This window comes from Physella acuta, unplaced genomic scaffold (assembly GCF_028476545.2).
Source record: "Physella acuta isolate Inbredline_101_S28 unplaced genomic scaffold, ASM2847654v3 ptg001377l, whole genome shotgun sequence".
Taxonomy (NCBI): Eukaryota; Metazoa; Mollusca; class Gastropoda; family Physidae; genus Physella; species Physella acuta.
The window spans coordinates 27,412-95,000 of NW_026732892.1; the positions used below are offsets into that span (position 1 = coordinate 27,412).

Below are 67,589 nucleotides of genomic sequence, written 5' to 3' on the forward strand. Positions count from 1 at the left end.
ATTCGCATGAATATAGACACAGACCAGCAACTGCGAACACGAAATCACGTCTGTTGATTTATCAACATGAAAAGCAAACTGGTGAAAGCTTAATTTCGATAAAAATGTGTTATTTAACATTTACGTACATGCAGCGTTTGATGAGATTTTCTCCTATTGTTTTTTTTTTTTGCTTGGCATTGTCTATCGCGACTTCATTTGATGATTGCACTAATGCTGGTGAAAACTTCCTAATCGATCAAGTCTCTGGCGTTTGCAACTAGCTTCTTACCGACGAAAGAACTCCATATATTTTTGGTGTGTTCCGAATGACTTGTCTCAAATGGCGTTTTAGTTTTGAAGATTTCATAGATTCGTGACTGAGAACAACTTTGTACAGTGCGCTTTGTTTCTTCTCTATTACATTTCCAGTGATGTTAATGAAGTCGAATTTCAAAAATTCTTCTACTAAATATTTATGTTTTGTTTCAAATTACTAAGGTTTAGTATACCAGTTGGCGACCCCCCAATAAGACCTTCGCGACCCCCAGGGGGGTCGCGACCCCCAGGTTGGGAACCCGTGCATTAGACTATGGAGCCATACTAGTATTTAAACCTTGAAAATAAAAGCGAAACATGAAATTAGACCAATCTAATCGTAAGGCGACCGTTTCCGCTCTACTAATCTTGTAATAAAACTAGCTGATACGTGAAATAGACCGACACACACCACAGGCCGTTAACCATTATAAAAAAATGTTTGCTACATTTAAATACTAGAAGGCTAATGATGTTGTAATGTGATTACTCTCTGTGAGACTGGGTTACTGCCCCTGGCTAGTACACACCGTTCATCTGAAGTTCGAGTGTTTATAATTAGCATAATCGATCCATTGAAAACGAGGCTAGCTATTCAGCTGAGATGTAATTTTCGTGATTAAAAATGCTGACACATTACTTATTCTTCTTCGCGTTTTTCAAAATCTAGCGGTGAATATAACATTTATAACATCTCCATGTTTTTCATTCCTATTTTTTCCCGTTTATTTCCAACTCCTAGCAATAATTTTTCTATCTCTTTCAATCCCCCTATGCTAGGTATTTTAGGGCCTATAACTCTACTAATCACACTTTAAATGCCGGAACGCGATTAGCTGTTTTTTAATGCTTACATTGACATATTTTCAGAGCAGGAACGGTGTAAATGATCGCACTACAGCTCTCGGAGCTTAGTGACTTTATAGACCGTAACAGCTGCCAATACAATTATGGAGATGAGAACAAACAAAAAATAGAATGGAAAGAAATTAAACGCGAGAAAATAATGCCTGAAAAATGTCAAATTATTTCCACAAAATAAAAGTTAAAAAATTAATGCTATGGTACAGGTGAACGGTGCTGTTCACCCTTGCTGTGTGTGATCTTGCTTGATTAGCAATTAGTCCCAGGTGAGGCGTCCGCAGTTAAATTCGGCAATAAATTAGTTCCAGCGTTAGGTAGAGGAATGACGTATCTGAAATGTATTGGTAACTACCACATACAAGATCATAACGATCCGCTAATTCCTGGACTGTTCTATATCGGTAACTACCACATTTTAGATCATAACGAGCCGCTAATTCCTGGAGTGGTCTATATCGGTAACTACCACATACAAGATCATAACGATCCACTAATTCGCGGCGTTCTATATCGGTAACTACCACATATTAGATCATAACGAGCCGCTAATTCGTGGCGTGTTCTATATTTAAAAGTAAATTAGCCTCACGATGGTGGAGATGCTAAAAGAATTAGTTCGCACTTGTTGAGTGTAACTCACCCACCACACCTCACATTCACCCAACCGTCACGCGCTGATCCTTTGTGGCCGTATTTTACATATTGAGATCAATGGCCGTCCCGCGCCAGTTCAGACGTGAAATCGATGCCTGTGGACACGGGTGACTGGTCACGATGAGTTTAACAATAGCTCACAGTTAGCTCAGCTCCAGTAATTAGAGGCTCCATTTCAGTTTTAAATGTCAGGAGAGTCTAGTAACGTTTCATGTTTTTATAGGATATAGTAGCAGCTGGGGAATGCCATTCTATCAGATGGAAGTTCTCTAATTAGACTTCTCTAATTAGAGTTCTCTAATTAGAGTACCCTAAACACATCCACTGTAGAATGGAGATGGTCGGTAAACTAAGAATTGTTTACTTCGTATTTTATGCAACATTATGGTTATTATAAAGTTACTTCAAAAATTGAAATCTGAATAACATAGCTGAAGCAGTTACTTGCGGTCTGTTCATCATCACTATACATGGCTGTCTTTTTGCTGGCTAGTAAGTTCGTTACTGACCTCAGTCCCTCAGATGAATGGCTGGAGCTGCCTCAGCCGGCATTGCGTACCGTGCCTCATTTAGCCGACCACCAATATCAAGGTGAAGAAAACAACAATAACTTACCTCGCTGTTGACAGTTAAACCGATTTATTTTTCCTGTCAGGTTTTCAAAATAATAAGATTTTTTTTTCTGACATGTCTGCAGAAAACATTATCTAGTGAAACACTGCAACAAATTACACACACACACACACATATACACACAAGCGCGCGCACACACACACAAACACACACACACACACACAAACTCAAGCGCGCGCGCACACACACACATGATAAAATGCGTGTTTGTGCTTTTGGAAGAAAAATACAGTTTGTTTTTCTAAACGGATGAAATCGATGTAGATAAGTTGGTCAATAGTTTAGCTCAGCTCCAATTCGACAATAACAAACAGTGAGTGAATTAACAACATGGATTCACGTTTGTTTACTTTAATATAGCTCCTCTATGTCACGTGCGTTGCTGTGGGAGATTATCTGGTGAGAGGTGTGTGGTATGGTGTGAGGTGGATAATCTGGTGACTGTGTACAGTGTGAGGTAAGATAATCTGGTGTATGTGTGTGGTGTGGGGGGGGATAATCTGGTGAGAGGTGTGTGGTGTGAGGTGGGATAATCTGGGGTATGTGTGTGGTGTGAGGTGGGATAATCTGGGGTATGTGTGTGGTGTGAGGTGGGATAATCTGGTGTGTATGTGTGGTGTGAGGTGGGATAATCTGGTGTGTATGTGTGGTGTGAGGTGGGATAATCTGGTGTATGTGTGGTGTGAGGTGGGATAATCTGGTGTATGTGTGTGGTGTGAGGTAAGATAATATGGTGTATGTGTGTGGTGTGAGGGAAGATAATCTGGTGCATGTGTGTGGTGTGAGGGAATATAATCTGGTGTATGTATGTGTGTGGTGAGGGAATATAATCTGGTGCATGTGTGTGGTGTGAGGTAAGATAATCTGGTGCATGTGTGTGGTGTGAGGGAAGATAATCTGGTGCATGTGTGTGGTGTGAGGGAAGATAATCTGGTGCATGTGTGTGGTGTGAGGGAATATAATCTGGTGTATGTGTGTGGTGTGGGAATATAATCTGGTGTATGTGTGTGGTGTAAGGGAAGATAATCTGGTGTATGTGTGTGGTGTGAGGGAAGATAATCTGGTGCATGTGTGTGGTGTGAGGGAAGATATCCTGGTGCATGTGTGTGGTGTGAGGGAATATAATCTGGTGTATGTGTGTGGTGTGGGGGGGGGATAATCTGGTGAGAGGTGTGTGGTGTGAGGTGGGATAATCTGGGGTATGTGTGTGGTGTGAGGTGGGATAATCTGGGGTATGTGTGTGGTGTGAGGTGGGATAATCTGGTGTGTATGTGTGGTGTGAGGTGGGATAATCTGGTGTGTATGTGTGGTGTGAGGTGGGATAATCTGGTGTATGTGTGGTGTGAGGTGGGATAATCTGGTGTATGTGTGTGGTGTGAGGTAAGATAATATGGTGTATGTGTGTGGTGTGAGGGAAGATAATCTGGTGCATGTGTGTGGTGTGAGGGAATATAATCTGGTGTATGTATGTGTGTGGTGAGGGAATATAATCTGGTGCATGTGTGTGGTGTGAGGTAAGATAATCTGGTGCATGTGTGTGGTGTGAGGGAAGATAATCTGGTGCATGTGTGTGGTGTGAGGGAAGATAATCTGGTGCATGTGTGTGGTGTGAGGGAATATAATCTGGTGTATGTGTGTGGTGTGGGAATATAATCTGGTGTATGTGTGTGGTGTAAGGGAAGATAATCTGGTGTATGTGTGTGGTGTGAGGGAAGATAATCTGGTGCATGTGTGTGGTGTGAGGGAAGATAATCTGGTGCATGTGTGTGGTGTGAGGGAATATAATCTGGTGTATGTGTGTGGTGTGGGAATATAATCTGGTGTATGTGTGTGGTGTGAGGGAAGATAATCTGGTGCATGTGTGTGGTGTGAGGGAATATAATCTGGTGTATGTGTGTGGTGTGGGAATATAATCTGGTGTATGTGTGTGGTGTGAGGGAAGATAATCTGGTGCATGTGTGTGGTGTGAGGGAAGATAATCTGGTGCATATGTGTGGTGTGAGGGAATATAATCTGGTGTATGTGTGTGGTGTGGGAATATAATCTGGTGTATGTGTGTGGTGTGAGGGAAGATAATCTGGTGCATGTGTGTGGTGTGAGGGAATATAATCTGGTGCATGTGTGTGGTGTGAGGGAATATAATCTGGTGCATGTGTGTGGTGTGGGAATATAATCTGGTGTATGTGTGTGGTGTTAGGGAATATAATCTGGTGTATGTGTGTGGTGTGAGGGAATATAATCTGGTGCATGTGTGTGGTGTGAGGGAAGATAATCTGGTGCATGTGTGTGGTGTGAGGGAAGATAATCTGGTGCATGTGTGGTGTGAGGGAAGATAATCTGGTGTATGTTTGGTGTGAGGGAAGATAATCTGGTGTATGTTTGGTGTAAGGGAATATAATCTGGTGTATGTGTGGTGTGAGGGAAGATAATCTGGTGCATGTGTGTGGTGTGGGAATATAATCTGGTGCATGTGTGGTGTGAGGGAAGATAATCTGGTGTATGTGTGTGGTGTTAGGGAATATAATCTGGTGTATGTGTGTGGTGTGAGGGAATATAATCTGGTGCATGTGTGTGGTGTGAGGGAAGATAATCTGGTGCATGTGTGTGGTGTGAGGGAAGATAATCTGGTGCATGTGTGGTGTGAGGGAAGATAATCTGGTGTATGTTTGGTGTGAGGGAAGATAATTTGGTGTATGTTTGGTGTAAGGGAATATAATCTGGTGTATGTGTGTGGTGTGGGAATATAATCTGGTGCATGTGTGGTGTGATGGAAGATAATCTGGTGCATGTGTGGTGTGAGGGAAGATAATCTGGTGCATGTCTAGTGTGGGAATATAATCTGGTGTATGTGTGTGGAGGGAGGGAATATAATCTGGTGTATGTGTGTGGTGTGAGGGAAGATAATCTGGTGCATGTGTGGTGTGATGGAAGATAATCTGGTGCATGTGTGGTGTGGGAATATAATCTGGTGTATGTGTGTGGTGTGAGGGAAGATAATCTGGTGTATGTTTGGTGTAAGGGAATATAATCTGGTGTATGTATGTGTGTGGTGTGGGAATATAATCTGGCGCATGTGTGGTGTGAGAGAAGATAATCCGCTGTGTGAGTGGTTTGGACTTACAAAAGTTTCGTTCATCGATTCCCATTGTAGAGAAGCCTTGAGCTGATTCATATTTTCTAGTAGATAAACATCTCGCTTTGAATAATTCCTCGACTTATTTCAAACGTCATCATTAACCCGATACAAGTGCGTGCTGTGAGGCACCACTTGCTTTCGACATCACAATGGGTCACGCGACCCTAGATCAAATAGTTTTTTTAATGTGACATGTGACTTCAGATCAAATGGTCTGTTTAATGTGTTAACTTTATGTGCACTTCAGAACTAATCCCTTGTATTGGAGTTAAAAACACGGGTAAAAAGGTGTAATAATAACATGTTTTCTTGAATGTGTGTGTGCTGCTGTTTAGGACATACGTCAATACTTCAGTGTACCTGATGACCCTACTCAAAATTGTGTGGGATTTCAAACTCCATTAAAATTTGTTTTATGTGTTTCCCAACATATTTCCCAAAATGCTACCCAACAATTTGCCCAACAGGTTGCTAAACAAGTCGCTCAAAACATTACCCAACAATTCGTCCAACAACTTATCCAACAAGTTGCCAAATAATTTGCCCAACAAATTGCCAAAGAAGTTGCCCAACAAATTACCCAACAATTTGCCCAACAAATTACCCAACAATTTGCCCAACAAATTACCCAACAAGTTGCCCAACAAATTACCCAACAAGTTGCCCAACAAATTACACAACAAATTGCCTAACAAATTACCCAACAAGTTGCTAAACATGTCGACAAAACAAGAAGCCCAACAAACTACCCAACAATTTGCCCAACAAGCTGCCCAATGGTTTAAGAGAATGACAAAGATGTGGACAGAACTGAAAACCTCTCCTCTAGCGAAAATGTCATAACATCTTTAAAAACTTTACCTGCAGTCGGCTGCTATGTTGAATTTATTTTTCCTAATTTAATTGAGGCGTGTTTCACGTTCACATTCCTGATGAAACAGGTGTTTTTAGCTTCAGGTTTTCACAATGGTGTCATACCTTGACACTTCACCCCTCCCATATCATAACCTGACACCTCCCCAACCCCTGTCATAATATCACACACCACCCCTGTCATAACCTAACACCTCACCCCGACCCCTTTCGTAACCTGACACCCCTGCCATAACCTGACACCCGACCCCTGCCATAACCTGACACCCGACCCCTGCCATAACCTGACACCCGACCCCTATCATAACCTGACACCCGACCCCTGCCATAACCTGACACCCGACCCCTGCCATAACCTGACACCCGACCCCTGCCATAACCTAACACCCGACCCCTGCCATAACCTGACACCCGACCCCTGCCATAACCTGACAACCGACCCCTGCCATAACCTAACACCCGACCCCTGCCATAACCTGACACCCAACCCCTGCCAAAACCTGACACCCCTGCCATAACCTGACACCCGACCCCTGTCATAACCTAACACCCGACCCCTGCCATAACCTGACACCCCTGCCATAACCTGACACCCCTGCCATAACCTGACACCCGACCCCTGCCATAACCTGACACCCCTGCCTTAACCTGACACCCGACCCCTGCCATAACCTGACACCCGGCCCCTGCCATAACCTGACACCCGACCCCTGCCATAACTTGACACCCCTGCCATAACCTGACACCCGACCCCTGCCATAACCTGACACCCGGCCCCTGCCATAACCTGACACCCGACCCCTGCCATAACTTGACACCCCTGCCATAACCTGACACCCGACCCCTGCCATAACCTAACACCCGACCCCTGCCATAACCTGACACCCGACCCCTGCCATAACCTGACACCCGGCCCCTGCCATAACCTGACACCCGACCCCTGCCATAACCTGAAATCCTAATGGGGCCTTCTCTTGTGTTAGCGTAAAGAATGTGGATATCTGGTCTTTTTAAAACAACCATTTAGCACAGGGGTCTCCAAACTTTTCAGTCCGAGGGCCGCATCAACTATCAAATTTCAGTTCGGGGGCCAGTTTCTTCCAGGCATGTCTTTGATTTTTCTGGGCAAAGTTCCTCAGTCATCACCAACAAACTGTTTTTCCGTGGACAAAAAGATCTCCGCGGGCCGGATGAGAGGACATCGCGGGCCGCATCCGGCCCGCGGGCCGTAGTTTGGAGACCCCTGATTTAGCAGATAGAACTAGATTCTATATCTAATCCCAATCAAATGCCAAAATATTGAAATAAAAATGACAGTAGCTATCTGGGTACTTTTGTATATTGTAACTTTGGCCTCTTCCAAGTCAAAAGGCCGACCCCTGATTCAATAGCATTGTTTTAAAGTTTGTCCCTTTTTGCAAAGGGATCCAAAAATTTCATTTAAATTATTATAAATCATGTCTACTTCAAAAATTTGAGAATTTTATATGTATCACACAACGGAGAAAGAGAATGAAAGTGTTTGAAATTTCAAATGAAGTTTTTATTACCAGAAGAATACTTTTTAAGACACTGTTTATCACTTACAATTATATGCGCACATTTTTTGCAACAATAATATACAAACGATATGTGGGATGCTTTGTTTAGCTCGCATGTACGTAATTCGTTTTATTTTGAGGATTTAATTAGGAGTTGTCTACCCTGGTAAATTTATTTTATTTAAAAAGTATAATTCACGGGAGATAATTGTCATTTTAGGATCTGCTCGTCAGTAATTAGATCTCTCATTAAAATTATCTTTGTGAGGTCAACCCAATTTTAGCAAAAGCAAAGGGACACAGTTTAAGGTCAAAAGCTTTACTCATTTAGGCGTAGTCTCGTTAAATCAATATCTCTAAACGGTGCTATAGTTTTTATTTCAAACATTTTACATTTAAACAAACAACCACATGTAACTTTCATGAGACACTATACAATTGAGAAGGTGCTTTTTTTTTCTTGGTCGCTAAAATTGCAATCAATATTGTTTTGTCATCTCTGCGCGAGGGCCATGCTAATCTTCTCTGTATCGTTCCAATTTTATTGTATGTACTGCGACTATGTGAACAGTACATTGTTTTGTCATTTTAATTTTTAGATTTTATCAATGCTATTATTTTATCGACCTGTTGTTTAAAAACACATGTCTATAAATTGTAACTTAGACCAAACTTTAATTTCAATTAAAACCAATCTTCAATGGAAATTAGAACCAGTCTTTAAGACTTTCAATTAAAGTGAACATATAAAGTGACGCAACAGTCCCTGTCATACTATAGTTTCATTAGTACATCACAGACACAAGATTTTAGGGCAGCTGAGATGGATGGTGTTCTACATGGTGTGATGGTCTCATCTCTTGTAAACTCTAAAACACCACGTACAGCACCACTTGACTGGGCTAAACATTGGCTACCACCATCAACGTATACACAAACATTAAAACACTAACCACCACTTTCATTGTTAGTTTTACTTTCCCTATCCGTCATCTAGTTCAAACTAATGATATGTTAACCACTGAATCCATATATCCAGTACATATCACCGCGTATGTGCAATCCATCGAATCCACATACAGATGACATGTCCAACATGCACTAAACCATGACGAAATGTCATACATAACAAACTCCTGACAAATGGAATGGTTCGTTATTGTGACATACTCGTGAGTTTTTTGTGCAACACATTTTTGTGTACTCATATACCTCCCCCCACTGAACACATTACCCCTCCCCCGCCACCCTCCATCCAACATGCACGATCTAACCCACATCTACGACCCCCGCCTGGCTCAGGTTCGAGTCCAGACTAGACGTAAACATCTTGTTTTTCTGATCCCATGTAATCATACTTGATAATAAAGTGACGTCACCTGAGAAAGAAACAGACAACACATCGTTAACTGGCTTTAAAACGTGATTACGGTTATTCATCTCAATTAATTGCCATTATAACATTCACATTTGTCGAAGCTCATTACAGAGACAATGGTTTTGTTAATTTTAAAATACTTTTTAAAAAGCACTTTCCACATTTCGTGATCTTTCTCTAAAGTTAAGTTTAAATTTTAGTAAAGTACTGCTTGTTGAAAATTACATTTTTTTTAAAAGCTGGGGTTGATATAAGAAAATTTCGAGACTTGTGTTCAGATATTGCAACATTTGGAAAGTAGATGTCCGTTGTTTGAATGTGTGTAAATTCATGTCTGACAAATGTACCGATCAGTGGCGTAGCTAGGATTTTTGGGCCCCTATGCAAAACGTGTTAGTGGGCCCCTCAGAGGCATAGCGACCCTTCCCGGCGACCGGGGACAAACTTTCGATTTGCGACCCCCCCCCCCCCCTCAGACTTTCGATTTGCACCCCCCCCTCAAACTTTCGAAAAAGGGCCCCTATTTGCCTTGGGCCCCTATGCCTTGCTTACGCTAGCTTTGCGGTAGCTACGCCACTGGTACCGATGTAGAAAAACGCATGTTGGTCTACACAATTAAAACAGACATTTTTTTTTCTCAGCGGAAGAATGAATTATGACTTTCTTGAAATATTTTAAATATAAGAACAGTTAAACGCGCAGTGATAAAAAAACATTTACACCATTTACACATATTTACATAACACAGTACGACAGCACTGATGACGTAACAGCTGGAATTCGCAAGGTATTCTGGGGCGGTTATTAAAACAACTAAATGGGGAGCCACTTTGTGATGGTGGTTTGTCCTTAGATGCAGTTTTGTTGACATTCTGAGGTCATGTTGTTTACATGCTGAGGTTAGGTTGACATTATGAAGTCATGTTGACATTTTGAGGTCATGTTGTTTACATGCTGAGGTTAGGTTGGCATTATGAAGTCATGTTGATATTATGAGGTCATGTTTACATTATGAGTTCCTGATAAGTCTTGTTGTCAATATTGTGTTCTCACCCGGGGTTATGTACAACATTGTTGTCCTTCTTTATAACAGATGAACACAAAGTATTTTGGATTTAGTTTCTAAAAAGGCAAGTTATCGATCCACTTTTCACTAACACCGATATTTCCGTAGTGAAAAAATTATTCCGATTTTTTTTTTATGTTCATGAAGTTCTGTGTAGCTTAAACAGCTAATGCCAGGACTAATTCCAGAATCGGCACCTGTCTGTCATGCTGTCATGCATCCTCGCGTGTACCTGCACTCTCGTCTGCCATAGCTTTTACCTGTACGCTCACCTGTCAACGATTGCACCGGTGGCCCGCACACAAGGATAACCAACCCCACATGCACCGCCAGTCTTGTGATCGACCTACCTGATATCTGCATAGGTAACCTACCTGATACCTCCATAGGTAACCTACCTGATACCTCCATAGGTAACCTACCTGATACCTCCATAGGTAACCTACCTGATACCTCCATAGGTAACCTACCTGATACCTCCATAGGTAACCTACCTGATACATCCATAGGTAACCTACCTGATACCTGCATAGGTAACCTACCTAACACCTGCATAGGTAACCTATCTGATACCTCCATAGGTAACCTACCTGATACCGGCATAGGTAACCTATCTGATACCTCCATAGGTAATCTACCTGATACCTCCATAGGTAACCCACCTGATACCTGCATAGGTAACCTACCTGATACCTGCATAGGTAACCTACCTGATACCTCCATAGGTAACCTACCTGATAGGCTACCTCCATAGGTAACCCACCTGATACCTGCATAGGTAACCTATCTGATACCTCCATAGGTAACCTACCTGATAGGCTACCTCCATAGGTAACCTACCTGATACCTCCATAGGTAACCTACCTGATACCTGCATAGGTAACCTACCTGATAGGCTACCTCCATAGGTAACCTACCTGATAGGCTACCTCCATAGGTAACCTACCTGATACCTCCATAGGTAACCTACCTGATAGGCTACCTCCATAGGTAACCTACCTGATAGGCTACCTCCATAGGTAACCTACCTGATACCTGCATAGGTAACCTACCTGATAGGCTACCTCCATAGGTAACCTACCTGATACCTGCATAGGTAACCTACCTGATAGGCTACCTCCATAGGTAACCTACCTGATACCTGCATAGGTAATCTACCTGATACCTCCATAGGTAACCTACCTGATAGGCTACCTCCATAGGTAACCTACCTAATACCTCCATAGGTAACCTACCTGATATCTGCATAGGTAACCTACCTGATATCTCTATAGGTAACCTACCTAACACCTGCATAGGTAATCTACCTGATACCTCCATAGGTAACCTACCTGCCCTAACAGTCACGATACCTGTCTTAATTGACTGACATGATTTATGTATTAGCCAGCTCGTAAACACAGTTCCAATCAAAAGAGCCGTGTCGTCCCATAAAACTTCAACCGTCAACACAACTTGATGAAAGATGAGGTGATCTATCCATGCCACATGCTTGCGTTAACCCAATACATTAGTTTCATATCTTACACACTAAAGATGCCAATTTCCTAGGATTTGCCGTGTTAAATAATTAAGATAATTAACCGTATGCCAATTTCCTGGGATTAAGCCTGCAACACGGCAGCCGGATTAGGCCGTGTCTGTTGTCATGTGCCGTACAGTCTTGTCGCACGAAGCGTAGGGCATGTAAGGGGAAGTAATTTCATTAGAGGGTTATATGGGAGGTAATGTTTTTTCCTCGGTGGAAATATGGGAGGTAATTTTACAGCGAGATTTATTAGAGGTAATTTCGTGAAAGTAAAGAATAAAGGACATGTTTTCTAATAACAATAAATAATTATTTACTCTACTAGCGGTAACTACAATTGGTACTAAATAATTAGGCTAGGCGATGGGCAGTAAATAAAGCGGCATTGATTACAAATTCTACATCACCGTATTCGTGCAAAATTATTATTAAACTCAAATGCATAGGTGTAGGATTATAGACCAATAAACTGACCCTAACCAATCAATACCCGATCATTTATCCTCAGGCCTAAGCACCCTGTAAATTACTAGATCTATCTTGTTAATTTAAATTAGAGAAGATAAACAAAACATTCAAGAACTGAACCAATGTGTAATAAAGCTAAATTTGCCGGGAGACATGCACTGGTGAACTTAAATACAGAGATTACGGTATTACCTTAAATCTAACTCTAGCTCTAATCCTAGTGCTAAACCTAACATTACCTTAAAGTAAAGGTTTCGGATAGATTTTGGGTCCGTTTGTATTTTTCTTTCTTTGTTGTTGGCACTTTGATGTCATATTGTTTACATTCTGAGGTCATGTTGTTTACATCCTGAGGTCATGTTGTTGACATTCTGAGGTCATGTTGTTGACATTCTGAGGTCATGTTGTTGACATCCTGAGGTCATGTTGTTGACATTCTGAGGACATATTGTTGACATTCTGAGGTCATATTGTTTACATCCTGAAGTCCCGTTATTCACACTCGGATGTCATATTGTTGCCATTCTGAGGTCATGTTGTTGATATTTTCGATTATGTTGTTGGCTTGTGCATTGTCTTTTTAAAATTATCTTTGTTTTTACACATTTTGTTTTTAAATCTTACTCAAGGATTAATAGTGGCACTTTTCCTAGAACTGTTTGTTCCTATAGTAAGCCTCTGCTTAGTAATTCAATTTATTTCATACTTTGCTGAAAACGCCTTACAAAAAAACCAAAATAAAACCCACGTCGTGTCTGCATCACGTTTTAAGTTTCAAACTTTACACAACATACTCCTCATAAACCATCACCCTAACAACAACAACAACAACAACAACAGTCTAGCCATACTTCAATGATATGTAGACATACACGCTGTGACTACAAACCAACATAGTACACAGTGGCGTAGCTAGGATTTGTTGCCATTGATGTGTAGCTGATACTTGCTATGGTTTAGCTACACCGCTGGTACTTGTAGTACAAGAGTAGTGTAGCGGCCAAAATAGTGGATGGTGTGCTTTATTAGTTTTTGCGCTGGGGGTTAATATACAGGAGAATAATGGGCATATGGGGGCACATCTGGAGTGATGTAATGACCTGGGTGTGGATGTATAAATGCCATGCTCCTGTTAGTGAAAATATGTGTTGGTGTAAATATAATCTTATCAGAAGAATTTTTATAGTAGAGGCACTACTTTCCATTTTGCATTCTAACTTGTATCAGCACCATAATCAAATGCACGCCTGATCTAGGAATCTCCCGCCCCCCGCCCTTCCTTGCGCCACGCACATAAACAGACAAAATATCCCAGGACCCACCCCTCCTCCACAAAATATCCCAGGACCCACCCCTCCCCCCCCACAAAATATCCCAGGACCCACCCCTCCCCCCCCACAAAATATCCCTGGACCCCCCCTCCCCCCCCCAAAAAATATCCCAGGACCCACCCCTCCCCCCCACAAAATATCCCTGGACCCCCCCTCCCCCCACAAAATATCCCTGGACCCCCCCTCCCCCCAAAAAATATCCCAGGACCCCCCCTACCCACAAAATATCCCTGGACCCCCCCCCCCCCACAAAATATCCAAGGACCCACCCCTCCCCCCCACAAAATATCCCAGGACCCACCCCTCCCCCCCCCACAAAATATCCCTAGACCCCCCCCCCCACAAAATATCCCAGGACCCACCCCTCCCCCCCCCCCCCCCCACAAAATATCCCAGGACCCCCCCCCCCACAAAATATCCCTGGACCCGCCCCTCCCCCCCCCACAAAATATCCCAGGACCCCCCCTTTCCCCCCCCCCCCCCACAAAATATCCCTGGACCCCCCCCCCCCCCACAAAATATCCCTGGACCCCCCCCCCCCCCCCACAAAATATCCCAGGGACCCCCCCCCCCCCCCCCACAAAATATCCCAGGACCCACCCCTCCCTCCCCCCCCACAAAATATCCCAGGGACCCCCCCCCCTTTCCCCCTACAAAATATCCCCACCCTAACAGGTGTTGGCCAGTCTCACTTTTCCTGCTCATCCAAACTGTCAGATCTTTTCTTTACTGTCTGATAGTGTGGCGATGAAGTCTATCTGATATAGACACTTAATTTCTCTTTCTTGCCCGTAGAGAAACGTACACACGTTTGATAATGTTTTCTAAAGATTTCAGTTGAAAACATCTCCTGGATTCTCGGTAGCATCAACGACATCTTTGTAAACTGATGAATGCGGGTTGACAGGAACAACTCGATAGGGGATGGTGTTTTGATGTTGATTGGGTTTTGGAGACTGATCTAGTTTGGCGTGTGAGTTCTGCGATGGCTGATCTATAGACAGGTAAAAGTTGATATACATTCCGCAAATCATTCAGCATTGGAGGCTCGTTAGGATTAAAATAGTTTGAATTCCAAAGATAAGATTTAAGGGGTTTGTTAAAAACAAATTCGTATCGAGGTGGGTGGCTTGAATAAGGAAACTGTTGGACGAAAAGCTAATTGAAATACATCCTTGTGACCGTCAGTTAAACTAACCTACAAATCTATCATACGCTTGTCTTATAGTATTATAATTATATTGTGTATGTCCTAATTTAAGTTGGCCCTAGCCCTAATGCGGCATATCGATAAAACACCCCCCCCCCTGAGACCAGACATAATATTTTGTAGTTTTAGCAGTATGTCAAATGTTTCAACTTTTTCGTGGATTACACTTTAACTAAATTGACGTTCCTCTAATTTATGGATCACACTTTGACTAAATTGAAGTAGCTCTAATTTCTGAATCACACTTTGACTAAATAGACGTTGCTCTAATTAATGTGTGGATCAAAATTTGACTAAAGAGGCCTAGCTCAAACTTCTGAATCACACTTTGACTAAAGAGGCGTCACTCCAATTTGTGAATCACACTTTGACTAAATAGACGTGTCGATCACACTTTGACTAAATAGACGTAGCTCTAATTAATTTGTGGATCAAAATTTGACTAAAGAGGCCTAGCTCTAACTTCTAAATCATACTTGGACTAAAGAGGCGTCACTCCAATTTGTCTCCGTCAACTTTCTCTCTGCCAGCTCTCAGCTTGCATCACGTGATGAGAAGTTTAAAACGTGTAAATCTAGGGGCTGCTGACAGTTTAGTTTAGCTGGAGCAAGATCTCGAAGGCGATAGTCGACAGATTATACGTGGGGTGGGGAGGGGTGGAGGGGGTAACTGATTTACTGGCTTCACCTGCTGCAGGTGATTTACTGGCAGCAGACAAAACCTGCCATTTCTTACACGATTACACTTACAGATTACATTCACTGATTACATTTGTTGATTACCCACGATAAATCAGTCGACGATATCTTTATCGTTTTTAGCTATCAAAAGCTCAGGATTTTTTTTCTCTGAAATATTTCATTTCGTCAAGGGTTATTTCCTAGCAAAACACCTGGAACACGTTCAATTTGCAACGAAATCAATTCTTGACGAAATCTATTGGTCGTGTCCTATTGGCCGTGAACATAAACGTAATGTAGAGTACGGGAGGGTAGAGTTAGCGCCATCGGAATCAAAGGGAATTGCCGTCTGCTTTGAAGAGAGTTCCAGACGATTAAGGTAAAGTGGTGAAACAGGTTTCGTTTCACAAAGACTCGTCCAGCCTGCTCATGGTGTGGCTGGATCGAATCCCTCCTGGCCAATCAATTTTGTCGAGACTTTTTCATCGAGTGTCGTGAAACAGGAGTCTGGAGAGTTTTGCTGACAGCACAAATTGCTAGTAGAACGAACGACCCCACCCCCACCACAAGCACAAAACAGCATGGCTAAACCCAGAGATAGATAAAAGGTAAAGTAAACTTTGGTGTGGTGTAGGGCTTAAGGCGTCAAACTGTGGGGCCGAAACACGGGGATGTCGAGATCTTAGGGGAGATCTGATGATGTAATGGTATAAGGGTAGAGGTGACATATATGCTGATGTAAGGGGATAGGTGGCATATATGCTGATATAAGGGGATAGGTGACATATATGCTGATGTAAGGGGATAGGTGACATATATGCTGATATAAGGGGATAAGTGACATATATGCTGATATAAGGGGATAGGTAGCATATATGCTGATATAAGGGGATAGGTGACATATATGCTGATGTAAGGGGGACAGGTGACATATATGCTGATATAAGGGGATAGGTGACATATATGCTGATGTAAGGGGATAAGTGACATATATGCTGATATAAGGGGATAAGTGACATATATGCTGATATAAGGGGATAGGTGGCATATATGCTGATATAAGGGGATAAGTGACATATATGCTGATATAAGGGGATAGGTGGCATATATGCTGATGTAAGGGGATAAGTGACATATATGCTGATGTAAGGGGATAGGTGACATATATGCTAATATAAGGGGATAAGTGACATATATGCTGATATAAGGGGATAGGTAGCATATATGCTGATATAAGGGGATAGGTGACATATATGCTGATGTAAGGGGATAGGTGACATATATGCTGATATAAGGGGATAAGTGACATATATGCTGATGTAAGGGGATAAGTGACATATATGCTGATGTAAGGGGATAGGTGACATATATGCTGATGTAAGGGGATAGGTGACATATATGCTGATGTAAGGGGGATAGGTGACATATATGCTGATATAAGGGGATAAGTGACATATATGCTGATATAAGGGGATAGGTGGCATATATGCTGATATAAGGGGACAGGTGACATATATGCTGATGTAAGGGGATAAGTGACATATATGCTGATGTAAGGGGATAGGTGACATATATGCTGATATAAGGGGATAAGTGACATATATGCTGATATAAGGGGATAGGTAGCATATATGCTGATATAAGGGGATAGGTGACATATATGCTGATGTAAGGGGGACAGGTGACATATATGCTGATGTAAGGGGGATAGGTGACATATATGCTGATGTAATGGTATAGGTGATAGGTATGACGTTGTAATGGTATATGTGATAGGTATAGTGTTGTAATGGTATATGTGATAGGTATGCTTGTTTAACGGTATAGGGGACTAGTATACTGATGTAATGATATATGTCACAGATACGCTGATGTAAGGGGATAGGTCACAGATATGCTGATGTAATGGTATAGGTGACACGTGTACTGATGTAATGGTAATGGATAAAGATTTTCTGATGTAATAGGTTGGTTGACAGATTTGCTCTTATAATGGGGGGGAGGGGGCAGTTATGTTGATTTATATGGAGATATGGCTGGTATTAATTAAAACAACCCATACATGTATTTAACGTTAGACCAAACACCTTTACACCCAACGCATATTCTAGCTTTACCTGAACTGAAACAAATCCTCATTTTGTATCAACTGTGTCGTTGTTAAAATATCTTATGCTATCTTTACAGCCCTTTACAACAATCTACTCAACTTTTTATGACATGTGAATAAAGATATCTCACTCGACATACCCTATCAATTTTCCCAACGATTGTTTTTTAGGACATTTTTCCAGCATCCGGTCTGTGAGGCAAGTTCTGTTGATGTGTGGGGAGGGGGGTGGTCGAAATTATTCACCCCTTGCACCGGACAATGACCTTTTCTCCTATTCAATGAGGCCTCTATGAAAAAGGCTTACTTTGGAGACGGAAGTAGCAGTGAAAGTGGGATTGATATTCCAATCGGTCTCATTGAATTACTCGAAATGTCGAGTTAATTTCTGTTAAGTGTCGGATCATGAATTTCCTCTCTGGTTTTGTGAATTTCCTCCCTCGTTTTGTAAGGAACAAAATTAATTCACTACTTTTATTTTATCGCAAAAATAAAATGAATGATGGTCTCATAGAGATTAAGCGAAACTGATTACATAAACACGTTTTGAGCGAAGTTAAGTGAAGTAGATTATAAAATCGTTTTCCGCGAAGTTAAGTGTATCATGAACATTGTAGAAACCTGTTTTACGCGAAGCTTATGCGAATATAGAAACGTTTTCCGCGAAGTAAAGTGTATAAGATTATAGAAACGTTTTCCGCGACGATTAATGGAAAACAGTAAAGTAGCATGCTTTAAGCAAGGTTAATTTGAAATATTGTGGGAACACATTTTTCTTAAAGTTAGACTAAAATAGATTCATTAAATAATTTTTTACAAGAATTTCAAATGCTTAAAAAAAAAAAAAAACTAGAGACACTGTCCAGACGGAGTGAATCATTAGTATTAAAGAAACAGTCACATTTAATGGCAATCTTCTGCAGGTTCATTCCTTACAGACAGGGGCAGATTACTCCACGTCATGTCTAGAGGTCTGGACAACCTCAGTGACGTCAACCTCTTCGGTGGGTTGTCTGTGGTTGGAGTCTGGCCCTCGGGAAGATCTAAGACTTGCTACACGCAATTAGTTTCTAGCTTATCTTTAAGCTAATCGTCCGTTTGTCTACAAGTCATTGTGCAGATAGCTAATTGCCTATTTGTCTAGTCCTTGTCGGGTGGGTAGATAATGACTTTATAGCGAAATCTTCAGAAAGAGCTAAATCTAGATCTAGTAGTTGAAATAAGAAATCAAGATGTCCAACAAATGTTATAGCTATATATAACTCATTAGTGACGCTTTGACTCTATGATTTTCTTGATTCACGTAATACTTCCTTCATCAAATTAATGCACACAACTGGCGATGTTTGTCCTACTATGATACTTGCATCAGCTTAAGCTTGTCTACAAAACTATGACCAGTCATTGTACTAATCATCATAACACTCATCAAGGTAACATCACACCGATAATCAAAACAATCATCATAACAATCATCATTACAATCATTATACCAATCATCATAACAATCATCATATCTTCTCAAACTAGATTAAACTTGTCCCTTAAATGAAAGGGTGATGACCATTTTAATAAGCTTTATGACTTAGTTTAAATGTTTGTTGAGTAATCACTCAGGTAAAAATATATCCCACTTAGCTCTCACACACACAAACACACACACACATACATACAAACACACACACACAAACATACACACACTTAGCTAGGGTATCAGACACTTAACTCTTGATGACTCCCTGCTATAATATGCTCAACACACACACGCACACACACACACAACACACACACACAAACACTTATCTATGGTATCATGCACTTACCCCTAGAAAACAAGCACACAAAAACGTGCTTTAAAAAATATCCTCAATTAGATTTTTAAAAAATACAACCGTTTTTTGTCTTCCATAGACTAGTTTTGTAACCTTTTAAAATGTCATCATCGATATCGTTGATGTGATATGCAGATCTTGTTTACTTATATCGTACACAAATTACAACGACTAATTAAAATGCCCTTCGTTAGTTTATGTACAACTCATGACGGCCTTCTTTGAAGTGCCTGTTACATAACTCTGATTTTATAATTGGCAGTTCCTTCAAACTTTCGCAGACGGCAGCACTAAGCACAGGGTTAAGCGCATTACGTAGGAATGTTCTCGGTTCAAGAAATATTTTTAAACATTTGCGATCGGGTAGACGGGGAAAGCGGGAAAGATAAATACGTACACAGGGAAACATAACACGACTGGGAAAAGGAAAACATTTCTAAGTCACTGGCAACTACGTCATCAATTATTGCGTAGTATGGAGAGTTCGGTGTTATTAGAACGTTTCGTGTATGTTAGTTTAAATTTGATAAAGGTCAAGGTCGATGAACCCACGAGTCGCGGGAAGTAGTTTGGCCGATACAAGAATTTCATTTTTCGTCTTTCGGTGAAAATTTGAGTCTTGATTTTGAACTTTTTATCAGTAACAAGACAGCTGACATGGCTAGGGTAATTACTTGAAGTTAAAAAGTTTCTGGAAAAATTCGGTTTATCAAACTCAACTTGCTAACAGGTAGGGTGTGTGGGGGGGGGGGAATAGGTTCGGAGGATTGACTTCAGGTAAAAGTGTGCGGCATTATAAAGAAAATATTTATATAACATTTTGGATCGGTGGTATAGAGCGAGTGAAGTGATTCGAGAATTAACCTTCAAAAACATTCACTTCGTACTTAAAGATCAGATGAAACTGACACATGTGTTGAAATCTTTCAATATAATTTAAATTGTAAAGTCAATAATAAATTGTTTAGTTTTAGTACTGTCCTTTGAATTTTAAATTTTCGATTCCCCTTGTGATTATGAAATAAATTAATGTTAATCTCAAAACAAATAATCGAATATTAAGCACCCAGTATCGAATATCAACAAATAGTTTCGAATGTCAACACAGGGTATCAGAAAACAACGTTATCGAATACAATTACACAGTATCGAATATTAACATTTAAAAATGCAGAGTTCACATAATGTCCTTAGCTGTACTCCTGTCATGACAGTGTTTGATGAATTCACTGGGATAGTTTTCAGACAGGGACTTCTGCGGGTGTCTATTATGCACTGCTGGGGGCGTCTATCAGGGACTGCTGGGGGCGTCTATCAATGACTAATGAGGGTGTCTTTCAGGGACTGCTGGGGGCTTCTTTCAGGGACTGCTGAGGGCGTCTATTATGGACTGCTGGGGGCGTCTTTCAGGGACTGTTGGGGGCGTCTGTCAATGACTACTGAGGGCGTCTTTCAGGGACTGCTGGGGGCGTTTTTCAGGGACTGCTGGGGGTGTCTATTATGAACTGCTGGGGGCGTCTATCAATGACTACTGAGGGCGTCTTTCATGGACTGCTGGGGGCGTCTTTCAGGGACTGCTGCGGGCGTCTATCAATGACTGCTGGGGGCGTCTTTCAGCGAATGCTGGGAGCGTCACCTGATGTCTAACAGGTACTGCTGGGGGCGTAACCTAGATGTCTATTAGGGACTTGAAGCATCAAATTAGCATGTATCCAATAGTTCAACTGATATCTGACTACGCACGTCAAAGAAATTATGTGCATGCCTTGTGTTATTTAAGTACTTTGAATTTGTTTTGCTAAAGATATTTAAGGACCTTGAAATGACAGAAATTCTTGCGTGAGCAAATGATTTGCATGAAGATGATTTTCAAAAATCCCGCTCTTGTTCGAGAATCTGTAATGTTCCCCCTTCCCCCCCCCCTCCCCCCCCCCCCACACACACAAAAGTTCGTCTCTCTCCCAGATACATATCGATCTCTATAAAATATTGATCTCCTGGTGCATTATGTACTGTTGTGTCTGATGCCAGTTTTCGAACTTTTAGGTGCGTGCTATCCGCCCATTAATATAGTAATACCAGCGTTACCATCATTAAATACCAGAAACTGAACGGACATAAAAATGTCACTCAGTTACTTTCTCTTTGATCTGAATGATTATAAAACGTACTTTATCCAGTACAGTTGTATTAGGTTGTTAGTCCACCCAGCTCTAATGGGTACCTAGCCCATGTTAGTCCACCCAGCTCTAATGGGTACCTAGCCCATGTTAGTCCACCCAGCTCTAGTGGGTACCTAGACCACGTTAGGGAAAGACAAGGCAGCTCGGTATGTGCTGACCATACATGCCGAGGTAACAAAAACAGGTGAACTCTACTTCACTTGCCCCATGGACCATCAGGTTCTGAATGGGATCTTAACATTGTAGTCGATTTAATTACAAAATATGTTGTTTGCCATCTCGACATACTATGTGAAGCGGGCGAGGCGACATAAGCTGGGCACAGCTGTCCTATTATGTGGAGAAAAGTCATCATTGAAAAACATTTTTCCTGATCAATATTGTTTTTATATCTGGTTTGTGCTGTTTGTGTGCTCGTTCTCTCACTCACGAAACAGTTCAAAGGTTACCACAATTTTTGTATGTCGAGCTTAGTTTCAGGTTTCAGACATAGGCTCAAGATTTTGCTAAAAACTTTATTCGAATTTACCTCACTCTAGATAACCAATAGCTCAATGTTTTACTAAATACTTTATTCGACTTTACCTCTCGATAACCAATAACTAAAAGTTTAACTAAATACTTTAATCGACTGTACTTCTATAGCCAATTGCTCAATGTTTTGTTAAATACTTTATTCGACTTTACCTCTAGATAACCAATAGCTAAAAGTTTAAATACTTTAATCGACTGTACTTCTATAGCCAATTGCTCAATGTTTTGTTAAACACTTTAATCGACTGTACCTCTAGATCAGGGGTCTCCAAACTACGGCCCGCGGGCCGGATGCGGCCCGCGAGGTCCTCTCATCCGGCCCGCGGAGATCTTTTTGTCCACGGAAAAAAAGGTTTGTTGGTGATGGCTGAGGAACTTTGCCCAGAAAAATCAAAGCCATGCCTGGAAGAAACTGGCCCCCGAACTGAAATTTTATAGTTAATGCGGCCCTCGGACTGAAAAGTTTGGAGACCCCTGCTCTAGATAATCAATAGCTCCAAGCTTTGCTAAACGCTTTAAAATCGACTATACCTCTAGATAACCAATAGCTCAATGTTTTGCTAAACACTTTATTCGACTTTACCTCTAGATAACCAATAGCTCAATGTTTTGCTAAACACTTTATTCGACTTTACCTCTAGATAACCAATAGCTCAATCTTTTAGTAAACGCTTTAATCGACTTTACCTCTAGATAACCAATAGCTCAGTGTTTTACTAAACGCTTTAATCGACTTTACCTCTAGATAACCAATAGCTTAAAGTTTAAATACTTTAATCGACTGTACTTCTATAGCCAATTGCTCAATGTTTTGTTAAATACTTTATTCGACTTTACCTCTAGATAACCAATAGCTAAAAGTTTAAATACTTTAATCGACTGTACTTCTATAGCCAATTGCTCAATGTTTTGTTAAACACTTTAATCGACTGTACCCAGAGGCGTATCCAGGTTTTCGTTGTAGGGGGAGCGAAAAGAGAAAAAAAGGCGCCGAATTTTTAACACGTTCTATATACGTGTATATATATATATATATATATATATATATATATATATATATATATATATATATATATATATATATATATATATATATATATATAATTACTTGCTGTATGTCATTGCTTCGCTATGATGTAAAAATAAATTGAAAGTAGCACTCTGAAGAAATAAGAAAAAACACACAATGTAGGCCGACAAAACAAAAATTGTATCAATCTAAACAAACAAATATATACATATATATATATATATATATATATATATATATATATATATATATATATATATATATATATACTACAACCAAAACAATGAACGTAACACAATCTATTTTGTAATTCTTGTAAAAAAATTTCTTACATAATAATTCCTGGGAAATTATTTAAGACAAGTGAAATAGGGGAAATAATCACTCTCTTAATATAAATATGTATATATCTACACATTTAATTATAAATGTCAAAACAAATAAATAATTACTTTCGAATATGATGAAATTGTTTAACATTATTCGTGTTTACAAAATGTTTCTGTCTATAATCAAAATTTAATATATCGTCATCATAAATGCTAAAGTGTTACAGCATTATGAAAGTTTTTACAATCAGAGTTGGTATAAAACCTCGCTTTTCGATATAGTAGAAAAACATTCGGAATAACAGCCTACATTTAACTGAATATCGGTCTTTTAGTTCAGATCATATATTTTTAATTAACTACTGCTTCTTTGTGTTCTTTAAAGATCATTTTTTAACATAGTGATAGGTGTGGGTTAGATCACTGTATTGATCACACACCTTTTTACTGGTAATTGCAAAAAAATATTCACAGAGTTTTAAGTTTAAAAAGCTAATTTTCCGGCGGCATGGTACTTTGGTACATTTCTACGCGTTTTACTACATGTACTTAACAGATCAGTTCTGGGGGGGGGGGGGGGTTCAACTTCATTCACCACTGTACGGCAGAGGCGTAGCGACACATTCCAGCGCCTGGGGCGAACTATCAATTTTTCGTCCTCTCCCCCTTCCATTTATATACAGGCTATATAAAGTTATGCATGCTGGTCCTACCCATTTTGGCGCCCCATTTGGGTCGGCGCCCGGGGCGGCCGCCCCCCCCCCCCGCCCTCCCATAGCTACGCCTCTGCTGTACGGTCACTTTAGGTCAATTATCCAACCCAGTGAATACCGAGGTGTGACATTAATGTCGCTCTACACAATTGTGGTGGTGAGGTGTGTGTGTGGTGGGGGGGGGGGGGGGGGGGGAGATAACCAACTCAGAGTTAACATAGCGTCAGCTTTTAGATGACTGTTCTAAATATACATATATGTTACACAAATATATATTACATGAATATATATTACAGAAATAGATTTAAATAAGTAGCAGTGGTATTTCAATATTATGACAATATTTTTTTTACAGAGGGGTCCATGGGGGAGGGGGTTGTAAATGTTTCATATAATTTGTAATCGTAATCACTATCGCCCAAACTGTAAGAATACTACTACTTCATCGTGATGACGTTGTTGACCTTGTCAAAATTTCCCCACCTCTACGCAGTTTGCTCATAAGTAAATTTAAAAATAATAATATTAATAAATGTTTTTGGTCGGCACGACCAAAAATATTTTTTTAACAAATATCATTGTTTAAAACGTTGAGTTTAAAAAGTTTCCAAAAAGGCGCCACTTTGCTGAAAATGGCCGGAGGGGGAGCGGCCGCTCCCCCTGCTCCCCCCCCCCCCCCCCCTGCGTACGCTACTGACTGTACCTCTAGATAATCAATAGCTCCAAGCTTTGCTAAACGCTTTAAAATCGACTATACCTCTAGATAACCAATAGCTCAATGTTTTGCTAAACACTTTATTCGACTTTACCTCTAGATAACCAATAGCTCAATGTTTTGCTAAACACTTTATTCGACTTTACCTCTAGATAACCAATAGCTCAATCTTTTAGTAAACGCTTTAATCGACTTTACCTCTAGATAACCAATAGCTCAGTGTTTTACTAAACGCTTTAATCGACTTTACCTCTAGATAACCAATAGCTTAAAGTTTAAATACTTTAATCGACTGTACTTCTATAGCCAATTGCTCAATGTTTTGTTAAACACTTTAATTTACTATACCTCTAGATAACCAATAGCTCAATGTTTCACTAAACACTTCATTAGACTTTACCTCTAGATAACCAATAACTCCTAGCTCGGTAGAGACAGTTACCACATTAATCAGACCAATACCTGCACATATTCGCCAATCGATCAACATTCTATTAGAGGCTAAACCCGCCCCTGTTAGACCACTGTACCATAATTTATTTGCCCATCTCCGCGTGAGCTCATTCAAATAAACACAAACTAAAAATACCACGGAGTTAAGGTCAAGGCCGATGGTAATTTGTGGCTTGTTACACGCGCGTGCGTTTTTTTTTCCGGGGTCAAAAGACACATTTGTCTTTCATTTAAAGCCAATTTTAAAAACCTGGTAAAATCTCTTTTAGTTTTAATTAACTGAACAAAAATTGACCTTTTGATAAATCATTTGGCTTTTAAAAGGTTAAAAATTTAATTTTTGTTCTGCTCTAGAAAATACGTTTTAAACAGTGAGGGGAGGGGGGGGGGGGTTGAGCGAGCATTGGATTTGGTTTCAATTTTATTTTACTTTTTATCGACCGGTCAATGAGCCGTTTCGCAATGAGGGACAGAGGCCGGGTCCGGCTATTTGATGGAAGTAGCTGTCTAGTGGGGTGGGGGATGGAGGGAGGGGGTGTGTTAATGACCCTCAGAGGTCAGCCCGGGGATATAGACGACAATAGGGACTTGTTGAGATCCCGTCTTGCGCGAGATGTAGCGAGAAGTGACGAGAAGTAGGGAGATTTCGGTGTCTGAGACAAAAGTGCTGTAATTAAACTCTATCGTAATTGGTTTTCACTAAAGACGTTCAATTAGTTTGATGATAATGTGATCTAATTAAGGAACGTTGTTCTCTTTCCACCCCATCAAACATTGCGACGGTGGAAAAACTGCGAACATTATTCAAACATTACCTGTTGGTTGTTTAATTCTCCTGACAGTTGGCCAATTACGTCATTCCAGTAATTGGTAATTAGTGATAAATGACGTGAAAAAACCACCACAGCAGTCAACGACACTTCATTGAACCAGGGCTGTTGTTTAGCTCCACTCACACATGACAACAAGTGATGGATTTACCTTTTCTTTCACGCAGTGAAGCTCTGAGCTAAAGGGGGTAAAATGTTGTATTCATGCACAACTCTGAGCTAAAGCTTGCTCAGTAATTTGTTTACATACAAAGCTCTGAACTAAATACTTTTCCTGAGCTCAATAGGCCTACACGTCAACATATACAGCTCTGAGCTAAAACATGCGGTAGTAAATTGCTGCTGATATACATGTCTCTGAGCTAAATGGTTTTTACTGAAGCTAAATACACGTCTACACACAAAGCTCTGAGCTAAATATATGCGGCAGCTACTAATTGATGTCTACGTTGTGGGATATCGTGCCATAATGAGTGGATAATGGGGAGTATCGGGAGTTTGTGTGTGGGGCTGTGTGGAGGGGTGGGTGTGTTTATATATTCTGCGATCTCTGTCTAAATAATATGATATCGCTCAATGGTGTAGGTCTAACTCGTGAAATACCTGAGGACGATATAACTGGGGTTTTTTTTTCTATTGGTGTCGGTATAAAATTAATGTTCATCTGCTAAGGTATAGCTCTAAAATTTGGCTATGAAGTTATTGAAAAAGGCCTACAGTTTTATTCTTAAGGGGATGTAGTAGGGCTAGAAAGCTATACTCTCTTAGCCACAAACATAAAAAATTTACATTTCGATAAGTTAGGAGAAAGGTAAAACGCGCACAGTACAGACTCACCTAATTACATTTAAAAAAATTTCAATCAGTAATACAAGGCGTGGTTAATTAGATTTGTACATTTTATTTTTAGAAAAATTATTTTAGTAATTGCACGACATTAAAATTTCTAATTTTAAAATGAGTCCACATTTTAACATCACGAAACAAATCATGATTTTTAAATATCGGACATCAAATTTGGCTATTAATCAATTAATTCATTTATTTTCGCTCAACAATTATACAGTTGTGCATCAATTAATTTAACGGACTTAATTATTTGCTCAGTTTTAGCTGCACATTTAGTTATTTTCATTTTGTGTCGTTTATTTCCATTTTTACAAAAATGTTATAGCGAAGCTTGATTTTTAACTACCCATGCCATTTGTTACAGTTTTTAAACCGCAAATGTCAAAAGCGAAATTACTAATTAGGACGGAATAAGGAAAAATTACCCGAGAGGTGGAGTAATAAATGCGAAAAATGAAAGAAATTGCTCGAACCCAAGGGAGCGAATCGTGGCTGAACATTGGCCGTGTTCTATTTCCCCCGGAACAGGGTAGACAATTTTCAACATTCTTGCAATTTTTCTATTAGCCCCATGCAGATGGAGATGAATTAACTCCCCTTGTTGTGTGGTTATCTCCCTGCTACAGGGAATATTTCTATTTATATTTTTACACATTTGCGCATGTCAGAGCGGTTCTGCTTCCTGGCAGGAACGATAAACGAGTGATTCTGTTAGTGGAAATGTAAGGGTTGTCATATGTAGGTGTGTTGTGTTGTGTTGTGTTGTGTTGTGTTGTGTTGTGTTGTGATGTGTTGTGTTGTGTCGTGTTGTGTTTTATCGTGTTGTGTTGTGTTGTGATGGTCAAGTTAGTAGAAATGTAAGGGTTTTCATTTGTAGGTGTGTTGTGGTGTGTTGTGTTGTATTGTATTGTATTGTGTTGTGGTGTGGTGTGATGGTCAAGTTAGTAGATGTCAGTGTAAGGGCTTGTCATAAGTATGTGTGTTGTGTTGTGATGCTCAAGTTTGTAGAAAAATAGGTGGTTGCCATATAAATGTGTGTTGTGTTTTGAGGTTTAAGTTAAGTACCACTAATCAAAAGTATAACGCATTTCTCCGCGATGCTAAAATGCTCCTAATATCCATTAAACACATTTTTGACAGAGTTATATAGAAATATACAAAAGTTAGGCAAAAGTCATGTTTGGTGAGGTATACCAATGGTAGTCAAAAGGTCATGCTGAGTGATGTAATGTTAGCAAAAGGTCATGTTGACTGAGGTCATGTTAGCCAAAAGTCATGTTTAGGTATACCATCTGAAAAAGTTGATTCAGTAAAAAATAACTGTTGGGCCGCCTAATGAAGAAAATATCCCACAGTTTTTATCACATTTGGCAACAAGGAATAATACCCCGCCTTTTTTTGGTGGAGGTTATCAATTTTGTCTTGGGGGAGGGGGTGTGGGGAAGGGGGTGAAGGGAGCGGATGAGGGGTTGAGGGGTTGAGGTGAGGGGTTGAGGAGAGGGGTTGAGGTGAGGGGTTGAGGTGAGGGGTTGAGGGGTTGAGGTGAGGGGTTGAGGGGTTGAAGTGAGGGGTTGAGGTGAGGGGTAGATAACTAATGGAGCTGGTTATCTCCCTGTTGTGTTTTTCCCATTGAGCTCGTCACGTGACTGGTATCAGCTAAGATAGAATTCAAGAGTTCTCAGTTTCTAGAACGTCTAGTCTTATAGGGCTAGAACTGTAGATGTTGTAGTTGATGCCATAGTTCGATAGGACTAGAACTGTAGATGTTGTAGTTGATGCCATAGTTCGATAGGACTAGAACTGTAGATGTTGTAGTTGATGCCAAAGTTCGATAGGACTAGAACTGTAGATGTTGTAGTTGATGCCATAGTTCGATAGGACTAGAACTGTAGATGTTGTAGTTGATGACATAGTTCGATAGGACTAGAACTGTAGATGTTGTGGGTGATGCTATAGTTCAATAGGGCTAGAACTGTAGATGTGGGTGATGCCATGGTACGATAGGACTAGAACTGTAGATGCTGTGGTTACCATGGTGACACCGGTAGACGAGTGCTTAAAGGTAAATCAGTTTCCTGCTGCTCCGTACTCTTCTGCTCGGTGTAAAACCTCTGATGGTCGAGTCGTCGCATCTCGGGATACACAGCCATAGGACGTAGGTTCAAATCTGTTGATGTTGTACCCATCGTGGGTGTCTTACACATGTCGGGGAGGGTGGAGTGTGGGGCATTGGATGAGCCAAACTGTCAGGCTGAATTATATACTATTCGTGAACTGAGATCCTTACACAACAGCACTTGATGCCTCTGAGAAAAAATTAACCTTGTAAATAAAAACCAGACTTACAAAATTTTAACTGAATTAAGTAGCTATTTGTCTAATTAACTAAGCTAGTTACTGTTCCCCAGGGTTACATACTGACCAGCTAAATGGCACTGATTTCAGACGAACATGACTTACATACTGACCAGCGGCGCTGACTTCAAGCGAACATGACTGTATAATTTGAGAGGCCGCTCACTAGCAGAAAAAAACAACTTAAACACACCCTCTCAATTACCCCCGGGATAGAGGGAGGGTGGGGGGGGGGGGGGGCGCAGGGTACTGTACCGTGAAAGCTGACATTTCGTCACCAACTTTAAATGAAACTTCCCAATCACGCGGAATTAATCGCCTCCCCCAACTTCATGTTCTAAATATAGCCTTAGGAGGCTGCAGTCACTCTCTGCGATGGCTAATGTTATCGTCTTCACGCATGCGCACGGAATCTCTGCAGCTTCGTGAGGCGATTAACGCTTCAATATTCAAATTTCAATTCCCTGAAGCAGCCACGGTAGACAACTTTTTTTCCTTGCATGATTGTCTCCCATCGTGAGCGCTCAACGCGGGGACAACTCTTTGTCGTGCTAAGGGAGATAATTGGAAAAATTACGTACACCCGCTTGCTTTGTAGTTCGTTTTCTCGAGTAGCCTCCCTTAGAGACGAAACACTTTTTTCCTGAGTGGAAGCATCAGATTTTTCTGAAGCTTATTTTCGTTAGCGCCCCCCCCCCCCTCCCCCCACTCCACCCAGCTCATCCTCACGAAGCGCCATTACAGCACCGAGGGTTTTCTTTGACATTGTTTTCTTGCGCCGGTTGCCGAAGAGGCTTAGCTTTTATTCGGATAGCAAAATTAACTGACCGAGCTGCTATTTTTAGAAATCGGATCTTCCCAGTGAAGCTTTCCCTCTGTGTGTGTGGGTCATCGTTTGATTGTGCCATCTGTCTCTCCATATCTCTCACTACATCTATCTGTCCATCGCTCCATCTTTTCATCTCTCCATCCATCTCTCCATCTCTCCATCTCTTCATATCTCCATCTCTCCATCAGTGATACTCTCCATCTGTCCATATCTTCATATGTTCACCTCTCCATCTCTCTATCCATCTCTCTAACTCGTAATCTCTCCATCTGTCCGTCCAGGGATTTCGACAACTGTTTTATATTGTTTGCATCAGAAATGATGTATTAATCCTTAATCATGTTCTATTGCCCATCCTTTTACCACACACAGTTGCATAGGACACTTTCCTATTGACATCGCATGTTGTTTGACGCGATTTGAGATGATCCATTTCCCCAAACAAAATCTCTAAACTTTCAATGTGTACACGTGTGTCTACAGGTCGGGTTATTAAAAGTAGTTACACGCACGCCTGCAACAATCACGTGACGAAATACCCCCCCCCCCCACAAAAACATATCTGTGACATCACTTCCGGTATCTGACCGTCCCTATTTTGGTCTGCCCCCCCCCCAGACCACTGGTCAGCGCCTACTTGTGACTGGTCAAATTACTTTTATTGACCTGCTAGACACGACTCATTTGTTTCCTACCCTGCTCCGTGACGTCATCGGTGAAAGTGGGTTAAATGTAGTCCACGTTTTTGATTGGTTCGCACCCACTTCCGGTTAGGGAAAACGTATGAACTGACTAATGGCACCAGTGGTTAATGCGGGGTCCAGCTGGTGAGAACTTTAACCCCATTAGTACCAGACTGTCACAAGTCAGGTTAACCCTATGACGGTGGGATAGGTTTTTTAGAACAAAACGAACTAGGCAACATATTGCAGTAGTTTCAGAAGCCCAGACTAAATGCCATGGTATGGAAACATTGAACAATTCCAAATGAAAGGGTTATATTACGCTTGATAAGGCAGTTGAAATAGAATGCATCAGTTTCTGTTTTGCCTAAAACTTTAGTAAAATTATAAGCCCTTTGCAAAGACTAGTTGCCTTGACCGCCATTCACAAATCTTAAGATTTACTAAAAAATGTGACCTTCATCCGCAAGATATGGCCTTCACCCACAACCCTTGACCTTTACTCAAATTTTGGCTTAGCCTGTGAGCGAGTTGTGTATCTTTTTACTCTAGACCTAGCCAGTGCTCACACTTAGAATTTAGATCTATTTTCACCTCAAACCTGAGTTAGTTATATTGGCTTGGTATAAACTGTCTTTTTAACATTAGCTTACTTAAGTAGGGCCATAAAGGGTTGGTAAACTATTGATTTAACATTATAAGTGTACATTTCATGGATAATATACGTTGTTTGAATGTGAGGATCGTACTTCAATATTTTGTTCCAGTTGTGTAGTGGCGTGCGAAGAATATCATAACCACCCTGACCCACTTTGAGAGATAATTGCATTGTCGGCAGGGCTCAGTGAACTTGTTTATGGCGGCTAACGAATTACTACCGCTGTATCGATTGGTGCCCGGTGCCCACCATTTGTAGTGGTTATTCTAGTCGGGGTGGGATTTTTTTTTGGATCAAACTAGATTAGTCGGAGCGGGATGGCTGGTTAGTACAGAATATATTTGACATACAATAGTCTAGTGTGTAGGCTCTTGATATCCCAAAAGTAAACAAATGAATTACATCCCTTAGCGCTGGGCTACACGCATTTCAAATCCTTTCGTTCATTTGAAATTTGCTTTATTTTCGGCGTATCAACAGCGTGATAAACTTTCATAATTAATGAAAACATTAATATTTTTACTTTGTAGTTTAAAAAATGTATCCCTAATGTTTAGTTAGTCCGTTCTCTTGACGATGGTTATTAGTAAATCTGATATATATATATATATATATATATATATATATATATATATATATATATATATATATATATATATGTATATATGTATGTATATATGTATGTATATATATATGTATATATATTAGTTAATTCGTTATTTTGATACTTACTGTTACAGATAGTATTAGTGTATCTGATCTAATCTTGATACATACGGTTGAACATAACAATAGATAACCCCCTGTTTAGTTGATGACTAATGTTATGATTGTAAATTGACGTCATAATCTGACCCACCTGTTGATGACGTCACTCCCCAGGTGGTGAAGATGCTGGCTACCATTGTCTTCCTGTTTGGCGTCTGCTGGCTGCCCCTGCACGTGTTTATTATCATATTCACCTTCAAGAGCGACTTCTTTGGCAAGGCTGGAGAGGAGATCTACTTCGGCGTCCATTGGCTGTCCATGGCAAACAGCTTCGTGAACCCCGTCATCTACGGCTTCATGAACGAGAACTTCCGGGTCAGTTGCACTTCCTTGATGAGTTGCATAAATCATTCATTTCTAGCTCCCCCCCCCCCACCCCGATGGGTTGTACAAATCATTCATTCTGGACTTCCCAGATCACTGCACATTGCCCTCCTTTCTTTCTCCCTCTGAAAGTACGTTTACCATACCACGTTCCTCTAACCCGGAAAAAATAGAATTTTTTTTTAAATATTTACTTCAAAATCTGTTTGCCACTCCCACCCCTGCCAACTTTTTTAAGCCATCATCCCTCCCCTCCCCCACACACACTATCCCCATGATAAAATAATGTCTGAAAGAAACCCTGACTTTTATGAAACTAGAATTAGAGTTAAGAACTTTTGAAATTATTTTCACATCCGTACATACCCATAATAGAAAAAAACACATATATATATATATATATATATATATATATATATATATATATATATATATATATATATATATATATATATACACACTCTAATGTAGCCTATATCTTACAATCTAACATCTGATATCTGTTTATCCTTATGTTATGATTCCTTCATTAAGATCGTGTTTCTCTCTGTCAGGCTGACTTGGCTAGCATGGTCCAGTCCTGCTTCTGCCATCACTGGGGCCACAAGAGGCTCAAGTACCGGACGGCCGCCATGAGGTGGCGCCTCGGGGACTGCAACGTCCATGACGTATCCAACATGGCGCCCCACTGCTGCTCCACCAAGTCGCTGACCCGGCACCAGATGGGCGCCCGGGCAGGCAGACCGGCGCCCAGAAAACACTGGAAGAACGGACACGTCAAGTGCGTGTCGGAGACGGAGGTCTCAGACATTTGCACCTGTGACCACGTCCTTGACCTAGATTGTGGTCACGTGGGACATCACGCCGGAAACGGAAGTAGAACGATATTTCTAGGCGGGAAACGACGGAAGTGTGAGGGCGCGCACAAACAGGCGTGTCTAGGGGAGGAAAACGGGTTATTCAGGGGAGGTCATCGAAGCGAACTTTCTCGGGTCCGACCCGACAGTGTGTGTGACTCACAAACCGGGGTCTTCTACGACGGGTCGGATGTTGTTTTGCTGAAGGAGCACCATAGAAAGGAGCCGGGTTGACGCGCACTGTGTACAACCCTTCTACCAACCACTCATCATGTGAACGGTCGCAGGTTCGACAACCTGTGATTGTCTTCAGCGAGTGAACCTCAGCAAGAATCGAGTTTGACGCTTCTTCCAGCCCGTTCATCACACAGGCTGCTATAGGAATTCCAGACGAACACGTGACAGACGATCACGTGACACATATCATTGACGTCACTTCTCCTCGCATATCTCTAAACGACCATCTATTTCCACCAAACTTCGTCAGAAACGAAATTATAAACAAAGCCAAGTTATTTGCCTTTTGACCAAAGAGATTATCACTAAACAGAGAATCTCACAGTTCAAATAAAATTGTACCTATAGTATTAATTAATATAAAAACAAACTAAGTTGTATCCCTTTACATTCAAATATAGATGTATGTCTTCAACAAGATCTCAACTGGCCTATGACGTACATAAACCTACAAGTTATAGTTAAACCTACACCAGTCATACAACCTACTCATCTTGGTCGCTCACACAGATTTAAGAACGCTGATTACCCAGGAGTAATACAGTTTAGGAGAGATGGATATTTGGATATAAAAATAAGTGGATGATTCTTTAGTGTAGGTAGTTTGTATGTTAAATACATACAAGCATATGGTTAGAGTATAACGAAAGTAATTATTAAAATATTTGATTAAGTGTTATTTAATTAAAATAATAGGTTAAATGCAAGATTATACATTTTCACAAGATTACACATTTTCACAAGATTACACATTTTCACAAGATTACACATTTTCACAAGATTACACATTTTCATTTTACATAAATCTAGGTTCACATCAAATTTTTATACTTGTTCCACTTGATTGTTAACCATTGGCTCGGTGTAAAGGGTCAAGTTTACAGTAAAATGTTGAAATATTTGAGGGCATCAATATAGAATTATTTCTCAAACATGCTGAGCCACGACTGCTGGTATTTGTGTTATTCGAAAAAATTTAAAATAGATAATTATACCTTCACAAATGAATCAGCTAATTTGGGGATAACACGACTCAAACAGAAAAAAGTATCACCTCTCCAAACTGTTGTGACGGTTCTATATATCCAAACCTACAGAATCGTTGAGTTTGTTGGATGAATGTGTTAAAATGGACGTGATGACTGCGTCAGTCTGATGTGGTTACAACTGTTGAATGTACATGATGTAGTATCAGCTGAACAACGACCATATAATGGTACAACAGATGAGGGGGCACACACCATAAAGGGCGTCTAGCATTGACATCACGTTAATGGTTTGTGGTTGTATCCTTCATGACTTGTATCCATCATGACTTGTATCCATCATGACGTGTTCATGTATCCATCATGACGTGTTCATGTATCCATTATGACGTGTTTATGTATCCATCATGACGTGTTCATGTATCCATCATGACGTGTTTATGTATCCATCATGACATGCTCATTTATCCATCATGACATGTATCCATAATGACTTGTTCATCTATCCATCATGACGTGTTCTTCTATCCATCATGACGTGTTCATGTATCCATCATGACGTGTTCATGTATCCATCATGACATGTATCCATCATGACGTGTTCATGTATCCATCATGACGTGTTCATGTATCCATCATGACGTGTTCATGTATCCATCATGACGTGTTCATGTATCCATCACGACATGTATCCATCATGACGTGTTGATGTAATGGTCTCATGTTTTATAGGACAACTTTGAATATTTGACAATGTTAAACCAAGTGTATTGATGTATAAATAAAACGTGTCTATAGAAATTGTTGGTGTTTATTTTTTGTCAAAGTTTGATCAGTCTCGACACTTTCACTGAGTGCCCAATGGAGGCGAGCGAGTTGACGAGATTCCGTCCCCAATGTTGTTGACATGGAATAAAAACGTGCTTTTTAGATTTAGACCGTAAAAAAAAATAAAAAATAAAAACTTAAGCCTAAAATTAATTTAGAAATTTTATATTTTTAGAATAAATGTTATAAAAGTTGCAAATCCAGAGAACTTGAAAATAATTTGTTGAGTTTAAGGCTACATTTCTATTTATTTTCATCAAGCCTAAGTTATAACCGGATGTTTCACTTTCGTAAGACAAATATTGATTGGCTGTACAGTAACTTAGTGATCGATAACTATTTGTTTACAAAACTTTGCAGATCAAGTTTTTAAATTACAATGCAAATTTAAAACCTCATGACCTAGTTTTCTATTTTTAGCTTACAATGTGTACAATAAAATCAATGGCGGCCTATCCAATAGCAGGATGCCATTTGTTTATGTCGCCATTACACGTGAAAACCAAATTGTTTTTGCTTTTTTTTAAATTTTTATTTAGTTACCGAAAATATTATAAACATCAAATACATCCAATCTTTAGTAAAGTCCGAAAAAAACCAGATAGACAGGATTTTATAACCATATTAATTGTAACTACGCTGTGCATGATTTTTAAATGAATTTATACACCTCTCAAATACCTTTGAGACTTTTCTCGCTGGTGTCCATTTACAGGTGTGTCGACATTTTCACTGAGTGCACAATTGACAGGTGTGTCGACACTTTCACTTGATGGACGTGTTTCTAAGTGCACAATTTACAGGTGTGTCGACACTTTCACTTGATGAACGTGTTTCTAAGTGCACAATTTACAGGTGTGTCAGAGCACGTGTCCTGGTCCTACAAGTGTCCTCAATGATTATCCTTGTCCTGTACGTGTGTCCCTGTCCTAAAAATGTCCATATTGTGTGTGTCCATGTTTGCTATACAAGTGTCCTAGTCCTAATTAGAGTGTGTTTCCTAGTCCTAGTTTGACTGTGTCCTATTGTGTGTGTCTATGTTTGCTATACAAGTGTCCTTGTCCTAATTGGGGTGTGTTCTAGTCCTAATTAGAGTGTCCTAGTCATTTTCCTGTCTTCTTTGTGATTCTACTCGATTTTGTTTTTAAAATTTGATATATTTATTTATTTTTTAAATTAGTACGGGGCCGAATAATTTGGGAAATACGTATAAATGTATAAATAACTTCAAAATGCGCTGAAAATAAAATAATACAGCCTTATATTTTCAAATAAAATCATCTATTGCTCATGAAATCTCTTACACATTTTATTGACTAAATCCTTTAGTTTTTTCTCATTAACAAAACAAGCAGTTATTTTCACATCAATTTTTGTTACCAGGATAGACAACTCAAATTGAAATTACTAAATAACTAGTTTAAAATGAAACTCTGCGCTTGTAAAAATATTTCTTGATTTTTTTTTTTAAGTTTAAATAAATTAAAAATATTAGCTTTGAAATTCTAACCTCAAATATTTATTTTAACATAAATAGAAATTTAAATTTTAGTGTATCAGTAATTCAAAAGAGCTAATATAAATACATTTAAAAATACTTTTGAAGAAGCTTCCACAACATTTTATCAATTTATCTGTATTATGAAAAACTAATCGTTTTTACGTTCTCGAATACAAAACTGGTGTTCTTTAAAACCAAGGAAAAAGAAAAAAAATTCAATAATATAATAAAATTGAAACAATTTTATTTTTAATTTTTAATACTCCCCCCCCCTCTATATTATATTAAAGCTCTTACGAAAAGAAAAGAGCACATCAAAGAAACTTGACACACATAACATATTTATGCTATAACAACCATCAATACATATTTTAAACAAGAAAAAAAAACAATACATCACCAGGTTTACAATCAAAATGAAAAAATAACAACACGTTAAATATGTAAACAAAATATACAAGAAACTGAGAAACATTTAATTAGATGGTATGTCAATACAGAAAACTAATGGTACAGGCGAAAATATGAAATATCGCCAATCAAACAGCCACAATGAATAAAGCAATCACACATAATTAACACGACTAGACAAAGAACAGAAGTCGAAAACAGACTAGTAGCAACGGCTATTTATAGATCGACTATATGGAAATGTAGGAATAAAATCAGGTTTTATTTTTTAAAAATACTCTGACATCGAGTTAAAAGAAATATTTCAAGCAAAGCTAAGACAGACTGGGAACTCTCACCTAACTAAAAACAGCTTCACAATCACATATATTTATTAGCTACCAAAAGTAAAATGATCCATTTAAACACACAGACATACAACATCCTCTTAAAAGAGTCGTTTGCAGGTAAATCTGATTAACACTGAATTCGTGAAATGAATCGTGAAAATAAAAACCTCAGGTACTTGACAGTGGTAATGGACAAGTACGAAGTATCATATGCTTCAATGTCTTTCAGAGAAATACAAAAGTGCTAAAGCCATTAGAAGCAAACACCTATCAGCTTGTATTGGCATTTTTTTAAAAGAAACAATATATCGCAAGGAGGCAGTTTTGGATCAAGAAGAATTTAGGAATGATAAATCAGTATAAGTATTAAAGCAACCCTTTTCCCACGGTCGTTTTTTTTCTGGCCACAATGTCAACTTTTGGCTCCACAGCTGAAGATGGAGCACAGTAAACTAAGCAGTCAAAAGAAACATGAGTTGCAGACCATATTTTAGTCTAGTTCTTTAGACATTTTACTTTTTTCATTTAATTACTATATATACAATTTATGATCAAGGCGCTTAAACTGTTTAAGGCTAAGAAATAAATTATTACTATTTTTTTTTAAATATTTTTTTTTAAACTACTGTGGGAGGACTACTATAGTACTCAATATATTATCCAGACTGCTGATAATATAATTTTTCTTTACTCCCAAATCACTTTCAACCCCACTTATAAGCCCATACCTGATTAGCCCAGCACCCTGAAGAGAGAGAAAATTATAAGTAAACCATACTAAATGAAAGAAAGTTCGGCAGAAAGAAGTAGAACTATTGTAAAATCTGTATCAGTCCTCACAAGCAGATAATGAAAACTGTAATACTAAAGCGAACACAGCAAGGCAAACTGACGCTGTAAATTATCTGAGGCAAAAAAAAATAGACAGCTAGATTTTGCTAATTCTTGTAATTTCGAAATTGAGCAAAAAAAAAAAGCAGTCATCTCTCGCTTAAATTAAGTAAAAAGTAAAAGGTCACCAACCAGGTTACTTGCTCGTAATAATATTATATGGATCTGTTAGCTGTGTTTACTTACAATACAGGGGAAGTAACTCAATTATTTGGAGCAATGAAATATTTTCTGGGTTATATACATCTGTAATGTAAGATTTTAAAATTCAACTTTGCGTTTCATCCATTCCACATAGGACATAAATTATAGGTTAGCTCTTAAATAATCAGGGGACAATACTACTTATTAATATAGGACCTAAACATTTTTACTATCCTGTTTCATCAATTGTGTGGGTGTGTGGGGGGGGGTGGAGGGGGGCGGCGATTAATATTATCACTATCGTCAGCGTCGCCCTCATCCTCCATTCAATAATTATTTTTCTGCTATGTACCAGAACATATTATTTTATAGAAAATGTTAAGCTACTTTTTTACTTTCTAGTATATACGAAGTATAGAGAAAGTCTTGTAATCGTGCAAAAAAAAAAAATCGAGATTTTTACAGATCTCGACGTTTTACATCTCACTGATACGGAAAAACATAATTTTGCAATCTTGTCCGTATGTCTGTGTGTCTGTCTGTGTGTCTGTGTGTGTGTGTGTAAACACGATAACTTGAGTACCGTTACAGCTAGGTTGATGAAATTTCATATATAAGTATTTTATCAAAATCGTAGATCCGTATCAACTTTTGAGCAATTTCCGATAACCGAAAGTGGTACTTTTCCTACTTTAAAATTTTCAAAGGCCTATAACTTGAGTACTATTTCAGATAGATAAACAAAATTTCACATGTAAGTATAAGATCTAATTCTCTATCTTCTGTTAAATTTTGAGTAATTTCCGTTGACCGGAAGTACTAATTTACGCTACTTCCGATTTCTCAAAAAACTAATGTAAATTTTTAAAGAACTAATAATATTGCGTACTGTCTTACACGAGTGCTCTAGATCTAACGTTAGCGTCTATGTTTGTTGGAGTCCTCATTTGAGTGTGTCCTAGTCCTAATTTGAGTGTGTCCTAGTCCTAATTTGAGCGTCCATGTTTATTTGTTATTTGAGTGTCCTAGTCCTCCGGAATGTCCGAGTCATGCAATAGTAGCTAAGTCCTACACGATTGCTCTAGTTGTAAAGAGGGTCCATATCCATTATAAGAAATTCAACTTCGGTTTTTCCATCGGGTTTTTTTTTTTCAAGGGAAAAAACTCAATTCTAGAATTCAAAATAATGAACTTTAAAAAAAAATCATGTCTCAAAAGCTATGCACTACTTTTAATTGTAAACAACAAAATTTCATGATTTATAAACAAATTATTTACAAATTTTAACTATTAAATGTTATTTTAATATTATGGTGTATCATCAAACCAATAACATCAATGATTCGCAACCCTAATAAACATAACACGTTTGCTATTTAAAAAACACTCTTTTCCCATTTATGTTGTTCTCTTCACATTTGTAGAGTTTCTCTAATTCTATTGGTCATAGAGACCCTTTTCCCCACGGTCGTTTATCTTTCTGTCGATGGGTGGCTACAAGGTGATCATGTGACTTTGTACCTGAGATGTAGCACAGTAAACTAAGCAGTCAAATAAAACAAAGTTTGCACATCTTACATTAGTCTAGTTCGTATGCCATTTTATTTTCTCCATTTTATTATATATATATATATATATATATATATATATATATATATATATATATATATATATATATAAAATTGATGTTCATTTCTTTGAAGAGGGTTAAAACCATCAAATACATTATTATTACTATTTTACATGTCAAAAACGATTTTTTTTAAATGTGTACGGACTGCATAGATATAGATGTTTGAAAGGGAAGAATGTTTTTGATTGGATGTGTCTCATTGTAATAAAATAACTTTTCCGGTTGCTTAAAATTTGTATCATTTTAATTCTTTGTAATCCCAAATTTATTTCAGCTCTACCCCCCCCCCTCAGCCCACCACGCCGATGGAAAAAAAATCACCTTAAATCATCATTTAATTATACATTTGCATTTTCAGGTTGGGTTTTTTTTTTTTTTTTTTCATAAAAGAGGGTCGCCACTCGAAAAAGTTTGGGAATCACTGTCTAAAATATATAGGACGTCTATGTTGGGTGAGGCTGACAGAATAGGAGAATGTTGGACGACGGTCTAAAATATATAGGACGTCTATGTTGGGTGAGGCTGACAGAATAGGAGAGATGTTGGACGACGGTCTAAAATATATAGGACGTCTATGTTGGGTGAGGCTGACAGAATAGGAGAGATGTTGGACGACGGTCTAAAATATATAGGACGTCTATGTTGGGTGAGGCTGACAGAATAGGAGAGATGTTGGACGACGGTCTAAAATATATAGGACGTCTATGTTGGGTGAGGCTGACAGAATAGGAGAGATGTTGGACGGTCTAAAATATATACGACGTCTATGTTGGGTGAGGCTGACAGAATAGGAGAGATGTTGGACGGTCTAAAATATATACGACGTCTATGTTGGGTGAGGCTGACAGAATAGGAGAGATGTTGGACGGTCTAAAATATATAGGACGTCTATGTTGGGTGAGGCTGACAGAATAGGAGAGATGTTGGACGACGGTCTAAAATATATAGGACGTCTATGTTGGGTGAGGCTGACAGAATAGGAGAGATGTTGGACGGTCTAAAATATATAGGACGTCTATGTTGGGTGAGGCTGACAGAATAGGAGAGATGTTGGACGGTTTAAAATATATAGGACGTCTATGTTGGGTGAGGCTGACAGAATAGGAGAGATATTGGACGACGGTCTAAAATATATAGGACGTCTATGTTGGGTGAGGCTGACAGAATAGGAGAGATGTTGGACGACGGTCTAAAATATATAGGACGTCTATGTTGGGTGAGGCTGACAGAATAGGAGAGATGTTGGACGGTCTAAAATATATAGGACGTCTATGTTGGGTGAGGCTGACAGAATAGGAGAGATGTTGGACGACGGTCTAAAATATATAGGACGTCTATGTTGGGTGAGGCTGACAGAATAGGAGAGATGTTGGACGGTCTAAAATATATAGGACGTCTATGTTGGGTGAGGCTGACAGAATAGGAGAGATGTTGGACGACGGTCTAAAATATATAGGACGTCTATGTTGGGTGAGGCTGACATAATAGGAGAGATGTTGGACGGTCTAAAATATATAGGACGTCTATGTTGGGTGAGGCTGACAGAATAGGAGAGATGTTGGACGACGGTCTAAAATATATAGGACGTCTATGTTGGGTGAGGCTGACAGAATAGGAGAGATGTTGGACGACGGTCTAAAATATATAGGACGTCTATGTTTGGTGAGGCTGACAGAATAGGAGAGATGTTGGACGACGGTCTAAAATATATAGGACGTCTATGTTGGGTGAGGCTGACAGAATAGGAGAGATGTTGGACGGTCTAAAATATATAGGACGTCTATGTTGGGTGAGGCTGACATAATAGGAGAGATGTTGGACGACGGTCTAAAATATATAGGACGTCTATGTTGGGTGAGGCTGACAGAATAGGAGAGATGTTGGACGGTCTAAAATATATAGGACGTCTATGTTGGGTGAGGCTGACAGAATAGGAGAGATGTTGGACGGTCTAAAATATATAGGACGTCTATGTTGGGTGAGGCTGACAGAATAGGAGAGATGTTGGACGGTCTAAAATATATAGGACGTCTATGTTGGGTGAGGCTGACAGAATAGGAGAGATGTTGGACGACGGTCTAAAATATATAGGACGTCTATGTTGGGTGAGGCTGACAGAATAGGAGAGATGTTGGACGACGGTCTAAAATATATAGGACGTCTATGTTGGGTGAGGCTGACAGAATAGGAGAGATGTTGGACGACGGTCTAAAATATATAGGACGTCTATGTTGGGTGAGGCTGACAGAATAGGAGAGATGGTGGACGACGGTCTAAAATATATAGGACGTCTATGTTGGGTGAGGCTGACAGAATAGGAGAGATGGTGGACGGTCTAAAATATATAGGACGTCTATGTTGGGTGAGGCTGACAGAATAGGAGAGATGTTGGACGGTCTAAAATATATAGGACGTCTATGTTGGGTGAGGCTGACAGAATAGGAGAGATGTTGGACGACGGTCTAAAATATATAGGACGTCTTTGCTGGGCATGATGACGAAATTCATCCGTCATGATATATCAGGCAGTGGCGTAGAGACGGGGGGGGGGGGGCGGATCGCACCGGGTGAAACCATTAAGGGAATGACACCAGGGCAAAAAATAGCAAAATATATAAAAGAAAATGATAATTCCACTTAATTAAGTGATTAATTCGAGTGTTAAAAAGTCTTTTAAGAGCAAATTTGACATATCCCGACAAGGGTGGAGGGGGGGGGGTGCGAATCAAAAATTGACAGTTTGTCCCCGGGCGCTGGGAAGAGTCGCTACACCATTAAGTGCCGCCCCGGGTAACACCCGACCTCGCTACGCCACTGATGCCAGGTATCGTACTGTCTTACACGAGTGCTCTAGATCTAACTTTAGCGTCTATGTTGGGCATGATGACGAAATTCATCCGTCATGATATGCCAGATATCATACTTTCTGCAGATCTCGCGACAAAATCAATTTGTCTTACTCGAGTGCTCTAGATCTAACTTTAGCGTCTTTGTTTGTTGTAGTCCTCATTTGAGTGTGTCCTGGTTCTACTTTGAGTGTGTTCTTGTCCTAATTTTAGCGTCCATGTTTGTTATTTGAGTGTCCTAGTCCTCCGGAATGTCCTAGTTATGTAATAGTAGCTAAGTCCTACACGATTGCTCTAGTTGTAACGATGGTCCTGATCCATTATAAGAAATTCAACTTCGGTTTTTCCATCGGGTTTTTTTCAAGGGAGAAAACTCAAAACTAGAATTCAAAATAATGAACTTTTAAAAGAAAAATCATGTCTCAAACGCTATACACTACTTTAAATTGTAAACAACAAAATTTCATGATTTAAAAACAAATTATTTTACAAATTTTAACTAATAAATGTTAATTTAATATTATAGTGTATCATCAAACCAATAACATCAATGATTCGAAACCCTAATAAACATAACACGTTTGCTATATAAAAAACACTCTTTTCCCATTAATGTTGTTTATTGCCCATTTTGAATGTTCTCTAATTCTATTGGTCATAGAGACACTTTTCCTTGGCAGCCTCCCTAACAAAGTCACTGACACTATCAAAAGTTTTACTTTCTACATTCGGATCAAAAGTGAGGCAACAGATACCTCCAACCCTCAGTCCTGTATTCCAAGTCCGCCACCGCAACAAGAAACAAAGGGTTAAAGATGCTAAAGTTGATGTGGATAAAAAAAATAGTTATATCTCTAAGAAAGATAGGAAGAGGGCCACAGTCAATGTCAGTGAACAAGAGAAAAGTACCATCTTAGCAGCTAAACCGCTGGATAATGTTGGGGTCCACAAGTTTTATCCAGTCCAGCACTTCTCTATTCAAGAGGTTCTACTGCGGCACAAGGCATCTGCCCAGCCAGCTATGCTGGATAACATGAGGAGATTATTTTACCTGAGCATGAGGCTAGACCTAATTACCAAAAAAAAGGTAGGCCCCCTATACCATGAGGCTGGACCTAACTACCAAAAAAAATGGTAGACCCCCTATACCATGAGGCTAGACCTAACTACCAAAAAAAAAGGTAGGCCCCCTATACCATGAGGCTAGACCTACCAAAAAAAAATGTAGGCCCCCTATACCATGAGGCTAGACCTAACTACCAAAAAAAAGGTAGGCCCCCCATACCATGAGGCTAGACCTAACTACCAAAAAAAAAGGTAGGCCCCCCATACCATGAGGCTAGACCTAACTACCAAAAAAAAAGGTAGGCCCCCCATACCATGAGGCTAGACCTAACTACCAAAAAAAAAAGGTAGGCCCCCCATACCATGAGGCTAGACCTAACTACCAAAAAAAAAAAAGGTAGGCCCCCCATACCATGAGGCTAGACCTAACTACCAAAAAAAAAGGTAGGCCCCCATACCATGAGGCTAGACCTAACTACCAAAAAAAAAAGGTAGGCCCCTATACCATGAGGCTAGACCTAACTACCAAAAAAAAAGGTAGGCCCCCATACCATGAGGCTAGACCTAACTACCAAAACAAAAGATAAAATTTATGGGAACAGTTGGAACAACTGTCAGACTTCCATATGAATTCCCATTTGGTTTACCACCAGCTATTCTTGTCTTGTGTAAGGCGCCAGAGAAGATGAAACTTGCCACATCACTGGGTACTAAACTAGTTGGAACTCCGGAAGAAGTTCTTAAAATTATCACCTCTGGAGTGTTGAAGGCCACAGTCTTTAAGCATGTGCTGTGCACAACAGATTGTGGGACTGAAATTTTACCTCTACGCAATTACTTGAGAGATACATTTCCACAGAAAGGTAACTTTTTGTTTGTGTCATGTGAGAGTGATGATTGTAAACATAAGAACCCTCCACATCTCCTCTTGTCCACCCACAGGTACTTTGGGAAGTGACCTACAAGCAATGTGGGACAAGTTTTTCTAAGGCTACACAGTGGAATCTCAGAAAGTGACAGAATCATTAAGATAGTTACAAGTTCTTTTCTGTTTGATAGAGCAGCCTGTTGAGCACTAGGTTGAAAACTTTCAAGTTTACATTGAAGAGGTCAGCAAACATAAAAGTATTGCTTTAGGTCCTTTCATAACATCCATGTCACTAGTGGCCCCACCCTCCCCTGAAGAGATTGCCCTTAGAGTAGAAGACAATGCTCTGGTTACAAAAAATGAAGAAGTTGATTCAGATGAGGAGGAGGAGATGTCTATGGAAGCTGCTTGATGGACCCCAAATATCTGGAGGATTTTATTGGAGGGTTGACTGAATAAAATTTGATTTGTAAAAAAAATAAATAATAGAGACATTTTTCCCCACGGTCGTTTAACTTTCTGTCGATGGGTGGCTACAAGGTGATCATGTGACTTTGCACCTGAGATGTAGCACAGTAAACTAAGCAGTCAAATAAAACCGAGTTTGCTCATCCTACATTAGTCTAGTTCGTCGTATGCCATTTTATTTTCTCCATTTAATTACTATATATATATATATATATATATATATATATATATATATATATATATATATATATATATATATACAATTGATGTTTATTTATTTGAAAAAGGTATAAAACCATCAAATAAATTATTATTACTATTTTAAATGTTTAAAACGATTTTTTTAAATGTGGGAGAACTGCTTATAGATATAGATGTTTGAAAGTGAAGAATGTTTGATTGGATGTCTCTCATTGTAATAACATAACTTTTCCGGTTGCTTAAAATGTGTATCATTTTAATTCTCTGTAATCCCAAATTTATTTCAGCACTAGCCCCTTCAGCCCACCACGCCGATGTAAAAAAAAATCACCTTGAATCATCATTTAATTATACATTTACATTTTCACGTTGCTTTTTTTTATAAAAGAGGGTCGCCACTTGAAAAAGTTTGGGAACCACTGGTCTAAAATATATAGGAACTATGTTGGGTGAGGCTGACAGAATAGGAGAGATGTTGGACGACGGTCTAAAATATATAGGACGTCTTTGCTTGGCATGATGACGAAATTCACCCGGCATGATATGCCAGATATCATACTGTCTGCAGATCTCGCGACAAAATCAATCAATTTGTCTTACACGAGTGCTCTAGATCTAATTTAAGCGTCTTTGTTTGTTGTAGTCTTCATTTGAGCGTGTCCTTGTCCTCATTTAAGTGTGTCTTTTTGTGTGTCCATGTTTGCTATACAAGTGTCCTAGTTCTAATTGGGGTGAGCCCTAGTCCTAATTGGGATGTGCCCTAGTCATAATTAGCGTGTGCCCTATTCCTAATTAGAGTGTTTCTTAGTCTTAATTGGGGCGTGTCCTAGTCCTAATTAGAGTGCTCAGTCTTAGTTTGATTGTGTCCTACTGTGTGTGTCCATGTTTGCTATACAAGTGTCCTAGTCCTAATTGGGGTGTGCCCTAGTCCTAATTAGCGTGTGCCCTAGTCCTAATTAGAGTGTTTCCTAGTCCTAATTGAGGTGTGCCCTAGTCCTAATTGGGGTGATCCCTAGTCCTAATTAGCGTGTGCCCTAGTCCTAATTAGAGTGTTTCCTAGTCCTAATTGGGGTGTATCCTGGTCCTAATTGGGGTGTGCCCTAGTCCTAATTAGCTTGTGCCCTAGTCCTAATTAGAGTGTTTCCTAGTCTTAATTGGGGTTTGTCCTAGTCCTAATTAAAGTGTATCCTAGTCCTAATTGGGGTGTGCCCTAGTCCTAATTAGAGTGTATCCTAGTCCTAATTGGGTTGTGTCCTAGTCCTAATTAGAGTGCTCAGTCTTAGTTTGATTGTGTCCTACTGTGTGTGTCCATGTTTGCTATACAAGTGTCCTAGTCCTAATTGAGGTGTGCCCTAGTCCTAATTAGCGTGTGCCGTAGTCCTAATTAGAGTGTTTCCTAGTCTTAGTTTGACTGTGTCCTATCGCTAATTTGAGTGTCCTTGTTAGCTATACGAGCGTCCTAGTCCTTAAGAAATGTCATGTGCTCGCTAGAGTGGCATAGTTTTACAAGATTGTCTTCATCGTTAAACTTTACGAGTAGCTTGATCCATTCTAAGCCATAGTGCTAATGCTAAAGTGGTACTTTACTCCATTTCTGGTTTCTAAACTAACTCTAACATGAGTACAGTTTCAGGGAAAATGATGAAGTATAATACATTCACGGGTTTCTGTCCAATTTTGAAAGTAGTGCTTATTATTTCCCATTCCTAAAAAATTATACGAATTTTCCTGTCTTCTTTGTGATTCTACTCCATTTTGTTTTTAAAAGTTGATATAATATTTATTTTATTTTTTAAATTAGTGCGGGGCCGAATAATTTGGGAAATACGTATAAATGTATAAATAACTTCAAAATGCGCTGAAAATAAAATAATACAGCCTCATATTTTAAAATAAAATCATCTATTGCTCAAGAAATCTCTTACACATTTTATCGACAAAGTCCTTTAGTTTTTTCTCAATAACAAAACAAGCAGTTATTTTTACATCAATTTTTGTTACCAGGATAGACAACTCAAATTGAAATTATTAAATAAGTAGTATAAAATGAAACCCTGCGCTTGTAAAAATATTCCTTGAATTGTTTTTTTGATTAAATAAATTAAAAAATTTCCTTTTAAATTCTATTTTCAAATATTTATTTTAATATAAATAGAAATTTAAATTTTAGTGTTTCAGTAATTCAAAACTGTTAATATAAATACATTACAAATATTTTTGAAGAAGCTTCCACGAAATGTGATCAATTGGTCGACTATGTGAACAAACATATATAATCGTTTTTAAGTTCTCGGATATTTTTCACCCTGTCCTAAAGGATTCATGTATAACAATTTTAGGCTGGAATCTATATTATTTACAACCATTTATTTTTCAAATTTACATTCTCGAATACAAAACTGGTGTTATTTATAACCAAGGAAAAAGAAAAAAAATGCAATAATTTAATAAAATTGAAACAATTTTATTTTTAATTTTTAATACTCCTCCCCCCCCCCCCCTCTATATTATATTAAAGCTCCTACGAAAAGAAAAGAGCACATCAAAGAAACTGACACACATAACATATTTATGCTATAACAACCATCAATACATATTTTAAACAAGAAAAAAAAACATTACATAACCAGGTTCATAATCAAACTGATAAAATAACAACACGTTAAATATGTAAACAAAATATACAAGAAACTGAGAAACATTTAATTAGATGGTATGTCAAAACAGAAAACAAATGGTACAGGCGAAAATATGAAATATCACCAATCAAACAGCCACAATAAATAAAGCAATCACACATAATTAACACGACTAGACAAAGAACAGAAGTCGAAAACAGACTAGTAGCAACGGCTATTTATAGATCGACTATATGTAAATAAAGGAATAAAATCAGGTTTTATTTTTAAAAATACTCCGACATCGAGTTAAAAGAAATATTTCAAGCAAAGCTAAGACAGACTGGGAACTCTCACCTAACTAAAAACAGCTTCGCAATCTTATATATTTATTAGCTACCAACAATATAATCTATTTAAACACGCAGACATACACCATCCTCTTAAAAGAGTTGTTTGCAGGTAAATCTTATTAACACTGAATTCGGACAATTCTCAAAAAATCAATCGTGAAAATAAAAACCTCAGGTACTTGACAGTGGAAATGGACAAGTACGTAGTATCATATGCTTCAATGTATTTCAGAGAAATACAAAACTGCTAAACCCATCAGAAGCAAACAGTGGCGTAGCCAGGATCGTCTCAAGGAGGGGGGTTCCAATTTTTACCCGGGGACAAGCTTTAGATTTGCACCCCTCCCCCCACTCAAACTTTCGATTTGCACCCCCCCCCTCATACTTTATATATATACCGAGGGGTCTATGGGGGGGGGGGGGGTTATGACCCCCCTAACCCCCCCCCCTCCCCGCCTACGCCACTGGAAGCAAATAATTATCATCTTGTATTTACATTTTTTTTAAAGAAACAACCGATCACAAGGTGACGATTTTGGATCAAGAAGAATTTAGGAATGATAAATCAGTATAAGTATTAAAGCAACCCTTTTCCCACGGTCGTTTTTTTTCTGGCCACAATGTCAACCTTTGGCTTCACAGCAGAAGATGGAGCACAGTAAACTAAGCAGTCAAAAGAAACATGAGTTACAGACCATATTTTAGTCTAGTTCTTTTGCCATTTTACTTTTTTCATTTAATTATTATATATACAATTTATGATCAAGGCGCTTAAACTGTTTAAAGCTAAGAAGTAAATTATTTTAAAAAAATTTTAAATATTTTTTTTAAAACTACAGTGGGAGGACTACTATAGTACTCAATATATTATCCAGACTGCTGATAATATAATTTTTCTTTACTCCCAAATCACTTTCAACCCCACTTATAAGCCCATACCTGATTAGCCCAGCACCCTGAAGAGAGAGAAAATTATAAGTAAACCATACTAAATGAAAGAAAGTACGGCAGAAAGAAGTAAAACTATTGTAAAATCTGTATCAGTCCTCACAAGCCGACGATGAAAACTGTAATACTAAAGCGAACATAGCAAGGCAAACTGACGCTGTAAATTATCTGAGGCAAAAAAAAAAATAGACAGCTAGATTTTGCTAATTCTTGTAATTTCGAAATTGAGTAAAAAAAAGCAGTCATCTCTAGCTTAAGGGGGCAGTATCACCCAGACTAAGGGAGGAAAACAAAAATATTCACACAAAAAAAACTATTCGACATACATATGTCAAAATTGTACAGCAGTAGTAATGCTTCTTCTGCTATAATACAGTATATAAATTGTAGGGTATATGTATAGCAACATATTTGCAAATAAATATTTTGTTAATATTTTATTACATTTTGAATTTTTTTGTAAACAATTTTCCGAAACCATAAGTAAAGTATTTAAAATTTGGTATAAACCTTCCTTGCGTTAATGGCTATCGTCGGAACTAAAATCATAGGATTCTAATGAGGGATACATTTTTTAGAAAATTTCTAAGTTCGAATTTTTTGGTCTGACTTTGAAAAATTCTAAAAATTTCAAAATTTGCCACAATGGATATCTTCTAGTTCCAGCGATAGGCCATCCTGTTATGCATCTCTCTGTGTAATTTCAGCAGGAAGGGCCTAAATGTTGGAAAACCGCAGCCACAAATTACTTTGTAAAAAATTTTTGGTTAAAAAATTTATAAAAAATGTTTGCATCATACATTAACTTTCTTTTATGTGCTGTTTTATAGCTCCTTATTAATTACTATTATGGTAAAAAAATTATGTGTGTATGTGTAATAGTTTTTTTTTGGCAAATTTTTTCGTCAATTTTCAAATGTCTGGGTGATACTGCCCCCTTAAATTAAGTAAAAAGTAAAAGGTCACCAACCAGGTTACTTGCTCGTAATAATATTATATGGATCTGTTAGCTGTGTTTACTTACAATACAGGGGAAGTAACTCAATTATTTGCAGCTATGAAATATTTTCTGGGTTATATACCCTGCAGTGTAAGAATTCAAAATTCAACTTTGCGTTTCATTCATTCCACATAGGACATTAATTATAGGTTAGCTCTTAAATATTCAGGGGACAATGCTATTTATTAATATAGAATTTTTTAAATTTGAGCAGACCATAAGAAATAATTGGGATTCATTTCAAATTGAATACCTCTAGAGGTAGAAGACTATGGAATACATACAGGGCGTCCAGAGCAACATAGCGAGGTGGGGTGCTGGGTGCTAGTTGATGTTGGACGGTCTAAAATATATAGGACGTCTATGTTGGGTGAGGCTGACAGAATAGGAGAGATGTTGGACGACGGTCTAAAATATATAGGACGTCTATGTTGGGTGAGGCTGACAGAATAGGAGAGATGTTGGACGGTCTAAAATATATAGGACGTCTATGTTGGGTGAGGCTGACAGAATAGGAGAGATGTTGGATGACGGTCTAAAATATATAGGACGTATATGTTGGGTGAGGCTGACAGAATAGGAGAGATGTTGGACGGTCTAAAATATATAGGACGTCTATGTTGGGTGAGGCTGACAGAATAGGAGAGATGTTGGACGGTCTAAAATATATAGGACGTCTATGTTGGGTGAGGCTGACAGAATAGGAGAGATGTTGGACGACGGTCTAAAATATATAGGACGTCTATGTTGGGTGAGGCTGACAGAATAGGAGAGATATTGGACGACGGTCTAAAATATATAGGACGTCTATGTTGGGTGAGGCTGACAGAATAGGAGAGATGTTGGACGGTCTAAAATATATAGGACGTCTATGTTGGGTGAGGCTGACAGAATAGGAGAGATGTTGGACGACGGTCTAAAATATATAGGACGTCTATGTTGGGTGAGGCTGACAGAATAGGAGAGATGTTGGACGGTCTAAAATATATAGGACGTCTATGTTGGGTGAGGCTGACAGAATAGGAGAGATGTTGGACGACGGTCTAAAATATATAGGACGTCTATGTTGGGTGAGGCTGACAGAATAGGAGAGATGTTGGACGACCTAAAATATATAGGACGTCTATGTTGGGTGAGGCTGACAGAATAGGAGAGATGTTGGACGGTCTAAAATATATAGGACGTCTATGTTGGGTGAGGCTGACAGAATAGGAGAGATGTTGGATGACGGTCTAAAATGTATAGGACGTATATGTTGGGTGAGGCTGACAGAATAGGAGAGATGTTGGACGGTCTAAAATATATAGGACGTCTATGTTGGGTGAGGCTGACAGAATAGGAGAGATGTTGGACGGTCTAAAATATATAGGACGTCTATGTTGGGTGAGGCTGACAGAATAGGAGAGATGTTGGATGACGGTCTAAAATATATAGGACGTATATGTTGGGTGAGGCTGACAGAATAGGAGAGATGTTGGACGGTCTAAAATATATAGGACGTCTATGTTGGGTGAGGCTGACAGAATAGGAGAGATGTTGGACGACGGTCTAAAATATATAGGACGTCTATGTTGGGTGAGGCTGACAGAATAGGAGAGATATTGGACGACGGTCTAAAATATATAGGACGTCTATGTTGGGTGAGGCTGACAGAATAGGAGAGATGTTGGACGGTCTAAAATATATAGGACGTCTATGTTGGGTGAGGCTGACAGAATAGGAGAGATGTTGGACGACGGTCTAAAATATATAGGACGTCTATGTTGGGTGAGGCTGACAGAATAGGAGAGATGTTGGACGACGGTCTAAAATATATAGGACGTCTATGTTGGGTGAGGCTGACAGAATAGGAGAGATGTTGGACGACGGTCTAAAATATATAGGACGTCTATGTTGGGTGAGGCTGACAGAATAGGAGAGATGTTGGACGGTCTAAAATATATAGGACGTCTATGTTGGGTGAGGCTGACAGAATAGGAGAGATGTTGGACGGTCTAAAATATATAGGACGTCTATGTTGGGTGAGGCTAACAGAATAGGAGAGATGTTGGATGACGGTCTAAAATATATAGGACGTATATGTTGGGTGAGGGTGACAGAATAGGAGAGATGTTGGACGACGGTCTAAAATATATAGGACGTCTATGTTGGGTGAGGCTGACAGAATAGGAGAGATGTTGGACGGTCTAAAATATATAGGACGTCTATGTTGGGTGAGGCTGACAGAATAGGAGAGATGTTGGACGGTCTAAAATATATAGGACGTATATGTTGGGTGAGGCTGACAGAATAGGAGAGATGTTGGACAACGGTCTAAAATATATAGGACGTCTATGTTGGGTGAGGCTGACAGAATAGGAGAGATGTTGGACGGTCTAAAATATATAGGACGTCTATGTTGGGTGAGGCTGACAGAATAGGAGAGGTGTTGGACTGTCTAAAATATATAGGACGTCTATGTTGGGTGAGGCTGACAGAATAGGAGAGATGTTGGACGACGGTCTAAAATATATAGGACGTCTATGTTGGGTGAGGCTGACAGAATAGGAGAGGTGTTGGACTGTCTAAAATATATAGGACGTCTTTGTTGGGTGAGGCTGACAGAATAGGAGATATGTTGGACGGTCTAAAATATATAGGACGTCTTTGCTGGGCATGATAACGAAATTCATCCGTCATGATATATCAGTCAGTGGCGTAGCGACGGGGGGGGGGGGGGGGTGACACCATGTAGGGGCGGTGACATCAAGGCAAAAAAATAGCAAATCATAAAAATGATAATTCCACTTAATTAACTTATTAATTCGAGTGTTAAAAGTCGTTTGTCAAATCCCGACAAGGGTGGAGAGGGGGAGGGGAGTGCGAATCGAAAGTTGAAAGTTTGTCCCCGGGCGCTGAGAAGGGTCGCTACGCCATTAAGTGCCGTCCCGGGTAACACCCGACCTCGCTACACCACTGATGCCAGGTATCGTACTGTCTTACACGAGTGCTCTAGATCTAATTTTAGCGTCTTTGTTTGTTGTAGTCCTCATTTGAGAGTGTCCTGGTTCTACTTTGAGTGTGTCCTGGTCCCCATTTGAGTGTTTCATAGTCCTAATTTTAGCGTCCATGTTTATTTGTTATTTGAGTGTCCTAGTCCTCCGGAATGTCCTAGTCATGTAATAGTAGCTAAGTCCTACACGATTGCTCTAGCCGTAACGAGGGTCCTGATCTATTATAAGAAACGAGCCGACCCGCTGCGTAACATACGCCGCTATTTAGTTGTATTTTTTTCTACTTTTCGGTAATTTATAATTTGTGAATTCGACAGTACCAATGCTGCCACTGAAAATATTTGCTTAAAAACACTAAAACCCCTTCACCCCCCCCCCCCCCCCCCCACGTGAAAACAGCCTCCTCTTAGTTACCTCCTCTAAGTTTAAAATCGTTTCAAACTAAATTATCTGCCCCTAATAGCCGTCACCAAACCCGTCTCTATGATAGTAAAATGTAAACAGCTCACCAGACAATTTGGGGGTGGGGTGGGGGTGGTAGTGATAGTGATAGAGAGAAAGAGAGGGGACTGCAAGGAGACGCTTGCAGCTTGTTTTCTAACGGCTCCCAGAAGAGAATTATATATATAGATAGATAGATTCAACTTCGGCTTTTCCATCGGGTTTTTTTTTTTTCAAGGGAAAAAACTCAAAACTAGATTTCATAATAATGAACTTTTTAAAAAAAAAATCATGTCTCAAACGCTATACACTATTTTTAATTGTAAACAACAAAATTTCATGATTTAAAAAAAAATAATTAACTAATTTTAACTAATAAATGTGTATTTAATATTATGGTGTATCATTAATCTAATAACATCAATGATTCGAAACCCTAATTAACATAACACGTTTGCTATTTAAAACACACTCTTTTCTCGTTAATGTTGTTTATTTCCCGCATTGCATTTCTCTAATTCTATTGGTCATAGAGACACTTTTCAAAAAAAAAAAACCAACCTGAAACTGAAAATGCAAATGTGTAATTAAATGATGATCCAATGGATTTTTTTCCTCAGCGTGGTAGGCTGAGGGGACGAAGGGGGGGGGGGGGGGGGAGAGGGGGAATTTTTTTATTTTTTTTTTTTTTTTTTAAAGTAGAACTGAAATGAATTTGGGATTACAGAGAATTAAAATGATACAAGTTTTAAGCAATCGTAAAAGCTATGTTATTACAATGAGATACGTAAAAGCAAACACTCTTCCCTTTCAAACATCTATATCTTTAATTAATTCAATTGTTTTAAACATTTAAATCAGTAATAATAATTTATTTGATAGATTTTACACAGCATCAAAGACATGAACATCAATTGCATATATAATAATCAAATGGAGAAAATAAAATGGCATAAGAACTAGACTAAAATAAGGTGTGCAAACTAGGTTTCTCTTGACTGCTTAGTTTACTGTGCTTTGTCCTTAGCTGAGGAGTCAAAAGTTCACATTGTAGCCCACATGGACAGAAATAAAAACGACCGTGGGAGAAGTGTCTCTGTAATACACATACTGATCTATCATTCCAAAACTTTCCATGACATAAAATTGACCCTTGGCAATGAGGGCACGCTACCTTGAAAAATCCGCCAGTCCGGTTGAGTGGGGGGAAGTGTGTGTGTGGGGGGGGGGGGGTGGTGAGGTGTGTATCTCTTTCTACCATTCAGGTTGTGCACTTTTAAAAACCTGGGAAACAGAAGACTGTTCTAATGTTAATTTACTTGAGGGCTGATCGAGTGATGTTTAGCTTGAGACTGTCGATATTAATTATTCATCTAGTTTATTTGCTTCTTCTGTTGTTCCAATGTTAGTTTCCTGTAAAAGTAGGATGTCAATATTGTGTTTATTTATTATGTTGTTTATATAATGTGTTTGTCCCTAGCCCCCCCCTGATGTTCAATGTTGCCAGAGTTAGCATGAATTATTTGGGGTTTTCTTTCGAACATCTGTTTCTGGAGTGCTGGATGGTGGTGGTCTTTTAACGCCAAACTTTCCAACCGCTGGTTTGCTATCCCGTTGGGCCCTGGTCACGACCCTTTGAGGTGGCTTTACTGTAGGTAATTGATTTTTACTTGAACTGATTGCTTGACTAAATGACAGTTGACCTGATACCTTTGTTGCTGATATACTTTGTGAGCTTTTATTTTCCTTTAGCGGTTTCGTTATGTTTTCTGAACTAGTGTTATCTTGAAGAATATCATTTATTGTTTCGTCGACAGCCTCCAAATTTTCTTGATTCCCATCTTTTTGAGACCCTGTTACTATGGAATTTCTGATCGCTATTGTCTCCATGGCTTCGGCCTCTATGGTGGTTTCTGTTACGCTTTCGTTAACTTGCTGTGATGCTGCAGTAGTGTGATCCTTTGCAGCCTCCCTAACAAAGTCATTGACACTATCAAAAGTTTTAATTTCTACATTGGGATCAAGAGTCAGGCAACAGATAATTCCAACCCTCAGTCCTGTATTCCAAGTCTGCCACCGCAACAAGAAACAAAGGGTTAAAGATGCTAAAGTTGATGTGGATAAAAAAAATAGTTATATCTCTAAGAAAGATAGGAAGAGGGCCACAGTGAATGTCAGTGAACAAGAGAAAAGCAACATCTTAGCAGCTAAATCGCTGGATAATGTTTGGGTCCACAAGTTTTATCCAGTCCAGCACTTCTCTATTCAAGAGGCTTTACTGCGGCACAAGGCATTTGCCCAGCCAGCAATGCTGGATAACATGAGGGGATTATTTTACCTGAGCATGAGGCTAGACCTAACTACCAAAAAAAGGTAGGCCCCCTATACCATGTGCTAGACCTAACTACCAAAAAAAGGTAGACCCCCTATACCATGAGGCTATACCTAACTACCAAACAAAAGGTAGGCCCCCTATACCATGTGCTAGACCTAACTACCAAAAAAGGTAGGCCCCCTATACCATGTGCTAGACCTAACTACCAAAAAAAAGGTAGGCCCCCTATACCATGTGCTAGACCTAACTACCAAAAAAAGGTAGGCCCCCTATACCATGTGCTAGACCTAACTACCAAAAAAAAAAGGTAGGCCCCCTATACCATGTGCTAGACCTAACTACCAAAAAAAAGGTAGGCCCCCTATACCATGTGCTAGACCTAACTACCAAAAAAAGGTAGGCCCCCTATACCATGTGCTAGACCTAACTACCAAAAAAAGGTAGGCCCCCTATACCATGTGCTAGACCTAACTACCAAAAAAAGGTAGGCCCCCTATACCATGTGCTAGACCTAACTACCAAAAAAGGTAGGCCCCCTATACCATGTGCTAGACCTAACTACCAAAAAAAGGTAGGCCCCCTATACCATGTGCTAGACCTAACTACCAAAAAAAGGTAGGCCCCCTATAGCATGGGGCTAGACCTAACTACCAAAAAAAGGTAGGCCCCCTATACCATGTGCTAGACCTAACTACCAAAAAAAGGTAGGCCCCCTATACCATGTGCTAGACCTAACTACCAAAAAAAGGTAGGCCCCCTATACCATGTGCTAGACCTAACTACCAAAAAAAGGTAGGCCCCCTATACCATGTGCTAGACCTAACTACCAAAAAAAGGTAGGCCCCCTATACCATGTGCTAGACCTAACTACCAAAAAAAGGTAGGCCCCCTATACCATGTGCTAGACCTAACTACCAAAAAAAGGTAGGCCCCCTATACCATGTGCTAGACCTAACTACCAAAAAAAGGTAGGCCCCCTATACCATGTGCTAGACCTAACTACCAAAAAAAAAGGTAGGCCCCCTATACCATGTGCTAGACCTAACTACCAAAAAAAAAGGTAGGCCCCCTATACCATGTGCTTGACCTAACTACCAAAAAAGGTAGGCCCCCTATACCATGTGCTAGACCTAACTACCAAAAAAAAGGTAGGCCCCCTATACCATGTGCTAGACCTAACTACCAAAAAAAGGTAGGCCCCCTATACCATGTGCTAGACCTAACTACCAAAAAAGGTAGGCCCCCTATACCATGTGCTAGACCTAACTACCAAAAAAAAGGTAGGCCCCCTATACCATGTGCTAGACCTAACTACCAAAAAAAGGTAGGCCCCCTATACCATGTGCTAGACCTAACTACCAAAAAAAGGTAGGCCCCCTATACCATGTGCTAGACCTAACTACCAAAAAAAGGTAGGCCCCCTATACCATGTGCTAGACCTAACTACCAAAAAAAAAGGTAGGCCCCCTATACCATGTGCTAGACCTAACTACCAAAAAAAAAGGTAGGCCCCCTATACCATGTGCTTGACCTAACTACCAAAAAAGGTAGGCCCCCTATACCATGTGCTAGACCTAACTACCAAAAAAAAGGTAGGCCCCCTATACCATGTGCTAGACCTAACTACCAAAAAAAGGTAGGCCCCCTATACCATGTGCTAGACCTAACTACCAAAAAAGGTAGGCCCCCTATACCATGTGCTAGACCTAACTACCAAAAAAAAGGTAGGCCCCCTATACCATGTGCTAGACCTAACTACCAAAAAAAGGTAGGCCCCCTATACCATGTGCTAGACCTAACTACCAAAAAAGGTAGGCCCCCTATACCATGTGCTAGACCTAACTACCAAAAAAAAGGTAGGCCCCCTATACCATGTGCTAGACCTAACTACCAAAAAAAGGTAGGCCCCCTATACCATGTGCTAGACCTAACTACCAAAAAAAAAAGGTAGGCCCCCTATACCATGTGCTAGACCTAACTACCAAAAAAAGGTAGGCCCCCTATACCATGTGCTAGACCTAACTACCAAAAAAAGGTAGGCCCCCTATACCATGTGCTAGACCTAACTACCAAAAAAAGGTAGGCCCCCTATACCATGTGCTAGACCTAACTACCAAAAAAAGGTAGGCCCCCTATACCATGTGCTAGACCTAACTACCAAAAAAAAAAGGTAGGCCCCCTATACCATGTGCTAGACCTAACTACCAAAAAAAGGTAGGCCCCCTATACCATGTGCTAGACCTAACTACCAAAAAAAGGTAGGCCCCCTATACCATGTGCTAGACCTAACTACCAAAAAAAGGTAGGCCCCCTATACCATGTGCTAGACCTAACTACCAAAAAAAGGTAGGCCCCCTATACCATGTGCTAGACCTAACTACCAAAAAAAGGTAGGCCCCCTATACCATGTGCTAGACCTAACTACCAAAAAAAGGTAGTCGTGTGAGTCTCTTCGATTTGTCGTGTTTTACCCCTAGACAGCATTAACGAGCTCACGGCAAGTTGTTGAGATTCCGTTACAACGTCTTCTATCGGTACCATACCAAACGAACCTGGGGTGTCCGCTCCCTCCGCGGCTGTCGGAGGTCGGACATAACACCCTATACCATGAGGCTGGACCTAACTACCAAAAAAAAATGTAGCCCCCCTATACCATGTGCTAGACCTAACTACCAAAAAAAAGGTAGGCCCCCTATACCATGTGCTAGACCTAACTACCAAAAAAAGGTAGGCCCCCTATACCATGAGGCTAGACCTAACTACCAAAAAAAAAGGTAGGCCCCCTATACCATGTGCTAGACCTAACTACCAAAAAAAGGTAGGCCCCCTATTCCATGAGGCTAGACCTAACTACCAAAAAAAGGTAGGCCCCCTATACCATGAGGCTAGACCTAACTACCAAAAAAAAGGTAGGCCCCCTATATCATGAGGCTAGACCTAACTACCAAAAAAAAGGTAGGCCCCCTATACCATGTGCTAGACCTAACTACCAAAAAAAGGTAGGCCCCCTATAGCATGGGGCTAGACCTAACTACCAAAAAAAAGGTAGGCCCCCTATACCATGAGGCTGGACCTAACTACCAAAAAAAAAAGACAAAATTTATGGGAACAGTTGGAACAACTGTCAGACTTCCATATGAATTCCCATTTGGTTCACCACCAGCTATTCTTGTTTTGTGTAAGGCGCCAGAGAAGATGAAACTTGCCACATCACTGGGTGCTAAACTAGTTGGAACTCCGGAAGAAGTTCTTAAAATGATCACCACTGGAGTGTTGAAGGCCACAGACTTTAAGCATGTGCTGTGCACAACAGATTGTGGGACTGAAATTTTACCTCTACGTAATTACTTGAGAGATACATTTCCACAGAGAGCAAAAGGTAACTTTTTGTTTGTGTCATGTGAGAGTGATGATTGTAAACATAAGAACCCTCCACATCTCCTCTTGTCCACCCACAGGTACTTTGGGAAGTGACCTACAAGCAATGTGGGACAAGTTTTTCTAAGGCTACACAGTGGAATCTCAGAAAGTGACAGAATCATTAGGATAGTTACAAGTTCTTTTGGGTTTGATTGAGCAGCCTGTTGAACACTTGGTTGAAAACTTTCAAATTTACATTGAAGAGGTCAGCAAACATTAAAGTATTGCATTAGGTCCTTTCATAACATCCATATCACTAGTGGCCCCACCCTCCCCTGAAGAGATTGCCCTTAGAGTAGAAGACTATGCTCCTGGTTACAAAAAATGAAGAAGTTGATTCAGATGAGGAGGAGGAGATGTCTGTGAAAGCTGCTTGATGGACCCCAAATATCTGGAGGATTTTATTGGAGGGTTGACTGAATAAAATTTGATTTGTTATAAAAAAAAAATAGAGACCCTTTTCCCCACGATCGTTTAACTTTCTGTCCATTGGGGGCTACAATGTGAACATGTGACTTTGCACCTGAGGAGGTAGCACAGTAAACTAAGCAGTCAAATAAAACCGAGTATGCACATCTTATATTAGTCTAGTTCGTATGCCATTTTATTTTCTCCATTTAATTACTATATATATATATATATATATATATATATATATATATATATATATATATATATATATATATATATATATATATATATATATATATATATATATATATATATATATATATATATATATATATATACAATTGATATTCATTTCTTTGAAAAGGTATAAAACCATCCAATAAATTACTATTACTATTTTAAATGCTTAAAACGAATTTTTTTTAAATGTGGGAGAACTGCTATAGATATAGTTGTTTGAAAGTGAAGAATGTTTGATTGGATGTGTCTCATTGTAATAACATAACTTTTCCGGTTGTTTAAAATTTGTATAATTTTAATTCTTTGTAATCCCAAATTTATTTCAGCACTACCCCCCTCAGCCCACCACGCCGATGGAAAAAAAATCACATTGAATCATCATTTAATTATACATTTGCATTTTCAGTTTTTTTTTTTTTTTTTTTTTTTTTTTTTTATAAAAGAGGGTCGCTACTCACAAAAGTTTGGGAGCCACTGGTCCAAAATATATAGGACGTCTATGTTGGGTGAGGCTGACAGAATAGGAGAGATGTTGGACAACGGTCTAAAATATATAGGACGTCTATGTTGGGTGAGGCTGACAGAATAGTAGAGATGTTGGACGACGGTCTAAAATATATAGGACGTCTATGTTGGGTGAGGCTGACAGAATAGGAGAGATGTTGGACGGTCTAAAATATATAGGACGTCTATGTTGGGTGAGGCTGACAGAATAGTAGAGATGTTGGACGACGGTCTAAAATATATAGGACGTCTATGTTGGGTGAGGCTAACAGAATAGGAGAGATGTTGGACGGTCTAAAATATATAGGACGTCTATGTTGGGTGAGGCTGACAGAATAGGAGAGATGTTGGACGACGGTCTAAAATATATAGGACGTCTATGTTGGGTGAGGCTGACAGAATAGGAGAGATGTTGGACGACGGTCTAAAATATATAGGACGTCTATGTTGGGTGAGGCTGACAGAATAGGAGAGATGTTGGATGGTCTAAAATATATAGGACGTCTATGTTGGGTGAGGCTGACAGAATAGGAGAGATGTTGGATGGTCTAAAATATATAGGACGTCTATGTTGGGTGAGGCTGACAGAATAGGAGAGATGTTGGACGGTCTAAAATATATAGGACGTCTATGTTGGGTGAGGCTGACAGAATAGGAGAGATGTTGGACGACGGTCTAAAATATATAGGACGTCTATGTTGGGTGAGGCTGACAGAATAGGTGAGATGTTGGATGGTCTAAAATATATAGGACGTCTATGTTGGGTGAGGCTGACAGAATAGGAGAGATGTTGGATGGTCTAAGATATATAGGAATGGGGTCATCCATAAATGACGTCACGCTTTTTTTGACGATTTTTACCTCCCCCCTCCCTTCCGTCACACGTCGTCCCAAAAAGCCCCCCCCCCACCACTAAAATGACGTCACACCTCAGCCTACAACCACCTCAAAATTGCAGTTGAATTTTTTTTTATACCTCGATATTTTTTTTAAAATCTTGTCTGAACTCTGTCAAAATAGAGTATTTTAATCTATTGCTATTACAATTTATTTAAACATTTTTTCTAAAACGCGTAATAACGTCTAAGATTCGTTTTCTAACATTGTTTTTTTTATAAAGCAAAAGTGTGACGTCGCAGCAACTTATCGCCCCCCCCCCCCTCCGCCTCATCACACACCGTCACAAAATTAAGAACCCCCCTCGCCCCTACGAGTGTGACGTCATTGATGGACAGCCCCAATCAGTCATGGTCCTACTTTAAGTCTGTCGTGGTTCTTCTTTGTGTGTCGTGGTCCTACTTTATGTGTGTCGTGGTCCTACTTTATGTGTGTCGTGGTCCTACTTTATGTGTGTCGTGGTCCTACTTTATGTGTGTCGTGGTCCTACTTTATGTGTGTCGTGGTCCTACTTTGAATGTGTCCTAATCTTAATTTGAGCGTCCATGTTTATTTGTTATATGAGTGTCCTAGTCCTCCGGAATGTCCAAGTCATGTAATAGAAGCTAAGTCCTACACGATTGCTCTGGTTGTAAAGAGGATCCTGATCCATTATAAAAAATTCAACTTCAGTTTTTCTAACTGGTTTTTTTCTAAGGGAAAGAACTCAAAACTAGATTTCAAAATAAAGAACTTTTTTAAAAAATTCATGTCATAAATGCTATATACTACTTTTAATTGTAAACAACAAAATTTTATGACATTAAAACAGATTTTTAAAATGTCAACTATAAAATGTTAATTCAACATTAAAGTGTATCATTAATCCAATAAAATCAGAGATTCGAAACTCTAATAAACATAAAACGTTTGCTATTTAAAAAACACTCTTTACCCATTAATATTGTTTTCTCGGCACGGACGATTGTCTCTAATTGTGTTGGTCATAGAGACCCTTTTCACACGGTCGTTTAACTTTCTGTCCATGGGTGGCTACAATGTGAACATGTGACTTCGCATCTGAGGAGGTAGCACAGTATACTTAGCAGTCAAATAAAACCGAGTTTGCACAGCTTATACTAGTCTAGTTCGTATGCTATTTTATTTTCTCCATTTAATTACTATATATATATATATATATATATATATATATATATATATATATATATATATATATATATATATGTGTGTGTGTGTGTGTATATATATATACTTGATGTTCATTTCTGTTAATAGGTGTAAAACCATCAAATAAATTATTATTACTATTTTAAATGTTTAAAACGATTTTTTTTAAATGTGTGATGACTGCTGTAGATATAGATTTTTGAAAGGGAAGAATGTTTGCTTTGATGTGTCTCATTGTAATTACAAAACGTTTCCGATTGTTTAAAATTTTTATCACTTTAATTCTCTGTATTTCCAAATTTATTTCAGGTCTACCCCCCTCAGCCCACCACGCCGATGGAAAAAAAATCACATTGAATCATCATTTAATTTTAAATTTGCATTTTAAGGTTGCTTTTTTTTATGTAAAGGGGGGTCGCAACTCGAAAAAGTTTGAGAACCACTGGTCTAAAATATAGGACGTCTATGTTGGGTGAGGCTGACAGAATAGGAGAGATGTTGGACGACGGTCTAAAATATATAGGACGTCTATGTTGGGTGAGGCTGACAGAATAGGAGAGATGTTGGACGACGGTCTAAAATATATAAGACGTCTATGTTGGGTGAGGCTGACAGAATAGGAGAGATGTTGGACGACGGTCTAAAATATATAGGACGTCTATGTTGGGTGAGGCTGACAGAATAGGAGAGATGTTGGACGACGGTCTAAAATATATAGGACGTCTATGTTGGGTGAGGCTGACAGAATAGGAGAGATGTTGGACGGTCTAAAATATATAGGACGTCTATGTTGGGTGAGGCTGACGAATAGGAGAGATGTTGGACGGTCTAAAATATATAGGACGTCTATGTTGGGTGAGGCTGACAGAATAGGAGAGATGTTGGACGACGGTCTAAAATATATAGGACGTCTATGTTGGGTGAGGCTGACAGAATAGGAGAGATGTTGGACGACGGTCTAAAATATATAGGACGTCTATGTTGGGTGAGGCTGACGAATAGGAGAGATGTTGGACGGTCTAAAATATATAGGACGTCTATGTTGGGTGAGGCTGACAGAATAGGAGAGATGTTGGACGACGGTCTAAAATATATAGGACGTCTATGTTGGGTGAGGCTGACAGAATAGGAGAGATGTTGGACGGTCTAAAATATATAGGACGTCTATGTTGGGTGAGGCTGACAGAATAGGAGAGATGTTGGACAACGGTCTAAAATATATAGGACGTCTATGTTGGGTGAGGCTGACAGAATAGGAGAGATGTTGGACGACGGTCTAAAATATATAGGACGTCTATGTTGGGTGAGGCTGACGAATAGGAGAGATGTTGGACGACGGTCTAAAATATATAGGACGTCTATGTTAGGTGAGGCTGACAGAATAGGAGAGATGTTGGACGACGGTCTAAAATATATAGGACGTCTATGTTGGGTGAGGCTGACGAATAGGAGAGATGTTGGACGACGGTCTAAAATATATAGGACGTCTATGTTGGGTGAGGCTGACAGAATAGGAGAGATGTTGGACGACGGTCTAAAATATATAGGACGTCTATCTTGGGTGAGGCTGATAGAATAGGAGAGATGTTGGACGGTCTAAAATATATAGGACGTCTATGTTGGGTGATGATGACAGAATAGAAGAGATGTTGGACGACGGTCTAAAATATATAGGACGTCTATGTTGGGTGAGGCTGGCGAATAGGAGAGATGTTGGACGACGGTCTAAAATATATAGGACGTCTATGTTGGGTGAGGCTGACAGAATAGGAGAGATGTTAGACGGTCTAAAATATATAAGACGTCTATGTTGGGTGAGGCTGACAGAATAGGTGAGATGTTGGACGACGGTCTAAAATATATAGGACGTCTATGTTGGGTGAGGCTGACAGAATTGGAGAGATGTTGGACGACGGTCTAAAATATATAGGACGTCTATGTTGGATGAGGCTGACAGAATAGGAGAGATGTTGTATGGTCTAAGATATATAGGAATGGGGTCATCCATAAATGACGTCACGCTTTTTTTTTTGACGATTTTTACCTCCCCCCTCCCTTCCGTCACACGTCGTCCCAAAAAGCCCCCCCCCACCACTAAAATGACGTCACACCTCAGCCTACAACCACCTCAAAATTGCAGTTGAATTTTTTTTTATACCTCGATATTTTTTTTTAAATCTTGTCTAAACTCTGTCAAAATAGAGTATTTTAATCTATTGCTATTACAATTTATTTAAACATTTTTTCTAAATCGCGTAATAACGTCTAAGATTCGTTTTCTAACATTGTTTTTTTTATAATGCAAAAGTGTGACGTCGCAGCAACTTATCGCCCCCCCCCCCCTCCGCCTCATCACACACCGTCACAAAATTAAGAACCCCCCCTCGCCCCTACGAGTGTGACGTCATTGATGGACAGCCCCAATCAGTCATGGTCCTACTTTAAGTCTGTCGTGGTTCTTCTTTGTGTGTCGTGGTCCTACTTTATGTGTGTCGTGGTCCTACTTTATGTGTGTCGTGGTCCTACTTTATGTGTGTCGTGGTCCTACTTTATGTGTGTCGTGGTCCTACTTTATGTGTGTCGTGGTCCTACTTTATGTGTGTCGTGGTCCTACTTTATGTGTGTCGTGGTCCTACTTTGAATGTGTCCTAATCTTAATTTGAGCGTCCATGTTATATGTTATATGAGTGTCATAGTCCTCCGGAATGTCCGAGTCATGTAATAGAAGCTAAGTCCTACACGATTGCTCTGGTCGTAAAGAGGATCCTGATCCATTATAAAAAATTCAACTTCAGTTTTTGTAACTGGTTTTTTTCTAAGGGAAAGAACTCAAAACTAGATTTCAAAATAAAGAACTTTTTAAAAAAATTCATGTCATAAATGCTATATACTACTTTTAATTGTAAACAACAAAATTTTATGACATTAAAACAGATTTTTAAAATGTCAACTATAAAATGTTAATTCAACATTATAGTGTATCATTAATCCAATAAAATCAGAGATTCGAAACTCTAATAAACATAATACGTTTGCTATTTAAAAAACACTCTTTACCCATTAACATTGCTTTTTTGGCACGGACGATTGTCTCTAATTTTGTTGGTCATAGAGACCCTTTTCACACGGTCGTTTAACTTTCTGTCCATGGGTGGCTACAATGTGAACATGTGACTTCGCATCTGAGGAGGTAGCACAGTATACTTAGCAGTCAAATAAAACCGAGTTTGCACAGCTTATACTAGTCTAGTTCGTATGCTATTTTATTTTCTCCATTTAATTACTATATATATATATATATATATATATATATATATATATATATATATATATATATATATATATATATATACATATATATGTATATATATATATATATAGATATATATATATATATATATATATGTGTGTGTGTGTGTATATATATACTTGATGTTCATTTCTGTTAAGAGGTGTAAAACCATCAAATAAATTATTATTACTATTTTAAGTGTTTAAAACGATTTTTTTAAATGTGTGATGACTGCTGTAGATATAGATTTTTGAAAGGGAAGAATGTTTGCTTTGATGTTTCTCATTGTAATTACAAAACGTTTCCGATTGTTTAAAATTTTTATCACTTTAATTCTCTGTATTTCCAAATTTATTTCAGGTCTACCCCCCTCAGCCCACCACGCCGATGGAAAAAAAATCACCTTGAATCATCATTTAATTTTAAATTTGCATTTTAAGGTTGCTTTTTTTATGTAAAGGGGGGTCGCAACTCGAAAAAGTTTGAGAACCACTGGTCTAAAATATATAGGACGTCTATGTTGGGTGAGGCTGACAGAATAGGAGAGATGTTGGACGACGGTCTAAAATATATAGGACGTCTATGTTGGGTGAGGCTGACAGAATAGGAGAGATGTTGGACGGTCTAAAATATATAGGACGTCTTTGTTGGGTGAGGCTGACAGAATAGGAGAGATGTTGGATGGTCTAAAATATATAGGACGTCTATGTTGGGTGAGGCTGGCAGAATAGGAGAGATGTTGGACAACGGTCTAAAATATATAGGACGTCTATGTTGGGTGAGGCTGACAGAATAGGAGAGATGTTGGACGACGGTCTAAAATATATAGGACGTCTATGTTGGGTGAGGCT

General features: G+C 39.2%; 3 protein-coding genes, 1 non-coding gene and 1 pseudogene across 4 annotated transcripts; 4 read left to right on the top strand and 1 right to left on the bottom strand.

Moving 5' to 3' along the window:
- The first annotated feature begins 6,025 nt into the window (after positions 1 to 6,025).
- On the top strand, positions 6,026 to 6,427 carry LOC131927149 (methionine-rich protein-like). Its single transcript, XM_059282866.1, has one exon. The coding sequence runs from the start codon at positions 6,026 to 6,028 to the stop codon at positions 6,425 to 6,427; it is 402 nt and encodes a 133-aa protein (XP_059138849.1).
- Positions 6,428 to 8,466: 2,039 nt separating this feature from the next.
- On the bottom strand, positions 8,467 to 8,572 carry LOC131927164 (U6 spliceosomal RNA). Its single transcript, XR_009383605.1, has one exon. It is a non-coding gene; the product is annotated as a U6 spliceosomal RNA (small nuclear RNA).
- Positions 8,573 to 29,269: 20,697 nt separating this feature from the next.
- LOC131927152 (substance-K receptor-like) lies at positions 29,270 to 34,315 on the top strand. The gene is made up of 3 exons (XM_059282870.1): positions 29,270 to 29,299; positions 32,645 to 32,845; positions 33,409 to 34,315. Exons 1-3 carry the CDS (start codon positions 29,270 to 29,272, stop codon positions 33,943 to 33,945), a joined length of 768 nt encoding a protein of 255 aa, XP_059138853.1. The 3' UTR covers positions 33,946 to 34,315.
- A 4,097-nt stretch (positions 34,316 to 38,412) lies between these two features.
- On the top strand, positions 38,413 to 45,862 carry LOC131927153 (uncharacterized). The gene is made up of 4 exons (XM_059282871.1): positions 38,413 to 38,450; positions 44,286 to 44,604; positions 45,256 to 45,445; positions 45,747 to 45,862. The coding sequence occupies exons 1-4, from the start codon at positions 38,413 to 38,415 to the stop codon at positions 45,860 to 45,862; spliced, it is 663 nt and encodes a 220-aa protein (XP_059138854.1).
- Positions 45,863 to 49,738: 3,876 nt separating this feature from the next.
- On the top strand, positions 49,739 to 60,666 carry LOC131927154 (uncharacterized; annotated as a pseudogene).
- Positions 60,667 to 67,589: the final 6,923 nt, after the last annotated feature.

Coding starts and splice junctions, on each gene's coding strand:
- LOC131927153 (XM_059282871.1), top strand. CDS start 38,413: ATGTCAACTTTTGGCTCCACAGCTGAAGATGGAGCACA. Junction 38,451..44,285: donor ACAGCTGAAGATGGAGCACA/GTAAACTAAGCA, acceptor TCCAACCCTCAG/TCCTGTATTCCAAGTCCGCC. Junction 44,605..45,255: donor ACCTAATTACCAAAAAAAAG/GTAGGCCCCCTA, acceptor GTCTTGTGTAAG/GCGCCAGAGAAGATGAAACT.
- LOC131927149 (XM_059282866.1), top strand. CDS start 6,026: ATGCTACCCAACAATTTGCCCAACAGGTTGCTAAACAAGTCGCTCAAA.
- LOC131927152 (XM_059282870.1), top strand. CDS start 29,270: ATGGTGACACCGGTAGACGAGTGCTTAAAG. Junction 29,300..32,644: donor CGGTAGACGAGTGCTTAAAG/GTAAATCAGTTT, acceptor GTCACTCCCCAG/GTGGTGAAGATGCTGGCTAC. Junction 32,846..33,408: donor TCATGAACGAGAACTTCCGG/GTCAGTTGCACT, acceptor TCTCTCTGTCAG/GCTGACTTGGCTAGCATGGT.